Source organism: Magnolia sinica, chromosome 16 (genome assembly GCF_029962835.1).
Source record: "Magnolia sinica isolate HGM2019 chromosome 16, MsV1, whole genome shotgun sequence".
Lineage (NCBI taxonomy): Eukaryota > Viridiplantae > Streptophyta > Magnoliopsida > Magnoliales > Magnoliaceae > Magnolia > Magnolia sinica.
Genome location: NC_080588.1, coordinates 28798572 through 28870660, shown reverse-complemented (window position 1 = coordinate 28870660; position 72089 = coordinate 28798572). Strand labels below are relative to the sequence as shown.

Sequence of the window (72089 nt, the reverse complement as noted above, 5' to 3'; positions counted from 1 at the left end):
ATAACTGCATAATAGAAAACTGCAAGCTAATCTCGAAGTCAAATGCTGACACATCCTCAAGTATCTTCCACTCTTAAATCATCATATGCGCCATCAGGCCTTGTGGCTGACAGCTGAGGGCATCCATCACCACGTTTACCTTGCCGAGGTGGTACTAAAGATCAAAATCATAGTCCTTTAGGAGCTCCATCAAACGCCTCTGCCTCATGTTCAACTCGGACTGAGAGAATAGATATTTCAAGATCTTGTGGTCGAAGAAGAGCTCGAACCTAACCCCTAAAGATAGTGCCTCCACACCTTCAGTGTGAAGACAACTGCTGTCACACCCCAAAATCAGAAATCGGGCTCACAAAATTCCCGATCACCGAATCCGGTGCCGACAGCCTCTATAGTACCCCATTCTCAGCTCCCGGCCCCCATACACCAGGTTCCGATCCTGGGATTCTACAAGGAGGATTTCAAACATGATTTTTATTCGTAATAAGCATAACCATAAGCATAACCCACAAACAATAACCATAAGAACACCATCACAAAATTCACTATGATAAAAAAAACTTTAAGGTATAATGTGTGTTATGGGAAGATCTGATCCCCTTAAATTCTGAGGTCTAACGCCATCTTAATCCGATCGGACATATTAGGGTTAATTGAAAATGGTGAAAACAACTAAAGGGAAGGAAGATTCTCAGCTCGGCCCCAGTCATGCTCCTACTCCGAGGCATTCAGTTCGGAGTATTTTGAGGCCGGGGCAGTCAATGCGAAGCTCAGATCGAAGCCTACTTGTCAGATCTCAGGTCGTCCCACCACTGCTCAGCCAGTGATGGAATATTTGATTACCCACATCTACGCGTCACCCGTTATGAAGAAATCTAACTTAACGGGTTAAGTCCGCCACCCACCTTGGAGCTCGAAGGGGAGACCTCGAGAGTACCTGACAGACGAGTGATTCCAAGACCGCCATGAGCCCGAACCGAGGCTTGTCCCGACCTCTGGATGCTATCCTCTGCATATTAGTTCAAGTCTGAGGCTCGAAGTCAGGACCTCTTTAGTCAGAGATCCTAAGCTGAGATTGAAGCCGGATGCGAACAGTCCCGTATGCTAAACTAAGAAACTACCTTAAGCGAACACAGATGATTATCTTGCCCGCAGATATGCATGATACGCTACACAATCCCCGAATTACGGACAATATCTCCACGATCATTGTATCCCACTAATTGAGCGAATCATGTTGAGATTAACGAACCCAAATCGTCTGATAGGCAGGTATAAATACAATGGGACTCAATTGCTACAGGTACACAACATCTTGCACTCTCTCACTACACCCGAACTTAGACCTAGATTCCCTTGACCTGACTTAGGCATCGGAGGGTCCCCTGCCTGACCAGGGTCTCCTTTGCTCATTGTGAGTGTGCAAGTTCAAGATGCTGAAGTGGGTTCGTGGATCGGAGTGGAGAGCCGTCCAGATTTAGTCATCAACAGTGTATAAAGGAAAATACAAGATAATAAAAATGGAAACTCCTGAAGCTCATCTGTACGCTCCTACTACGGTGAGACTACGGCTGCATCCTGGCGTCACTTGCATGCATCAATCGTGCATAACTTATAGAAAGCTTAGAGGGTGGTGTAAATGTGTGCGTAATATGAATGTGCTCAAAATGCAATATCAGAGTAATGCGGAATCATGCTAATGAGTACATGAATGCAATCAACCGTACCAAGGCTATGCAGTGCAAGATATGAATACTATCGGCCACATCAAGACCATGCGATGTGAGATGAAACTCAAGCATGCCAATCCTCATCCGAGTCCACATATCAATGTAGCTCATCACTAGAGCATCAAATATCAGTACAGTTCTCGCTCTAGATAATCACCGGGGTTTAGTACACTCGAAATAACACTGCCCCTTTCCCATGCGCACAGTCCAAGTAAACGTAAGAAACCTCACTATCCACCTGGCCAATAGTCTGCCAATACCTATCTGGCACGTCGAAAGCGGACCCATTCATGAGCTGGTCAAACTCAGCCTAGCAATGCCCCCTACCCTCAGGCGGGTAAGGCCATATCCCTTTCCAACCAACCATAACACAGTGGGAGACGCAGCCATCTAGTATTCGGCCCTCGTGCTCTCATGTATCCACTCGGTCTCGACATTGGAGTCATCCTCTAGTACCATCAGATTTAGGGATTTTCACCCAGGGACATCTATGGCTCCCCGATGCTAGTAACAATATTTCCGGTGTCCAATCCTGCCATCTACAATGTGCCTATGGAGGCTATAGCCCTGATGTCACTAGGGCATACAGTAATCACAATCACACAAATGCAAAGTGCATGAGTCACGCAGTCCAATCATGCATCAATCCTGCACATACTGTATGCTCATGTGGGATGACTCAGCCTATATGCAATGGCCAATCACATCTCATAACAAACATGCAGATGATGCGTATGGGCATGTATCATGATGCTATGCTGTCACAAACTCGTAATCAGCATCAATGGCCGGTATCGGCAATTAGCACAGATAATCGGCATCGATAATCAACCTCAACGCAAGGCGGGGTCCATAGATGGACAACTGATGATGTATCAAGCAATATCAATGGGGCCCAAGCATTTAGGTTAACCCACTAGAGAATGATGAGAATAAGCCTAACAAGGCCTAAGAGAAGGTCATAATGTGGACGTCCAACCATCATTGCCCATCAATGTGGACCTTTAACCAACATTGCTCCCAAGGAATGGAGCTCATAAGGCCAATCGTATAATGGGCCCATGGCCTCATACAAGGGCCTAATATACATCATCATGGGCCTCGCTTATGGGGCATATACGCATCACGTTGGGCTTCGCTCATGGGCCAATATATATATATAACATCGAGCCATATCAAATGGGCCGAATCAAATGGGCCAAATCAGGGTCCAAATCAAATGGGATGAGGCAAATGGACCAATTCAAATGGGCCGAGTCAAATGGGCCGAATCAATGGGCCGAATCAAATGAGCCGAGGCAAATGGGCCGATTCAAATAGGCCAAATCAAATGGGCCAATTCAAATGGGCTGATTCAAATGGGCCAAGTCGAATGGGCTGAGGCAAATGGGCCGATTCAAATGGGCTGAATCGAATGGGCCAAGTTGAATGGGCCGAGTTGAATGGGCCGATCAAATGGACTGATTCCAATACACCATTCATCCATTGCTAGAGTTCATTATAGAGCATTATAAAAAATATGAATCATATCCAAAGGGATCATCTGGACAAGCCTTAGACGAGCTACCAAATGGATGAACGGTTTGGATGAATCACATATATCAGGGTGTGGCCATGAGCATGTCCAATGAATGGACGGTCAGGACGTTGCACAGGCATCAGAGGGCCCCATGTTTCTGTTGCTACACGTACAACAGTCCTACGTGTGGGGTCCCACCGTCCTTTGGTGTGGACGGTGTGGATAAAACACATACGTCGAGCCCCATGGCACCGTCCAGACCCACCTGGACGGTGCAGATCTTCATATATTTTAATGGTGGGTCCCACGTGGGAGTGGCCCACCAAGGTAGTATATTATATTATATAATATTATATATTATATACTTAAATATAATATAATATATTATATATATACACACACATTATATATACAATGAGGAAGTGGCTACCCAGATCCACCGTCCAGATCCAACTGGACGATGCAGATTACCTATGTTAAAGGTGGGTCCCACGTGGGAGGGTGGCCCACCATTACAGGTATTAATAAAAAAAATGTATATATTAAATTATGTAATATCATGTATTATATATATATATATATATATATATATATATATATATATGCACGTGTGTGTGAGAAAGAGAGTGAGGTGCCAACGTCCAGATTCTCTAGATGCTAGATGGACGGCTGGAGTTGCCTGCACCGTTGTGGGCCATCTCCAAACATGCAACATGTGTGGAGTGGTCCCCACTCCTTGTTGTTGCATGATAGAGGCGTACATCATGGTGGGGTCCACACGTGTGGCCCACATCAGATCCGAATCAAACTGATACTTGTGTTTTCCTTCATTTAGGCCCGTTCAAACAGACTGCCATGTGGGCCACTCGATGGACGGCATAGGTAAAAAACATACTTCATGGTGGGCCACACACACACACACATCGTCATCCATAAGAGCGAGAGAGAGAGAGAGAAATGAGAAGGGGAGGGACCCCGCCACTATTAGGCCCTCCCTAATACAATGCATACATCAAGTGGGTCCCACAATAAGTGAGCCCTTAAAAATCAAAATCAACGGTGGACCACCCACTATCGGCCTTCTTCTTTAGCCCTTGGACTCGTATGCTCCGTGCCTTCAATTTTAATAGATGTTAATGAAGAATGAATGGTTAAGATGGGATATAAGAGGGTGGGAAAGTGGACTACACTTGGATTTGGGAGAGAGAGCTTGGACGTTGGAAGCTCTCTTGGGAGTGGGGAGATTGCTTAGAGAATGAGAGAGAGAGAGAGAGGAATGATGGATTGATAAAGAATGGTGAAATGGGTGTTGTAAGGAATGGGGATGGGAAGGTATGGGTTTAGTTGAAAATTGTGTAAAAGATAAATGGGTGGGGAGAGAGAGAGTTGACTTAGGGAAAAGAGGGAATGGGTGATTGTACTTATGATAGGGTGAGGTGGCATGAGGGTATAGATGATGTACTTGACTTGATTAATGTGACGGGTCGTAAAGATACTCTCGAAATTCACAACGCGGGCGTTTTCCTCGAGGTAAACCCGGAACCATATCTTCTGGCCCGGGTATTTGACCGGTGCGCGAGTCACGGCGTTGGAACCGGGGCGACGGTGTTGTCGTTAGGGTATAAGTTTCAGGTCGAGCCGACTTTGATATGCAGGACTCAGCTTAGGATCACGAGCAAACGTCGGATATAGGTCGAGGGTTGCCGGAATTCGACCGGGAGGACCGCGGAAGCCTACTGAATGGTACTGACTAGGATACGAGCCTTACAACTCTCCCCTTTAAATAAAATTTCATCCTAAAAATTTACATTATCATTGCAAGTAAATATAACTCATAATAGAAGAGGAAATAAAGCATCATCATATAAAATCAGAGACGGCATACAAGATACAACACATAATCAATCATCAAAGAGATCGGGATAGCGCTCTTGAATCTCGGCCTCGCCCTCTCAAGACACCTTATCAACAAAATGGTGACCCCATTGAACCTTTACCAAGGGAATGACCTTGGTCTGGAGGACCTGTTCCTTCCGATCGAGGATATGAACTGGCTATTCAATATAAGAAGCGTCCTCACGAACCTCCAACGGCTGCCAATCGATAACAGGAACGATGTCTGACCTACACTTCCTCAACATAGAGACATAGAAAATGTTATGGACACCAGACAACTGAAATGGCAAGGCAAGCAGATAGGCCACTACGCCAACATACCCAGTGATCTTGAAAGGTCTTATAAATCTCAGGGCAAGCTTGCCCTTCGCTCCAAATCGAATTACGCCCTTCCGAGTCAACCTGGTTAATGAGGCTACAATACGAGATAGGGCCTTCAAAATAGGTGAGGTACTGGGCACAAGATCGATCTGGAACTCAATATGCTGACGAGGCGACAACCCCGTGCTGGTATTACCAGAGCAGGGGGTCAAATATATGATATACACCGACGCATCTCGCGTTGGTTTAGGTTGTGTTCTTATGCAGAAGGAAAGGGTGATTGCTTATGCCTCACGATAATTGAGGAAGCACAAGGAAAACTACCTTATGCATGACCTAGAGTTAGCAAGCATCATCTTTGCATTAAAGCTCTAGAGACACTACCTCTACGAAGAGGAGTTCGAGCTCTTTTGCGACCACAAGAGCCTCAGATACATATTCACACAGAGAGACTTGAATATGAGGCAACAACGATAGATGGAAACCTTGAAAGACTTCAAGTTTGAGGTCTCCTACCATCCTGGCAAGGCCAACCTTGTGGCAGACACGTTGAGCCGCAACAAGACGATAGCATTTGCTGCTCCACTGATGATCAATGAATGGAACATGGTAGAGTTTATACGAGACTTTGAGCAGAAACTTATAATAGAGGAACCATTCAAGAGCGTCACACATATTCGTATACAGCCACTTATTATTGACCGAATCATAGTGGCTCAAGGGGAAGATGAATGGTTAATAGAGTCTAGAAAGTGAGCTAGTGATAATGAAAACTTTGAATGGAGAGTTGGTACGGATGGGGGTTTACATTATCATGGCTGCCTATGCGTCCCAAATCTTCATGACTTGGGAAGAGAAGTTCTCGAAGTTGCCCACAATTCGAAGATGGCGATGCATCCTAGTAGTATGAAGATGTATCGAGATATGAAGCATTCGTACTAGTGAGACAACATGAAGGCCCACATTGCAGACTATGTATCCCATTGTCTCACATACTAGCAAGTCAAGGGCGAACACCGCCGACCTCTTGGTTTACTTCGGCCCATGCCTATAGCTGAATGGAAATGGGATTTCATCTCTGTGGATTTCATTCAGGGTTATCGAAGATGAGGAAGGGCCATGACTCCATTTGGGTGATTGTGGACCGGTTGATGAAATCGGCTCATTTTCTCCCGATTAAAGTCTCAAACTCAGCAGACGATTTAACCAGGCTGTACATTAAGGAGATAGTACGTCTACATGGAATCTCTATGGAGATCGTGTCGGACCGAGACGCGCGAATCACATCTATCTTCTGGACTCGTATCCAGGAAGCAATGGGTGTAAAATTGAAGTTCAGTACCGCGTTCCACCCACAGACTGAAGGGCAGATGAAACTGGTAAATTAGGTGTTGGAAGATATGTTGCGAGCTTGTGTGCTTAATTTCAAAGATAGTTGGGATGACTATCTTTCTTATGCAGAGTTTGCTTATAACAACAGCTTTCAAGCGAGCATTAGCATGGCTCCCTACGAAGCACTATATGGACACCCATGTAGAGCGCTGCATTGCTGGGAAGAGGTTGGCGAGAAGAGTTTGATTGGCCCAGAGTTAGTACAGGCGATCTCAGAGAAGATTGACATTATCAGGTGTCGACTTCTTGCAGCAAAGAGTAGACAGAAGAGTTATGCTGATACGAGGCGGCGACTGCTAGAGTTTGAGGTCGGGGACCATGTATTCCTAAAGGTTTTCTCGATGAAGGGAGTCCTCCGGTTTGGGAAGAAAGAGAAACTCACACCAAGATTCATTGGCCCATTCCAGATACTAGACCGAGTAGGTGTGGTAGCATACCACCTTGCTTTGCCCACACTACTCGCAGGTGTGCACAACGTATTTCACATATTAATGATGAAGAAATACGTTCCTGACCCTTCCCACATTATCAAATGGGAGCAGGTACAGTTGAGTGAAGATGCTACTTATGTACTGCGACTGATGTGTATCCTACACAGGAAGGAATAGGTGTTGGGCAGTAAGGTTATCCCGCTTGTGAAGGTATTATGGACGCATCACACTGAGGAAGAGGCTACCTCAAAAATAGAAGTCGAAGTCCGTAAGAACTACCCTTAGATTCTCGAAGAGTACGAAAAGGTACTAATTTTAAGGATGAAATTTTTCTTTAAGGGGGGTAGATTATAACGTCTTGAAAAAATTCATACAAAGACCCAAGTACCACCTCAGGTAGAAATCCTTAATGAGCAAGTCCTTTAGTAATTAGACCTAAGAGAATTAGCTTGAACCACTTTTCATGCGAACTGCAAGACCCAAAATTTGTAGAATCGCTAACTCTATATTACCTAAAAACCTAGGAGAAATCTCAAAACCCAGTTGCTCTTGGGAGCACACTGAAACTCTGTACCGGACCTGGACTGCACGTCGAAAGTCCGATTACTGCGAAACTATACAATTATGACCGCCTTACTAGGCTTGAAAACCATCTTAGGAATCAAGTCCAAATATTATCCAGTAACCCACAACTTAAGCTCGGAGTGAAGTGTGTAAGAAACACAAATGTCTTTAGAAAATGAACTCGAACTTAAGTGAATTGGGTCGTTCGCTTGCAGGCTAAATTTAATATTTCAGACCGTCAAATTCTGACCTAACTACACCCTTGGATTAGAAAATTTTCCCAACATATGTCAGTGTACTTGTGGCCCTAATCGAGTGACGATGACCGTTGAACTGATACTAATCCTCCACGGTCGATCCACAAATCTGATCGGACCAAAACTTTAACCTGGCATAGATCCATCGTTAAGGAACTTTCTCCGGACCGTATGCAGAAAATGGACCTCCAGATGAGCTCCATTGGCTCTAAACAAATGACTTTTGGCTATAACCTAAGTATACCATGGCCCTGGGGCCATTGGGCCTATATAAGGGCCTTAACACACCCCTCTCTCATTCCATACGAAAGTCCTAAACCCTAGGAGAGAGAAGAGAGAAAAGAGGAGGAAAGAGTGAGGAGAAGAGAGAGTGAGAGATAGCTGTTGGGATTCATTCCCACCACTCCTCATCTCTCCCGTGTCGCTTCGTCGTCGAATCCAAATCTGTTTTTGGGTAAGAAATCCTAACCCTAATCTGTTTTAGGAATCCAAGTAAGGGAAACGGTGAAATAGCTAACTTATTTCATGATTTAGGTAGCCATTGTGACGTAGACAAAGGTGTAGTGTACGAATCGAGTTCGTAATCGGTGTATCGGCGAAAGGTGCGGACTATAAACGTTTAGGTAATGGTTTTTAAGGCTCTTAATATCAGTTAATGATTTATGACTGACTTGATTGTTGTCATATGTATTTAGATGCGATGTCTCCCGTATATTACACATATATACGAACTATGTTGAATATAATGCATTCCATGTGTTTGTTGAAATGTTTGTATGAATATGGAATCATGATTTGTGCTTGCCATGATTATTGATTGAGAATACAATATTGTTGTATGTGTGGCAACTCCTTGTGAAAGGATTTGCTATAAAATATGTTATAATAAATTTATTACATGCATGTTGGTATGTGTAGTCTAAGTGTTTAATAAAATGATTGAATGAGAAAATGCTTATTAAAATGTATTTAATGAGGGTGTTGAGATAGGATTCTCAATTACCTTATCAATAGTTACAGCTTCCTTCATGTAACTTATCTTGCTACTATGTGAGTTATGGATGAAATGCCTATGTATGACAACATGTGCACTATGTGTTCATTAAAATGCTAAAATGAGATTTATATTTGAAATTGGTTGTCACATGCTGTTTGACTATCACATATGAATGCCGATTATGTTTGAGTATGATTGGGACTAATATGTAGTGCAGACAATCGGTAGCAGTTTACGATCAGTGGCCAAACTAGTTCGCCACAACGGATATGTTCAATGAATCCGAGTTGTATGTTGATTATCGATAGTGGTTAGGACATGAGGAGTGCGTATGCACTCCATGTCGATTAATTTAACGTGCATTCATACCAGTCGAGCTTGTCAAGTAACCCGATTGGCCTAATGCATGTTCACCATGTATGGATGCTACTGCTTGAATCTAAGGTACCACTTACCAGTGAAAAGCTCGTTTAACTTTGGTACCACGATCTGCTAAGACTCATGAGCAAGACATGGTGGTATGGGACACCATGGTCGAGCTGTCAGCCTACGCTGGGGTGACGAGCCTTCCCGTAGTGACCAGTGAGCAACCCAAAACTCGTGAGCCGAATATGGTGGTATGGGACACTATATTAGAGCTGTCGACCTACGCTAAGGTGACGAGCCTTTCCCGTAGTGACCTCGAGTATAAACTAGGCTTACACTGAGGTGACGAGCCTCCCGTAGCGACCTGAACTTGCCTGTCCACTATTTTTAAATCAGGAGTGACGTTACCCTATAACTTGCCTATCGTATGTGATTAACTAGGATTGACAACCCTATATGGATCATCGTTGGGTAAATGACATAAAGGGAGGTACCTTAGCTTCCTGAATCTGCTGTATGAATAAGCCTAATTAAATATTGGCTAACACGATCATGCACCGCATTGCATGTACTTTGACGTGGAAGTGCACGTGTCCGGAGCGGTGCATGCCACGACCGTGAGATAATGTCGCTGAGGGAGTGCAGGTGAGGGTATGTATCATTATAGCATATCATTCTTATATTAACAAGAATACTTAGGACATAATTGTTGCTGCTTTATCATTACTGCTTGATTGAATTAATGATATGTTAACCTTTGCTTTATAGCTCCACTGAGTTGATCACTCACTCCTACTTTGGGACAGTGTTTTAAAATACCAACCAGACTTTATTATAGCTACAGGTGATGGCGATGCTTACGAGGCAGAGCCTGACTTTTATGATGATGAGGAGTTCTCCTACATGCAACTCTCTGACGGGTCTATGTAGACCTAGAGTTGCGTCGACGGGGTCACAAGGATACGGATTAGATGCCATTACATTGTATCATTTTGTAAATTTTGGAACTATACATGTAATTATTTAACCTGGTGACATGTTCATACTCTAGGGACTTACAACGACTTATACGCTTTATATATTTATCACAGTCTTCCGCCTGCGTAATCTAATTATCTTTGGAGTATAATATGCTGATTTAGTGTAATCTCATTCATGTTTAATGCACTAATACAAACAATATTTAATCATTATTATCTATGTTGCATAAGTGATGCATCGGAACTCAAGAGTTGAGCCTGTGCTCGACCCCCGATTTTTAGGGCGTTACACTTCCCTAAGGGTGTCGATACTAACAAACCCTCATGAGCAGACTCTAACGGAAAATTGGTCGATCGGCAGAAATCCTTGGCTAGACGGTGGGAAGCCGATTGGCTGGAGGACCTCACACTAGCTATATAGCTATTATATGACATCAGTAAGCTCTGTGGGTCCCACCAGCTGAGTGGCTGAAATATTGACGCCAGCAAGTTCTGTGGGTCCGCACGATGTATGTGTTTCATCTATACTATCCACCTGGATGGGACCCACCTGAGATGTATGCATTCCATCCATGCTGTTCACCATCCAGCAATGGACAGTGGAGCTGCATGATGTATGTGTTTCATACCCATGCCGTGGGGCCCACATGATTTATGTGTTGAATCCAGACCGTCCATCCACCAACCTTACAGCTACTGGATTGACGTCAGCAAAAATTCTGTAGGCCTGATCAATGTTATATCCAGACCGTCCATCTATAAGGATATCAGCATGCTCCGTGGGTCTGATCTGAGGTGTGTTATATCTAAACTGTCCACCCACTTGCGAGCTCGTTTTAAGGCTTGTGACGAAAATAAGACAAATCCATCTATCAAATGGACCACACTACAAAAAATAGTGGGATTGAATGTCTACCATTAAACCTGTTTGGGGTCAGAAGTTCTGGATCAATATGAATCAGTTTTTCCTCTTAATTCAGGTCTTTATGACTGTATGATCAGATTGGATGGAAAATAAACATTAAGGTGGGCCTTGTGATTTGTAAACAGTCATTATCTTCGTTGTTATTTATGGTGTGATCCAGATGATCTTTCGATCATTATCCCCACTGTTATTTGTGGTATGGTCCAAATAATCTTCCAATGTGATTCATTTGTAATGTGGCCCACTTGATGTATATGAGGCCCATTGGTGCGGCCCGTGGATGCGACCCACTTGATGTATATGAGGCCCATTGGTGCAGCCCATTGGTGCAACCCACTTGATGTATATAAGGCCCATTATGATGTATTTGATGGCCCATGGGTTGAGGCCCAATGTGATGTATATAAGGACCATGAGTGAGGCCCAATGAGACGTATGTGAGGCCTTTGTGTGGGGCCGAATGTGATGTATATGAGGTCCATTGCAATGTATGATTCCACCATGATGTATGTAATGATGATTATGGCGGGCCATGCCTTGGGAGCAATGATGGATTAACGTCCACATTGTAAGAGCAATGATGGTTTGACATCCACATTGTAAGAGCAATGATGGTTAAATGTCCACATTGTAACTCTCGCTAGGGCCCGTTGTTAGGCCCATACTTGTTGTGTGTAGGTCATCTAGGCCCCATCTTCGTTATGAAGATAGTTCATCACCATATAATATACTTAGTATAACTCCATGATTCTTACCCATACGCGTCATATGTATGCTTGATATGAGGATTGACTGATCATAGCATATGCCATTGGGTAGATTGTTTATGGGACTCACTAATAGGAGTTGCCCACATGAGCGCACGGTATGCGCAGGATTGTTGTATGACTGGACAGTGTGATTCATGCATCTCATATTTGTGTGACATGATCACTGTACGCCCTAGTGACATCAGGGGCATGGCCTCCACAGGCACATCGTGGATGGCCAGATTGAATACTGAAAATATTGGCTCTAGCACTATGGGCACATAGGATGTCCTTGGGTGAAAGTCCCAGAACCTTTTTGGTACCAGGAGATGCTCCAATGTCTAGACCGAGTGTGTCACGCCCCAAACCTGGAAACCGGATTCACATGAATCCCGATCGCCAAACCCGGTGCCGACAACCTCCATAGTACCTCATTCTCAACCCCCAGCGCACATACTTTAGGTTCCGATCCTGGGATCGTACAAGGAGGATTTTCTAACGTACATTTGTCTCATAAGAAGCATAACCACAAGTATACCCAAATCATAAAGGCAACATCATCATCACATATCCACTAATATAATCATTTGAATACAATGTTGAAAGGGAAATACATAAGTCAAAATAAGATCAAAGCTCCGGAAGACAGCTACATACTCCAAGCTCCACGTTACTGCAACCTAACATCACCTACACGCATTTATCATGCATAAGCTTATAGAAAGCTTAGAGGGTGGTGTAAGTGTGTGCGCACAACAAGTGCCAAGTGTACAATATCAGAGTAATGCGAAAATATGCAGTAAGTCCATAAATGCTATCAATTGTACCAAGGCTATGCAATGCAAAACATAATAAGACAATAACAGATGCCGAGGATGCAATACAATATGTAAATCCTGACAAGCCACGAATACCATCAACCTCATCTAGGCCATATAAGTGCAAAAACATAGTAACCCAAAAATGCTAAGTATTGCGGATGCAATGTAATATGCGATGCGAATGAAATGACCACGCTGAAATGTGAAGTCGGGATGATAGTACGTAGTATCGCAGGCTACGGGGTCCACCACAAGGGACTTCTATCCAAACCAGTCCCATACCTAAATTTGGATAGTCCGACTCAATGTGGTAAACTCCTAATCTCAGGTTAGTCGCGCGCCCAACCGAAATCCTGGCCATGCGAAGGTACACATAACAAATAGTTACACACTACCAGCCCGAGTGGATAGTGAATGAATGAATGAATGGATATGCAATTCCTGCTCAATAAGTCCACATATCAGTACGGTTGCTCTCTGAAAAAATCACCGGGGTCTATTACACTCCACACCGACTGCCTCCTCCCTAGCTGCACAGCCCAGTGAGCGGAATAGACCTCACTATCCGCCTGACCAGTAGTCTGCCAATACCTACCCGGCTCGTCGATAGTGGACCCATTTACGAGCTGGTCATACTCAGCCTAGCTTATAGCCCCCTCACTCAGGCGGATAAGGCCACACCACCTTCCAACCGACCACAACACAGTGGGAGACACGACCTCATGGTATAGGCATCGGTGCTCATATTCCACTCGGTCTAGATGTTGGAGCATCTCCTGGCCTCGGAGGATTCTGGGACTTTCACCCAAGGACATCCTAAGTGCCCACAGTGTTAGAACCAAGTATTTCTGGTGTCCCATTTAGCCATCCACGATGTCCTTGTGAAGGCCACGACCCTGATGTCGCTAGGGTGTACAATGATCAAGTCACACATATGCGAGATGCATGAGTCACACTATCCAGTCATGCAGCAATCCTGCACGTACCGCGCGCTCATGTGGGGGCACTCCGTCTCATAAGGAGTCCCGTAAATGTCTCAGCTCAATGGCTTATGCTATGATCAAACATTCCTCATATCAAGCATACATATGATGCGTATGGGCATGAATCATGGAGCTATACTAAGCATGTTATGAACTATCCTTACAATAAAGATGGGCCTAAATGGCCTACACACAACAAGTACGGGCCTATCAATGGGCCCTAGGGAGAGTTATAATGTGGACATTTAACCAACATTATTCTTACAATGTGGACGTCAAACCAACATTGCTCCCAAGGCATGGCCCACCCTAAAACATCATTACACAAACCATGGTAGAATCACACATTACAATGGACTTGTGTACATCCCATTGGGCCTCGACCCATGGGCCTCCAAAACATCAAATGGGCCTTATAACATGGGCCTCATGTATATCAAGGTGGGCCTCAACGGATAGGCCATAACTACATCAAGATGGGCCTAATTATATGGGCCTCATATATATACCAAGGTGGGCTTCAATAGACAGCCAAAAATAAATCAAGATGGCTTCATAACATGGGCCTTACATTCATATCAAGGTGGGCCTCAACAATGGCCATAAATATGGCAAGTGGGCTACATCACATGGGCCATATGCATATCAAATGGGCCACACCAATGGGCCCCATGTATATCAAATGGGCCACACCCAAATATAAGTGGCAAGAATGATTTCCACTATTAAATTCTCAAGGCCGACCATAACATTTATTTTCTACCCAATTATATCATAAGGTCATACATACCTGAATTAAGAGGAAAAATATATTTCATAACAATCCAAAACTTCTAAGTTTCTATGGTAGACGTTAAATCCACACTCTGCAGTGTGGTCCACTTGATAAATAGATCTGTCTTATTTTTAGTCTCAAGCCTGTAAGGCAAGCTGGCTAAATGGTTGGACTGTTTGGATGTAACACATGCATCATGGTGGGTCCCGCCGTCCAGGTGTGGACAGTGTGGATAAAAAACATAAATCATGGTGGTTGCCACCGTCCATTGCTGTGGACGGTGTGACTAAAACACATACATCCTAATGGGTTCCACCGTCCACTACTGTGGACTGTGTAGATAGAACACCTACATCTTGGGGTCCCACGTGGGGCCCACCATAATGTTATATGTCGTCCAACCTGTTGATAAGGTCACGCTGACCTGGATGGAAGAAAAAATAAATTTCATATTGACCTAAAACTCCTGTGAAGACCCAAATGGGTTTCAATGGTAGCCATTCAATCATCATTGTTTCCTATGATGTGAGCCACCTAAGTCATGTATACAGCTGAAATTTTGAGGGCGGCCCACTACCTTAAGGGCCTACAAAATGGATGGCGTGGATATTAAAAACACATCACGGTGGGGCCCACGACTGGGACCGTGGTCCCTGGCCCATCCGTCCATAGTACAGCAGCGCCTGCTGCTGACGTCAGCGGCAGCAGGTGCTACCTATTTTTATTTTTTTGAAAAATTGGGTTTTACTGAGGTTTTTCATGCGTGGGGCCTGCATCGGAAAAATTCACCCCGCCCACTAGTTTCTACAGCCATCAAGCCCAATATTGGGCATGCTTCGGCGTGTAGAAAAATTTAAGTGAATTAAAACGGTGAAAATCACTATTTGCTAAGGTATGGCCCACCAGAAAGTTGGATCAACTTCATTTTTCGGCTCAAAACCTAAAATGAGTTGGTGAATAGGATGGACGGCGTGGATTGAATCCATACATCCATGTGGGGCCTATACAAGTGGCTCACCCAAATAGCCTTGAGCCAAGGCTAATATTTGTGTTTTCCATTCAACGTCCAACGTCCAGGGACACTGGACGGTTGTGCCTTTCAAGTGGGCTGGCCACCAAATGATGGATGGGGTGGACACACACTTATAAAGTGGGCCCCACCCATAGATGACTTAGAGAAAATACATGCCTCATGGTGGGGCCCATCCAAGTGGGCCACATGGCCACATCATAACACAAAAAAATATGAAAAAGAGAGGGAAAGAGAGATAGAAAGAGAGGGACACGTGTGATGGAGGGCTCCGCCACTATGAGCCCTCCCTTGCATTCAATCATACATCAAGTGGGTCCCATAACACGTGGGCCCATCAAATCAAAGATCAACGGTGGAGATTCCTTCTCCACCAAAATGGAAGGTCTAGATGACCTCTTTCAAACATAGAAAGTAAACATCAAGATGGGGTCCATGGAGAATGGCCCCATCATGGAATGATCATGATAATCAAGGTGGGCCATCGACCACATCTTAGGGTCCAAAGTGAGATCCATACCATCGATCGGTAGGCCTCACTTGGCCCATCATAAAAACATGAAAACTAGCCTATAGAAGCACCCACCGTTCGATCTTCTTGGTCCGTTGGAATGCCGATCTCCTTGCTTCACTTTGATGGAGGGTGATGAAAGGTTAATGGCTAGGATGAAGGTTTTTGGGATGGAAAGGTGGGCCACCAAAATCACTTTTCTCTCTTAGAATGCATGGACGTGCACTTCTCTTGCTAGCTTGGAATTTGTGTTGAGAAATGAGGGGGAGAGAGAGTTGTAAGGAGAGGTGATGTGTGATGGAGTGGAGTGATGGGAAGGGAGTGATGGGGGTGATGGGCATGTACTTGACATGTATGGGTGTGTAAGAGAGAGAGAGAGAGTTGACTTTGGGGTTGCTTTTGAGGATGGGACATGTACTTGACATGTGAGGTGATTGATTGGATTGATTTGACATGTCATAGAGATTCTCTTGGGATTGCAAATGCGCAGTGTTTCTTCAAAATAAACGCCGACCCACATCTCCCTGCTAGGGTATCGGATCGGTATGCAAGACGCAGCGTTGGAACCGCGATGATGGTGCGGTCGCAATGGTATAAGTCTAGGATTAGGCCGACTCAGATCTATGGGATATGACTTAGGGTCGAGCGCAAACGTTGACCATCGGTCGCAGGTTGCCAGAATTTAACGGGAAAGATCGCGAGAGTCTACGAAACGGTACAGACTAAGAGTGTCAAATACTAGTAAGCTACGTCTCTCATTGTGTCATGGTCAGTTGGAAGGGGGTGTAGCCTTATCCACCTGAGTGAGGGGTTGTAAGCTAGGCTGAGTTTGAATAGCTCGTAAATGGGTCCGCTATCGACGAGTCAGGTAGGTATTAGCAAACTATTGGTCAGGCGGATAGTGTGGTCTCTTCCACTCGCTGGGCTGTGTGGCTAGGGAGGTGGCAGTCAATGTGGAGTGTACTAGACCCCGGTGATATCCCAAAGGGAAACTGTACTGATATATATACTTGATGAGGACTGGCATTCTTGTGTTGCATCTCGCATATGGCATTTGGCTACGTAGGCCTCGCATTGCATGGCCTTGGTATGGTCGATATCATTCATGCTTTGCATCGCATAGCCTTGGTACAGCTGATAGTATTCATGGACTTACTAGCATATTTTCGCATTACTCTGATATTGCATACTTGGCACTTGCCTTACGCACACACTTAAACCACCCTCTAAGCTTTTTGTAAGCTTATGCACGACTATTGCGTGCAGGTGATGTTGGATCGCAGCAGTAGCACTGAGGTTGGAGCATGTAATTGAGCTTTTGGAGTTCCGATATCTATATTTGTATTTCCCTTTCCGCATTATACTCAAATTTTTTAATACTGTGGATATGTGGTGATGTTGTTTTATGACTTGGTTATGCTTTAAAAAAAATTAATATTGAAAATCCTCCTTGTAGGATCACAAGATCGGAATCTGGCATATGGGTGCCGAGAGCCGAGAATGGGGAACTACGAAGGCTGTCGACGCCGGATTCGGTTATCAGGAATTCTGTGAGCCTGGTTTTCGAGTTTGGGGCATGACACATCTCACGTTTGTGTGATATGATTTCTATACGCCTTAGCAACATCAGGGCCATAGCCACCACAAGCATATCGTAGATGGTAGAATTGGACACTAGAAATACTGTTACTAGCATCGGGGCTCCATAAATATCATTGGGTGAAAATTCTTAAACCTGATGGTTACCTATCATGCCTCAAACTCAGAAACCAGGCTCACAAAATTCTCGATTACCGAATCTAGTGCCAACAGCCTCCGCAGTACCCCATTCTTGGCTCCCAGCATCCATACGCCAGATTCCGATCTTGGGATCCTACAAGGAGGATTTTCCAACATGCATTTAACTTGTAATAAGCACAACCACAAGTTTATCCAAATTACAAAGGCAACATCATCATCATCACATATCCACTAATATAAACATTTGAAGACAAGGCTGAAAAGGAAATACATATATTAAAAATCAAAGCTCCAGAAGACCGCTGCACGCTCCAAGCTGAATGCTGCTGCAACCTAACATCACATGCACGTATCTATCGTGCATAAACTTATAGAAAGCTTAGAGGATGGTGTAAGTGTGTACATAAGGTAAGTGTCAAGTGTTCAATACAATGTCATAATCATACAATGTCAGAAATATTGTCAAGATAATGAATCATACAATATCAGAGTAAGTGGAAACATACTGTAAGTCCACGAGTCATACAATATCAGAGTACAGAATGCAGATCATAAGGAGCCAAATATCAGATGCTGAGGATGTAATACAATATGCAAATCCTGACGAGCCACGAATACCATCAACCTCATCTAAGCCATATAAATGCAGAAACATAGTAACCCAAAATGTTAAACATTGCGAATGCAATGCAATATGCGGTGCGAATGAAATGACTAAGTTGGAGTGAAGTCGGGATGATAGTACATAATATTACAGGCTATGGGGTCCATCACAAGGGACTTCCATCCAAACCAGTCTCATACCTAATTTGGATAGTCGAACTCAACGTGGTAAACTCCTGATCTTAGGTTGGTCGCGCGCCCCAACCGAAATCATGGCCATTGAGAAGGTACACATAACAAATAGTTGTACACCACCAGCCCGAGTGGATAGTGAATGAATGAATGAGTATGTAACTCCTGCTCAATAAGTCCACATATCAGTACTATACATCTCTAGGATCATCACCGGGGTCTAGTACACTCTACATGCAATCGCCGCCCACTGGACGTGCAACCATGCAAGTGGAAGAGACCTCACTATCCGCCTGGCTAGTAGTCAACCAATATCTACCTGGCACATTGATAGCGGACTCAATCATGAGTTGGTCAAACTCAGCTTAGTTATGCCCACTGCCCTTGGGCGGGTAAGGCCACCACCCCTTCCCAACCGACCACGACACAGTGAGAGACGCGACCTGCTGGTATTCGGCATTCGGGTGCTCATGTATCCACTCAGTCTCGACGTTGGGGCGTCTCCTGGCCTGAAGGTTTAGTGATTTTTACCTAGGGACATCTATGATGGCCCGATGCAAGTAATAGGTTTTCGGTGTCCCATCTGGCTATCCACGACATACTATGGAGGCTATGGCCCTGATGTCGCTAGGGCGTACAGTAATCACAACACCAAAAGTAAGATGCATGAGTCATACAATATAGTCATGCATCAATCCTGCGCATACCGTGCGCTCATGTGAGACAATCTCCGCCTATTAGGGAGTTTCGTAATAACCCGCCCAATGACATATGTAATGGTCAACTACATCTCATAACAAGCATGTAAATGATGCATATGGACATGTATCATGATGCTATACTATCACATACTCATAATTGGTATCGACAACCGACATCGATAATCGGCCTCGACAATCGGAATCGGCCTCGACAATCAGAATCGGCCTCGACAATTGAAATTGGCCTCGATAATCGGCCTAACAATCGAAATCGGCCTAACAAAGGGCCTAAGACAATGTGGATATTTAACCATCATTGCCCATCAATGTGGACATTTAACCATCATTGCTCCTAAGGAGTGGCCCACATAGAACCAAATGTATCGTGGGTCCATGGCCTCACGCAAGGGCCCCATACACAACATAATGGGCCTCGCACAAAGGGCCTAATATACATCACAATAGGCCTCATTCATGGGTATATAAACATCACGTTAGGCCTGATATCTGGGCCGCATATACATCATAGTGGGCCTCATACTTGGACCACAAATACATCATAATAGGGCACAACACATGGGCCGCAATAATGGGCCTCCAATGCGTCACTATAGGCCGTAACCCATGGGCTTCAATACATCACAATAGGCCACAACCCATGGGCCTCAAATATATCATAATGGGACTCGTATATATCAAGTGGGCCGCATCAATGAGCCTAATACACATCAAGTGGGCCGCATCAACGGGCCGCATATAGATCAAATAGGCCACATCAACGGGCCACACCAATAGGCCTCATATACATCAAATGGGTCACAATACATAGACCCCGAATACATCAAATCAGGCAGCATCATGTGGGCCTCAAACACATCAAATCGGGCGACATCATGTGGGCCTCAAATACATCCAAATTGGGCCGCATCATGTGGGCCTCAAATACACCAAATCAGGCCACATCATGTGGGCCTCAAACATGTCATATCATCAAGGTAGGGCCCACTATAACGTTATTTTCCATCCAATCTGATCATAAGGTCACATAGATTTGAATTAGAGGGAAAACAAATTTCATATTGATCCTAAATGGGTTTCAATGGTAGACGTTCAATCTTCCACTATTTATGCAGTGTGGTTCACTTGATAGATGGACGGTGTGGATCACAAATGCATCACGGTGCGCCCTATATAGCCCGTCAGATGGACGGCATGGTATACATACATCATGCAGGACCCAGAGAACTTGTAGACGTTAATACATTAGCTTCATGCCACAGTCCAAGGTCTGGACGGTGAGGATGATACACATACATCATTGTGGGGTCCACATCCCACGTGTGGATAGCCCACAGAGCTTGCTGACATCACAAATACAGCAGCTATGCAGCTGATGTGACCCAGCAGATGGACGATTGGATGAAACACATCCATCAAGGTGGGCCCGGCAAATGGATGGTGTGTATAAGCACATACATCAACGGTATGGCCCACTGTCCAGCCATCTGGATGGTGTAGACCTAACATATACATCATGGCGTGGCCCACATAATCTGCACGGCCTGGATTTTAGGCACATGCACCACGTGTGGGACAAAAGCACATGCATCATACTTGGGACCCACATAACTTGGTGACATCAAAACAACAGTGATTTAGCTGGTGTGAGACTCACCAACCAATCTGTTCAACGGGTGGGTCCCACGTGGGGCCCACATGCATATATCATATGTATATATAATATTATTTATTATTATATTACTTATTATATATATATATATATATATATTTAAAGGAGTCAGCGTCTAGACCTTAGACGCTGGATAGACGGGGTAGGATATAACACATATATTAAGTGGGTCCCACTCCCACACGTGTGGGATGGGCCCATGTCTAAACATATGGACAGTGTGGATCTCACACACCAGAGAGGTGGGTCCCACATAAGGACAGTGGGTAAAACACCTATATTAAGGTGGTCCCACGTGCTGGTACATAGTAGGATCCATCTGAGATTTGAATCTGCCACATCTTAGGCCTGGGAGGCCTGGATGGACGGTGTGGATGCACCACACGTGCAGCAACAAGTGGGGTCCACGTGAGTGTGGCCCACCAGAATTTCTAGATCAAGCTGATATTTCTGTTTTCCATAAATGCAATCCAGCGTCCAGGCCTGCTGGACAACAGCCTAATTGCTGGGCCTGGACTATCTTGGGCCCACGACTGGAGTGGTCCCACTACATGGACAGTGAAGATAAAGCCCATACAACACAGCGAGGTCCACGTGTGGTCTAGAAAGATGAGGACAATATTGGAGTTTTTCCCCTCCATCCAAGCCAACCCAAAAACTGGCAGCAAGGTGGCCTTGGATGGTCCAACAAGGCTGTCCCATTTGTGGATAGCGTGGATCTCATGTACACATCGGTGGTGGGCCATCAAACCAAGGAAAGGGAGGGAGGGAGAGAGAGAGAGAGAGAGAGAGAGAGAGAGAGAGAGAGAGAAATCGGGTGGTGGAGGGACCCCGCCACTATGGGCCCCTCATATAATCACAACACATACATGAAATGGGTCCCACTTGTCCCAAACATCAAAGGTCAAGATCTATTCTAAAACACCCACCTCAAGATCTCTTCTTCCTTCTTCCATCAACTCATTTTATAGCTCTAAAGAATGCATTTCAACGGTTGAGATGAAGCTTAGAGGGTGAGATTGGGTAGTAGGAAGGTGGGCCACACTAGCTTCTCCTCTCCTCCCATGGAATGCTTGGACGTTGGAGTTGCTTGGGAGAATGAGAGAGAGGGATAAGAGAGAGAGGTTGTAAGAGATGGGTGTGATGGGTGAGGGATGGGTGAAAGGTGATGGATGTACTTGACATGTAAGGGATGTCTAAGGGAGAGAATTAACTTTGGGGATGGGTATTGTACTTGGGGATGGGTATGAGTGATGAGAGTGATGGGATATGTACTTGACATTTGATGTGATGGATTCTCTTGGAATTTGCAATGCACGGTGTTTTCCTCAAACTGAATGCAGGCTCACATATCCTGGCTCCGGTATCGCCTCAGCGTGCGAGACATGGCATCAGAACCACGACGACGGTGCGGTTACAATGATATAAGTCTCGGGTCGAGTCGACTTTGGAATACGGGATATAACTTAAGATCGTGCACAAACGCCGGTTATAGATCGTGGGTCGCCAAAATTCGACCGAGAGGACCGCAAAAGCATAAGGAACGGTACAGGCTAGGATACGGGCCTCACAGTACCAGAGGATGACTCCAACCTCGAAACTGAGTGGATACATGAGTGCACAAGGGTCGTATACCAGTAGGTCGTGTCTCCCACTATGTCATGGTCGATTGGAAGGGTGTGTGGCCTTATCTGCCCGAGGGTAGGGGGCATAACTATGCTGAGTTTGACCAGCTCATAAATGTATCCACTATCGACATGCAGGGCTGATATTAGTAGGCGAATAGTGAGGTCTTTTTCACTTACATGGTTGCGCGTCCAGTGAGCAGCAATCTGGTGTATAGTGTACTATACCCCAGTGATATATATTCCAGAGATAAACTGTATTGATATGAGGATTTAGATGACATTTGGTATGCTTGAGTTGCACCTCGCATATGACATTCGCCCTGTAGGCTTTATATCGTATGGCCTTGGTATGGCCGATAGCATTCATGTCTTGCATCGCATAGCCTTGGTACGACTGATGGCATTCATGGACTTACTAGCATTTCTGCATTACTTTGATATTACATACTTACATTTCTACCGTGTGGACACACTTTCACCACCCTCTAAGCTTTCTATAAGCTTATGCCCGACCGTTGCGGTAGGTGACGCTAGGCCGTAGCTGAGCAGGAGCGGGAGCATGCCGCAGAGCTTCTGGAATTTTGTCATTATTATCATTGTATTTCCCTTTATGCGCATTGTACTCAAGTTTTGATCATAGTGGATTTTTGTGATGGTGTTCTCGTTATTATTCGTGAGTTATGCTTATTACGAATTAAATTCACGTTGAAAATCCTCCTTGTAGGATCCCAAGATCGGAACCTAGTATATGGGTGTAGGGAGCCGAGAATGGGGTACTATGGAGGTTATCGGTGCCGAATTCGGAGATCGAAAATTTTGTGAGACCTGTTTCCAAGTTTGGGGCGTGACAGAGGATCTTTCCAATACCCCGAGCGGTTTGTCAATTACATCGCCGATGATCCTTGAAGATGAATGATTAGGTTTTGAACTTGAAGAGGTGCCCATTGATACTAGTATCTCACGGTCATATGTTGTGAAAAAAGCGAAAAAGAGATCGGTAGTGTGGGATGATTTTGAAGAAGTAACCCTGAAGAACAGCACTGTGAAAATACAATGCAAGTATTGCAAGACTCAGTATGCTAAGCAAGCAGATGGTTTGACCACACCTCTGAAGAAACATATTTCGAAGTGTTGTAAAAAAGTGAGGACTCCGGCATCAGGGCAACAAACACTTTCATTTACGCAATCTGCAGTAGGTCTGTCGGAGGGTACATTGTTCATCTACAAGTATAATAAAGAGCTGGTAAATGAGTTGATGGTCAAGTTAATTATTACCAATGAAAGACCATTTCAAATGCTAGAGAGTCCTGCTTTTGTCGAACTAGTCAGATGCCTTAACCTCAAATACAAAAAGATCTTCCATACAATAATAAAGAGAGTGTGCATGAAGATGTATGAAAGCGAGAAGCTTAAGTTGAAAGGAGAGTTGGAAATAATTTTTCGAATTAACCTGACATCAGATTTGTGGACGGCATCCAATCAACGAAAGGGGTATATGTCACTAACTACTCACTATGTTGATGTCGAATGAAGGCTTTGCAAGAGAATCATAAACTTTCGTTATCTTGCATCTCCTCGTATTAGGTGTTGTGCCCACATCCTAAACTTGATTATACAAAATGGCCTTAAAACAATTGATCCCACGATCAAGAACATAAGAGAGAGTATGAAGTTACATACGGGGGTCACCTTCACGATTACATACATGGAATGAGATCGTGAAGCAGTTGAATTTGTCAACTCAGAGAACGATGAAGCTGTACGTCACGACACGTTGGAATTCAACTTTTGAAATGTTGGATTCACCAATAGCTTTGAGACCCGCATTCTCTCATTATGCGAAGCGTGATAGTGCGTATATTTGGTTGTCTTCTAAAGATGATCAGTTAAGAGCTATCTGAATCAATTCGTAAGTTCATTTCAGTTTTTTACAACAATATGAAGAAATTTTGGGAAGCAAGTATCCAACAATAAATATATTTCTGCTAGAACTTTAGAAGGGAAAAGATATCTTGTGAAAAGCAGTAGTAGAGTAGACTTTTTACACTTAATGACCATGGGTATACAAGTAAAGTTTGATAAGTATCGGTCTGAGTGTAGTCTAGTAATGGCTATTGCGGTCGCTCTTGATCCCCGATACAAGATGATGATGGTTGAATTCATATGTAGTAAGTTGTATAGTGCGATGGGTGTCGCTGAGGTTGATAAGATTCGTGATGCAGTTAGTGAATTGTACAATTTCTATGTGTGCGCCGCAAAAGACAAAGCTCCTCAAGTGGGTTCCAGCTCTGCTGTTGATGAACCATAAGAAGAAATGGTAGATGATTTCATGTCTTACGTGGCATAGCGAAAAGAGACTTAAATGCAAATGCCTGTATCAGAACTTGAAGACTATCTCGAGGAGCCACTTCTAGTTGTAAAATCCAAAGGCGATGAATTTGATGTTTTGGACTGGTGAATGACAAGATATGATAATTCATATTACTTTGTGCTCTCATTAATCGCACGAGACATATTATCAATTCCAATTTCAACTGTGGCTTCAGAATCTACTTTTAGTACGGGGAGTAGGGTCGTAAACAAGTATAAAAGCTCACTTACACCTGAATCGGTTAAAGCGCTCATTTGTACACAGGATTGGTTGCATCCAATATGAGAAAACTCTGTTGATGAGGAGTTCAATGAAGAGGAGAGTGACAAGGAAGATGAAACAGTACCTACAGCTACAAGATGAGACACTACCTTCTGTTTCTGTTACATTTGCTTAAAAGTTATATCATGATATTTGTAATTATTTTTTAACGGTTAGATTGTAATATTATGGTTATGGGTGGATGTATATTTCTCTCTTTTCATTTGTAATATTCAATTAGTTAATGTTGTTTAAATTTCATATTATATTGTTGGGTAATTGCGTTCATTCATCACTTTAACTTCTTTTTTTTATGTTATCCTAACCTAATCAGATATACACTTGTAGATATGTTATCGGAAAATGATGCATCAGTAGATATTTGAGATTATGGAGTACAAGTCTACTCTCAAGATGGAAAGATAAAGTTACAATGTAAGTTGTGTAGAAAGCAATTTGTCAACAAAATAAATCGCCTCAAATTACATTTGCCTTGTCAGAGAGAAAATGCCGCACTATGTAACAAAGCTCCTCAAGAAGTCTGAAATTTATTTCGAGCCATTCTCGACTCAAATACAAAGACTTTCTACACCCCTCACCCTACAACTACAACCAATACAACCAACCAAAGAATATATAGAAGTGAGCCTATTATAAATAAAGAAAGATTAAGTAGAGGAACTGCCTCTGGTTCCAGGCCTTCCACAATTAGTAGAGAAGAAAAACAAGAGAGAATTTTAAGAGAACAAAAAGAATGCGATTATAAAGAAGCCATTAAAGAAAGCTTGAAAATGGCATCCAGATCAAGTACCAGACTACAACATATACCTCTGAGACAACATGATACTGAAATAGGCACAAGTAAACCATCAAAGTTTCTTAAAAGTCTTGCAGCATTTTATAGGCAGTTGGGAATCCCGTACAAATCAGATTATAAAAAGCGCCTGAAAAAACTTGTTGCATCTATGAATGAGGATGATGGGAAGACATCCTCACTATCCAATTCAGCAGAGGTGAACGACCATTTTTTGGACACATTCAGTTCGGAGTCATCGTAAAATTCTCCTGCAGTTGAATCTGTAAAAAGAGAACCGAATGATGATTCTGGCAACGAAGGTGAAGGTGGAGGAGGGGGTTACTATTACGGTTATGGACAAGGTTTATGTAGTTACATGCTACAAAGGCATTCATCATTATGAGGATATTAAATGTATGAAAGATTTACCTAATCTGTATGTCAGTATGTGCATGTTAGGTTTATTTACTTTTGATTTTGGACATGGTCTATTTACTTTGTTCATTTTATGTCAATATGTGCATGTTAGTTTTACCTAATCTGTATGTCAGTATGTGCATGTTACCCTTAATTTCTTATTATGAGCCACACTGTGGATGAAGCATACTCTTAAATAATAAATGGCTATTAGATGGATGGAGTGATTGAGATTCAAATGGAAAATTTTGGTAATTAGTATCATCGTCTTAAACTCTCAGTAAAACTTTTAGGCCATGCACCATCAATGGTTAGGTCGGCAGCTTTAACGGCTTAGATTTCCATGAAACTATACCTTGTGTATGATTTAAAATTCACCACCATTTTTTAAATAATGTAAAACAAACATGGGAATCAATAAGGTACATTTATTCATTCACATGTATAAAAGTACATTCGAATATCTGATACTACATTGAAAAAAAAAAAAAAAAAGTCTCACTTAGTTATTTAATCACTTAGGAAAAAAAATTTAATTTTTTATTTTTAATTTTACAATTTTTTGGATTTTTTTAAATTTTCAAAAAAATAAAAAAACATCAGACCAATCTGAACCGTACCCATTTCGATCCGATTAGGTTTCCCTGACCGAGTCGGACTCGGATCGGATCAAGCCAGTAGTTGACTAGATCGGATCGAGTCAGGCGACCCGGACTCAATCCCGGATCAGATCCAATTCGGGTCAGGCCATGGAATTTTCGGATTGAGTCGAGTTGGACCCAATCTAGGGCGACTCAGACTTGATGCCCAACTCTACCTCGAATTTTTTGTCAACATAACGGTGATAGTCCACCACCAATTTTTGCAATACACGTCCCACGTGCAGAAGAGGACCATCAAAATTGTGGACCCCACGACCAATCAAACAATCTGATTTGTCTAGTAAGTGAATTTGGATAAATAAGCATTTCAATTCTAACCATCCACCCACTCGATGGCCACCGATTAAACGGCTAGAATGGTAATAACAGTCTTGACTTCAACGGTTTGATAAAACATCCTAAGTGGGACCCAAGTATTCGGTCGGTACACAAACTATAAGATGGTTGCAAACTATCTCGCTAGTTACATATATAATATTTTTTTAACGAGGTTGCGAAGGTCCAAAATAAGACATTTTTTAGAATAAGAAAATAAGCTCTTATTAGATGCCAAACGGCCCCTAAGTTAACCGAGGGAAGAAGATTTCAAAGGAAATTTCCGAAAGGAAACAAGGATCAAATCACTGATCGAGGATTAGAAGGAGCTGATAGCAAGGCGACGCCAGATTCTCATTGACCACAGATTTCCATTTCTTTGATTTCTCCGACTTTTCTTTATTCTCCCTTTGATTGGATTTCGAGAGAGAGGAAACTCAGATCAGTTTCAGAAGATTGCTTGAAGAGGATTTCCCATGAAGTTTTCTCTGTGAATTGGACTAGTTCTTTGGAAAAGAGAGGAAGGACGAAAGAAACCAAGATCAGCTTAAGAAGGATTATTTTTATTTTTGTAATTTTTAGGTGGTTCTTTTGAGGAAAAGGTAGAAACCCAGATCATTTTTATAGGAAAGGGAGAGAACCCATGAAGGATTTTGCCTACCTTTGAGTGGTTCTTCTCGATCTTGCAGAGATTTTGGGTGGGTTTTTTTTTTTTCGTTTTTTATTTTTTTTATTTTTTTTTATTGAATACTCAGGAACCGATTTTGGTGGTCTTCTTGTTTTACTCTATTATAAAAAGAAGATCCAATCCAACACCTTTTTTTTCTATATTTTTAATGATCTTGCAAGAGTTTTAACATAAAAATTTATTTGTGTGATTTTGTTGAATACCCAACTCAAGAAGTTAGTGGATTTTGAGGGGGAAAAAAAAAACCATTAGGATTTATTTTATTTTAATTTTATTTATTTATATATTTTTTGTTGGGGAGAAGACTAAAACCGGCGGGAGAGATACTTCAAGGAGGATGTCTGGAGTGCAGGAGCAGTTGGAAATAAAGTTTCGGTTGCACGATGGTTCGGATATCGGTCCGAAGAGATTCCCTGCTGCTACTAGTGTTGCCACTGTGAAAGAAAGCATCCTTGCTCAATGGCCTAAAGGTGTCTTTCTTTCTTATATTGTTTTTTTTTTTTTTTTCCTTTCATTTCTTGGGAGTCTTTGTAGATTGATTTCCTTGCTCTGGATGTTGATTCATATTCTGCTTTGGGTAGACAAATACAGGTGAAATTTTAGGATGATTTAGTAGTACGTGTTGTTGTTGTTAGACAATCCTATGATATTGATTGTTGAGATTATATGCTGCCTGCCTGAATTAACATCCTTACATCTTCCATTCATGTAGTCCATTCATCTGGTGGGCCCCTTCATGGATGGGTTATGCTTTAAAGACTGATTGCACTTTGCTAGATGTCCTGTTGTTGTCCGGCAGATGGATTGTTTAAAAATGAAATGTAACCAATGGCCATATGTGATTGGAAAAGGAAAAATGGTGCATAATCGATGGATGCGTATTGTTTGATGGTGGTGATCATCTCTCTCTCTCTCTCTCTCTCTCTCTCTCTCTCTCTCATTGATGGTTTTATTGCAAAAAGGTGGAAGCCAAAGGATTACAAAAAACAAACAGAAAACATAAAAAAAAAAACTAGTTACTGATCTGCCCAACTATAGGAACTGAGATGGCGCTATTTCCCTGGCTCCCCGTTCCTTGAAATGTTCTTTGGCCAGATTAGACACCTCAACAATATCTCTTTTCCAATTTCTAAAACAACGATGATTCCTTTCCGACCATATTGATCATATCCCAACTAGCAAAAATAGATGCCAGATCTTCTTCCCTTAGCCTCCACCATGCCATGACAGCAGAAAAGTTTCAATTGAGCCCGGCAAAACCCACTAAGTACCAAACATGATAAAGAAACCTTCACATATCTTTCTTGCAAATAGGCAATGGATGAAAAGATGATTTACTGCGTCCTCATCCTGATAACATAGAAGTCACACATTTAGAAGAATCACAGATTGTCTACTGTTAGCACTTTGTTCCGTCCCACTAACAAAGCCAGAGCGGCCACCTTTGGAGGAGCACCATAGCTCCACACATTAGTTGTTCTATTTACCCCATTGACATTTGACCCTCTAATTAAATGGTAGAAAGATTTAACTGAAAACTTGCCAGATTTACCATGAAAACATCTCAATGGATCTCTATCTGACACCAATGGGCAAACTTTACTCAGCATACACAATAGATTCAACAACTCCTTGACCTCAGACTCATCCAAATTTCAACTACAAGAGGGAGCCTAGATGACATTTCCCCTTGAAAAGAAAAGCACCTAGCCACCTTCAAATTAACTTCTGACGAGATATCCACTAATCGGGAAAAGATCTCCCTCAACCTTTTTTCCCCTAACCAAACATCTTCCCAAAATCTAATATCGTCGCCATTGCCCAATGAAAATCTTCCAGGGCAACAAAGTCTGGTAAATCTCAGTCCATGATGGGAAGGTTGCAGCTTTTTGCTAATGGGGGGTGTTACATAGACACTTGGCACGGCACGGCGGCACCAAGTGCCGAAGTGTCCTAAAGTGTCCAGTGCGGCAAACTTAAAAAATCTAAGCACAGGGACACTTCCATATACAAATAAATAACAACTTTAAGTAAATAAACAAGAAAACATTAAAGACAAAGGAAATAAAGAATATTCAAATAGTTCCAATAGAAACTAATTGATAGTAGTTCAGACTAACAAATACTTGATTAATTAAACATCAGAAATCACAGATAATCATTTCAGGAAACATTAGTTTTTCTGAACTTCACCTGTTCTGTTAAAGTATTAGAACTGAAACAAAATGAACTGGAAGAGAGGTGGGGGGATGCACGATTTCAGAATAAACTGGAAGATTATAAATATATATTTTGTTGCAGATTCTCAAGAAACTCATTGATTATAATCAACTTGTTGATTGCAATCAATCTATGTAATAGACTATTAGATAGCAGTTGATTGTAATCGACCTATGTAATAGTCTATTACATTGCGCCTGTGGGAGTTTTGTGCTCTCGTTGCCGGTCCCAAGCCCGGATAAAGGAGGAGGGTTGCGTTAGGTTGGAAGCCGGTGACAAACTTATGCCATAACTTCCATCACGAATCTGAATGGCAGAATAGGATTCATGTAGCCAACCCCACTTAGTTGGGATAAGGTAGATGGTGATGATGATGTTGCAGGATTTTAAGAATTAATCCATCATCAAAACCGGCTTAACCACTCTCTGTTCTTTTCTGTACTTTTATTTCGGAGCCGTGAACTAATTTGTTGCATTCACCATTGATGTTTTCCCATGCATGCATGCATGATGACATGGTTGCCTACATTAGTGTCATAGTAGTTGTCGACACTAGAAAACCCGACCGACTGATACAACCATACATTTATAATTTATAATGTTGAAACAGATTATAGTATAAATATTAATTATTAAAAACATAATTTATGGAAAAGTGTATCTAGAATATAGATAGCTAGAAATGCTTTACCTGCATGAAATTGTAGATAGGAAACATATGATCCTTGACCCAAGAATAAACATTGTATTGTTGGTTTTGTGTTTATCAAGTGGGCTTCCATGGTTAATTGATCTAGGCCATTGACACAATGAATCCCCTTTGTTGATTGCACTGAAAATCTCCCAGACTGGGGACCATCCCATCTTGGTCTTTTTTGGTTTGAATGTGGAATGTTTCTATATTTCTTTTCTTAACCATCTATTTGCTGGCCACCAGTCCTATTGAGGAGATTTCTGGAGGTGGTCCAACCATGGTGGGGCCAGCCAGGCGACAACTGTCTGGATTTCTGAACAACCTGTACTACTTATTGAAACTGAAAGCCTGAGGATTTATGCATCTGGTCGAGCATCATAAGATTCCTCAATAGCATATTGATCACATCTCGAAACTAAGGTTCTCTTTTTCCTAATCTGTGACACGTGTCTGACTTATCAATACTGTCATGCGGCGATTATTACCTTCATCCAGTGTTTTCGGTATCATTATTTTGGTTGATATTATCGGTATTGCCAGTGTCTCATACAAAACAACTAGGTACTATAAAATTCCCTGGTTGCGCAAATAACATTGCATTATATTGATGATATCTTGCGATATTTTGAAATGAAACGAGATATCATGAGGGTTCCATTATAAAGTACTCCAACTTCGTGAAGACATGTGATGTGTATCAATGGTTGGGATCAAGAAGCTTGATGAGGTCAACTTAGCTTTGATTGGTAAATGGGTTTGGAGGTTTGGGGTGGAGGATGATAGCTTCTGGAAATCCATTGTTTTTGGAAAGTATGGGTCTCCCTAGATGGGGTGGTGGATAAAGGAGCATCCTTCTATCGTGCATCCCATATTTGGAAAGCCATTGCCAGGGTTCCACCTAAGGTCTTTGAGGGATTGAGTTTCTCCATTGGGGATGGTTCTTGGGTCAGGTTATAGGAAGATATTTGGTGTGGGTAGTCAAATCTTGGGTCCGCCCTTACTAGACTGGCTGGGCTCTGCCCAGATTCGGATGTTTCAGTTGTCAGCTACTTTTCTTTCTCGAGGGATGGTGGAGTCTAGGTTCCTCCTTGCTGAAGAAACCTCTTGGATGAGGAGATTTGCTGGGCTGGTTTGCCTTCTCTCCTGTTTGTAGGGGATTCAGCCTAATCTAGCAACTAAGTATTCTCTGGTTTGGAGGTTTGAAAAGTCTGGTTTATTTTTGGTGAGATCTATCTTCTCTTTGATATCAAATTTTGTGGTCCAGGCTCCCCATTATCATACAGCTGCTATGTGCTCGTACAGAGCCACCCCAAAGGTTGCCACTTTCACTTGACTGGCTGGAAGGAACAGAATCTTGACTGTGGACAATTTTCGCAAAAGAGGCATGGTGCTCCCCAATAGATGCCTTCTTTGTTTGAAGGACGCAGAAATGGTGGATCACTTATTTATTCATCGTGATCTGGCAAGGGAGGTTTGGAGCAGTTTCTTTCGTTTGTTCGACGTCTAGTGGGTGATGCCTAGCTCGTTGGCCATTTTGTTCCATGCTTGGCACTCGATTGGGCCAGGTAAGAAGAATTCTGCTAAGTGGAGGATTGCACTCCTCTCGGTCATTTGGACCCTCTGGCTTTGAGAGAAATGATTGTTGCTTCAGGAATAGAAGCCGTTCTAGTAGGGATTATCTTTTTATTAGGGAGTGGGTGCCTTAGTCGTCTGGTTGTTTTGTTTTTGTATTTTCTTTTCTTTTGACTTCCCTTTCTATTTATGTTTTCTTTTTCTTTGCCTTTGTAGCTCAAGGTATTCCGTATCGGTAACGGTGGCCGTAACGGTCACCACCATTACCGATACGGGTATCAGCCATAACGGCCAATATGGGGGCGTAACGACCGTTACAACCCTCATAACGATTGAAACTTTTCTTTTGCCTGAAAAATTCTGAACAAATATCTAGAAAATCAAGAATAATGTAAATATTTCAAATATGTATTCATTTTTTGTTTTGAATATGTTTATAGTAGTGTAACGGTCCACTCTTTGGTCAGAGTGTTGTATCTGGCTGTCAAGTGAATTGTTTAATATGATTATGTCTCTGATGTTTACACATCACAATCAAGCATTAGAACTAGAAATCAGAAAAAGGCGTAAATACTACTTTTTCAATTTTTTGAAAAAAAGGCCCTCGGAGATTCTATTCGCTCAAATCACTTCAATCCATAGTTTTAAGCTTAAAAGCTATAGTAAGAGTGGTTGAAATCTGTTGTAAAATGATATAGGAGAGTTTTTGGAATGAGATAAGTGAAAAAGAGAGGAAAAATGATTTTTTTTTTTTTTTAAGTGATCGTTTTTCGACCGTTACGAGAGTAACAGTTGTTATGCCTTGTAACGGCCTTTACGGCCACCATAACGGTTGATATGGTCTCAAAAAACTAACTGCTCCTTTTCACCCCCCGCATTGCGTAACGGTCATGGCCGTTACCTATACGTATCGGCCTTTACGGGTGTATCATAACGGACAAGGAACACATTGTTGTAGCTTCAATAAATTCAGTATTATTCCAAAAAAAAAAAAAAAAAATGGGAAAAAACATTTTTCTGGGGATTTTTTTTTTGGGGAACCTCTTGGTGGGATGTGGTGGGCACATGTATTTGTTACTGCCTTTTTTGAGTTTTTGGATGTATTGTTCTTGTTTTGTTAGTAGCGTTATGTGATTTATGAATGATGTGGACTCCTTTTGGATATGGTTGCATCAGTTCTCTCAGAAAGTGCATAGTTTAGGACTCTATACAAAGGAAACTAATTATGCCTACTTGTTTTTTGTAATGTTTTGAGTTCTACGTGTATAAGCACGTCTCTCTTAGCATCTCTAGAAGTTCCATTTGAAATTTTTTGTCATTTTCCCAATGCTTCCCTCAGACAGCGATACGTCTCCTTAAACATGCAATATTTCCCATGCGATACGGATATGTTTCTGTATCCCAAGGGTGCATCAATACCGATACTGAAATCTCTGCATACATCTGAGATACATATACCATATGCACTTGTCATGGGATGCTTTATTATTCACATTTCTGATTGTTATCGATCAGAAAAAAGACCTTTTTAGGTTTCCTAATTGCATTTGCAGTCTTATCATTGGTTAAAAAAATGCAGCCTTATTATTGTTTGACCAGAGAAGGAGAATGGTCCGAGGACGGTGAACGATGTCAAGTTAATAAATGCTGGAAAGATATTGGAGAACAACAGAACACTGGAAGAGTGCAAGAGCCCGATATGTGATGTTGGTGGGGGAGTCACGACAATGCATGTAGTGGTTCGGCCCCCTTCAGAGAAAGGAACTGGTGATATGCTTGGATATGTTCCATTAAACATTTTCAACATTGTTTTTGCTTTAGGATATTCTTGGACAGTTGGAAAAGGGCAATGCAGATCTCATTAAATCTGATTTTGTTGGAACTTGCACTTGTTGCATTGGAATCGGCTTGTCATTTTGTGGGGGAAAACCTCATAAATGGGTGACATTGGAGAACTTAACTTCAAGTGGAGTTTCCCAATGTAGCAGCAGGGCTTTCCACGCTGAAGGACAGGTCTTTTTGTATATTTTTCCTATATGGCAGGTTAGAGACCTACCAGAATCTGAATCTAACAGAATTCCGGATTTCCTGCTGTCCAAAAATAGCCCTTCGAACTCATTGTTCTTTTTTTTCTTTTTCCTTTCTTTCTATTGTCGAGAGGTGCTAATCTGGCTGAAACTTCTTATTGCATAACAGAAAAGAAAGCGTCGCAACAGCCAAAAGAGAGCAAGTGCGTCTGTGTTATCTTGTGATTTGCATTTCTCTTAGAAGAGTTTCAGTATAATGTTTGGTAGGTGGGCTTAGTAACTTTCAACAAACATCTATGCTGTGTTTTGTTCTATCATATGACTGAGAGAACTTCAGGTTTGTTATTTTCATTGGCAGGGTGTTTAGAGCTTGTACGAATGTTTAAGTTGTTGGGGTTGTGAGTCACTGTGGCCGAAGTGCACTGATGGGTAGTTGATATGATGTGCCTCTCTGGTCATGGGAAGTTTCTATGCACGGGTTGCTGCCTACCCCGTAAGAATGCCTTTTTTACTCTCTGCATTTGCTATTTCATCAATTCTTACAGGCCTACGATGAGACCTTACCCTTATCCTTTGTACCGTCATTTTCTTAGTCAAATTTGTGTTTGTGTGAGCCAATTTGCTTCGTTTCTCTAGAGGAGAAAAGAAAGAAAGAAAAAAGAATCTCGATCTTTCCCACATTGATTCTTACTAGTATTAGCCCGTAAAAATTTCAATTCCCCTAGTCTTCAGTTCAGCGATTAAGAACAATCTATATACCGATCCAAATGAAATGTTCCGCTTTTATTAACTGTCTTCGCTTGTAGCGGTTAAGAATGGTGGTGGCTCATTTTATGCATGCAAGCCAGTTCAGATTGTTCTAACTGTGGGCCCTACACACCAATCAGTATCATCTAACAACGGGCTGTTGAATTAGGACCATTGAGGCACTGATCATTTTCTTCTCACCCCACCATTTGATGGCCAACTATAGATGGTTTTGACCATCATTGTTGTATATGTTCTACCAAGAATGTCGGCCTAGCAATTTTTTTGGTCTGTATTGACATGCATATATGCCTCCGTTTGTGAAAGAACCCATGTGTTGAGGTTTAGCCTAATTGGGTCAACTCGACCTTATTCCTATGAGTTAACAAGCTCCCAAACATGGAGTCCCAAAGAAGCATTGGGCTGGTCCATCAGGTTTCTGGTCTTGTCCTGTTACGGGTCAGGCTTGGGCCTGTAATAGAAGAGTGGAATCATCTGCAATACCTGTTTTACACAGCTGCATAAAACACCCATGCTCTGTGGCGCCCATCATGTTGTATATGTAAGTCCACTTTGTCCATCATGTGGAAGTGCTTATTTTAACCTTATATACAAAAGATAAGCATGATAAATAAGGTATCCTGTATCAGTATCGGTTGGCGTAACGATGCCATCCGATACCGATACGGATACGGGGGTGTAACGGTGATACGGGGGCGTAATGGCCCGTAACGGTGCATTTTTTTTTTTTTTTTGCCAAAAAAATATGAAAAAATATGAATTAACTTCGGAATATTCTAAGCATTTCAAATATGCATTCATTTATAAACTGGAACATGTTTATGGTTGTGTAACGGTCCACTCTTTGGTGAGAAGTTGTATCGGACTGTCTGATGAATTTATGAACCAGATAACTTGAATTTGACTACAAAATTCATATATTTAATTTTATAAATATCTAATTTATATACTTAACAATTTGATATCATTTCTCCCAATAGTTCTTTTAAAAAATAAAATTAAATTCAGGTAGATAGTGTTGCCAATTTGGTGCTAACTTGGAGGACCAATCCATGTCCCAAATCAGTCTCAAATTCATGCAATTTATTGGCATTATCCCACTTATGAATTGGTAGACATTTATTGGATAGTGAATCATGAAAAAAAATAAAAAAATCAAAAGGCCCTATTTAAAAAAATAAGCGTTTACAAATTAACAATTAAAATTATTCAAACAATTTGATTTTGACATGGTGAATTAGCAATTACAATCCATAATTTAATTGGTAAATTTTAAGTTAATACATGTCTCGTGTACAAATTTTTAAGGGCCTGAATTAGGCGGGACTCGAATTGTGAAGAATAGCACACGAGTGTCAAAGTTTTTTGGGCCCCACCCATGATGAATGTGTTATATCCACACCGTCCATCCATTTTGCCAAATAATTTTAGGGCATGAGTGCAAAAATGAGAGGCAAATGCAAAGCTCAGGTGGACTGCACCATAAGAAACAACAGTAATTAAACGTTTACCATTAAAAATTTATTGGGGGCTACAAAAGTTTTAAATCAAGTTGACATGTGTGTTTTCCTTTCATCCACGTCAATGTGACCCAATTAACAGGTTAGATGAAAAGTAAACATTACAGTAGACCCTACGAAATTTTTAATGGTGAGCATTCTATATCCACTATTTCCTATGGTGTGGTCCACCTGAGATTTGGATCTTACTAATTTTTTGGATCATGACATAAAATAATGTGGCAAAATGGATGGACGGCATGGATAAAATATATACATCATGGTGGGGCCACGCAACACATGTACAAAAGCCTACCACGCACATTTATTTGAAAGCGGATTACGTCGTGTACCTCAATGACATATCTGTATTAACGTTAGTAAGTCCTATGGGTCTGATCATGACGTATGTATTATATCTAAACCGTCCATTCATTTGACGAGCTCGTCTTAAGGCTTGACATTAAAAATAATACAGATCTAATTATCAAGTGGACCACACTGCAAAAAGCAGTGGGGGATTGAACGTCTACCATTGAAACCCTTTTTGGGATCACAGAAGTTTTGGATCAATATGAAATTTGTTTTTCCTCCTCATTCAGGTCTTTTTGACCTTATGAACAGATTGGATGGAAAATAAATGTTATAATGGGCCTGCAAATTGTTTAACGGTGAAAATCATTATCTTCGCTGCTATTTTTGGTGTGGTCCAGAAGATCTTTGGATATGATTCATTTTTTGGATAATGCTCTAAAATAATATCTAAAAATAGATAAACGGTGTTTATATAACAAATACATCACTGTGGAGCCCACGTAACTTTGATCTCCTTTGAACCGTTCGTACAACTCAGAGCTCGAGGAGTGTCAGTGCTCGTTTTAGCATGACACGTACCTACAGTAGCTATATAGCTATAGCTAGTGTGTGGTACACCAGTCAATCGGCTTCCAATTTCAGACGAAAAAGACGGGAGAGGGAAACCAAAAATCAAAAGAGGGAAAGAAGAGAGAGAGAGAGAGAGAGAGAGAGAGAGAGAGAGAGAGAGAGAGAAGAAGAAGAAGAAGAAGAAGAAGATGGAGGAGGAGGAGGAGGAGGCCCGGGCCGCAGCCGTAGCAGGGCGAGAAGAAGAAGAAGAAGAATGAGGAGAAGAAGAAAAGAAATTTTAAAAAAAGTATGCTTTTTTTTTCCCATATTTTTTCTCTTTTTTCTTATTTTCTTTTGGCCCGTAACAGCTCTTACGGGGCCGTAACGGGCGTTATGGCCCGTAATGGGCGTAACGGCCGTTACAGTCACAGCATTGTGGGGTGGTCCGTTTTGACCCCGTATCGTGTAACAGTGTCGGCCGTTACCGTTACGTATTGGCCGATACGACCATATCGTAACGAATACGGGACACCTTCATGATAAACGGAACAACAGGCCATACCCAGTGTTCAAAATATCGGTATCGCGTTACGTATTGCATTCTTGGGATACGGATATGTATCGGTTATCGCATGAGATATATCAATTGTATCGTGTAATGTATCATTGTTGTTGGAAACATGGGGGAAACATTGGGAAACTGGTTGAATTTTTTAATAAAACTTCGGTGATTGTTAAAAAAGACATCAATATGTACTTATAAATCAAAACCTTATAAAAAAAAAATAGATATAATAAGTTTTCTTTGTATGATGTCCTAATCTATGCATTGTCTAACTGAATTGATGCAAGTATATTCTATGTCTATTCATATAATTTATAGATGTAAGAAAGTGTGTGGAAACACAAGCAATACATTCACAAGCAAAAGAAGAATCACTAGATTAGGTTACACAAATATTGCAAACGATTTGCAAGAAATTGGGAATTTTTTATTTTCTCAATTTTTCACAACTCAGAATCTCTTCCAAATCTCGAAATCATAACTCCTAAATCCATGATTGGATTTGTATCAATTTAATACTAATTTAACATGATTTACAAAAAATAAAAAGATCGGAATTCAAAAATACTCACCAAATCGAACATGTGGGATATATCGCACTACCTGTGCATTTCGTATCTCACCGGTAGGATACAAGATATATCATAGGATATATCGGCCGATGTCGTTGATATTTAAAACATTGGCCATACCAATGGGATCAATGTAAATTGCTTGTAAAACCTCCTTGAGTTCATGCGGTATGGCCTGCTTGAGTTTGCTTGAGTTTGGGATGAGGCTGATTTTTGTTTCTATCCTTCATCTTGGTGAGTAATGCTTGATTAATGGGTTAGATGAAAGATGGACACCACGGCAACCCCACGCAAACCTATGCTTGAAACCCCATTTATTCCATTGGTGTGGTCCACCTGAGTTGTGGATCTGGCTGAATTTTTTCCCCCTTGCCTAGAATTGAGGATAGAACCTGGTGGATGGAGTGGATTTTACATATAAAACTAATGGCCCCACGGAGCTTGGGTGTTTCACGCAGCTGCAGAGAACAGCTTTTGTAGAGGATTCCGGTTCTGTAATATAAGCCTATGGAATGGTTATGGGCTTGATTTTGAAGCTCAATCAGTAAAATGAGTTGGGCACGAGTTTGTTTTTTTTTTTTTTTAAATAAAAAAGTTTATTAGCGCAACCTGAGCCCTGGAAGAGGTCCAATTTAGGATTTTTATGGATGGGATTGGACCTTCATGCCAAAAGGCCTGATTAGTAAGTGGGACCTGACCTTTTGGGGCTATGCCTTGAATTCAATCAAGTGAATTGACTTGAATACTCGGAAAAGCAATAGATCTTGACCTTCCAAAACAAATATTCGAAGGGCCTGTTTGGATACCACCAAATAAGTTACTTTTTTCTACTTATAACAATAGATAAGTTACTTATTTCAGGTAAATTAAGTTTGGTTTATGATTAATTATAAGTAACTTTTTTACTTAAAAGTACTTAATCATTGTTGGGGATTGGGCTGCGGAATCACACAGAGATGGATCTAGGATAGCAATCCAAGAGCACCAAGCAAACACAAGAGAAGACAAAGATTTAACGTGGAAAACCCTTTCGGGAAAAAACCACGGCACAGAGCGATAAAAATCCACTATGAAAGCATGAATTACAAAGAGAAAGGACTTACCCGATTCGAACAACCTCGAATCTCACCCTTTGCAACCCAGAACCCCTTTTAGAAACCCTTTTGAATACTTTAGAAAGTCTTAAGATGTTTTAGAATGGCCCTAGGAACTCCTATTTATATATTAAGAAACCCTACTTTCGCACCAACTTGGAATAGTCCGGAAACCGCCTCAAATTTACGCAGTCCGCGTGCTGTCTATGTAACCTTAGGCTGGTCGAGGCAGAGCTTGGGCTGGTTGAGCCAGAGCTTAGGTCAGTCAAAGGGTGCCCTTCAGTTAATCGAACCTGTCCCTCGACTGGTCGAAGATCTCGAAAAATCCAAATACATTGTTGCTGGACCTCGAGCCAAACTTTCTATGCGCTAGTTGAACTTTTTCAGATTTAAGACAACAGTTAACAACAATCTCTACCATGTCTTCAATCTTTAAACGTGTAGCTTCTTAACCTATTCTCTTATCTCTGCATCACATCATAGCTTCAATCAATGCTTCTCGTGCACACTTCGTCCTTCTTTTACGTCATTGCCAAGCCCAGAGAAGTTGCACAGAACCTGAACTTTTCTGTATGAACGACCTTGGTGAGTATGTTTGCTGGATTCACGCTGGTGTGAATCTTTTCTAGTGTTACGCCTCCTTCCTCAAGCACCTGTTGGATATAGTAGTGACGAACATCAATGTATTTAGTATGTGAGTGATAAACAAAATTTTTAGCCAAATTGATAGCGCTTTTGCTGTCATAATTAACCAGCACAGCCTCCCACTGAAGCCCCAACTGATTTATCATGCCTCTTAACCAAACACCTTCCTTAAACACTTCTGTCACTGCCATATATTCTGCTTCGGTAGTGGAAAGAGTTACCACGGACTGAAGCTTCGACATCCAACTAATTGTTCTACCCGCTAGTACAAACGAGTAACTTGAAGTCGACTTTCAGTAATTCACACTACCTGTGTAATCTGAATCCACATACCCTACTAACTTTGTCCCTGTCTTCTCAAAAGTTAAGACATAATCTTCTATACCTCAAATATATCGAAGTAACCATCGCACTGCCTAATGTTGCTTGCCGGGGTATTTGCTTACAACATCGATTGCCAGTGAAATAACCGGTCTAATAAAGACCATGACATGCACTAGCAACCGCCTTCGAATAAGCCTCATGAGACATCCTGTTTTTCCTCATCTGTTTTGGGACATTGTCTTAAGAAAAGCTTGAAGTGAGTCCGTAGGGAATGCTCACCGACTTTGCCTGGTATATCACATACTTGATCAATACCTACTCAAGGTATTCTTCTTGAGATAACCAAAGTCTGCTCCTCTTCCACTCTCAATGAATATCAACGCCGAGAATCATCTTTACAACCCTCAGATCATTCATCTCGAATGTCCCACTTAACCAAGTCTACAGTACATTGATTTCAGACATGTCATTATTGACGATCTACATGTCATCAACATACAATTCCAGGATGATGAACGTGTCATCACTCATTGTCTTACAATAGACACAGTGATCGTATTCACTCCTAGAAATTTTCTGACTCATCATGAAGGAATCAAATTTTTATACCACTACCTAGGCAACAAGTCGTACAACGACCTCCTGCAGACCTTGTTCTCTGCCCTTTTAACTTTGAACCGCTCTGGTTGCTTCATGAATAACAACTCTTCCAATTTTCCATGTAGAAATGCAGTCTCCACATCCATCCGTTCCAGCTCGAGATTGCATTGGGCAACTAGCGCCAATGCGAATCTAATAGATACCTGTTATACCGCCGTCATGAATATCTCTGAGAAGTCGATCCCTTCTCTCTGAGCATGACCCTTTGCTACTAGCCTCGCTCTGTATCTATGCTGTTTCTTTTTTAATAATCACTTGCATCCGATCGCTTTTCGGCCCATTAGAAGCTCCATCAACTCCTACGTGTGATTTTTTTACAACGAGTCTATCTCATCATCCATATCCGTCCTTCACTTTTCTGCATCAGGCTCATCAAGAGCTTTCTGAATAGTTGACGAGTCCCCCTCATCTATAATGAGGGCATATGCAATATTAGAATCATCCATGTATCTTACTAGTAACTAGCGACCACGCGATGGGTTCCTTCTCACAGGTGGCTGCTCCACCTGCTCCTATACCTCTGTCTGCATATCTATCTTTTCCTGAGTATCATTTGTGTCATCCGGACTTCTACGATTAACCTTTCTGGTTTCTCTTACTCATCTTGATCATTCTTGTGGAATAGAGAGCTTTCATCGAATCTAACGCCACGATTAATGATGACCTTACGTGTGACCTTGTCGTATAACCTGTAACCTTTTACACCAACACCATAGCCAACAAAAATATATTTTTTGGCTCTACGGTTTAGCTTATCTCTCTCAACTGACGGTATATGAGAATAAGCTTCACAACCAAATATGTGCAAATCTGAGTAGTCTATTTTATGACCACTCCATATTTCCTCTGGGATTTTACATTCAATTGTCATAGAATGAGACCAATTCACCAAATAACAGGCTATGTTAACGGCCTCTGTTCATAGGTCCATGCCCAACGCAGCATTACTTAACATGCATCTGGCTCTCTCCAAGAGAGTCCGATTCATTCACTTAGCCACACCGTTTTGTTCAGGCGTGTGGCACACTGTGTTGTGCGTAATGATCCATTCATCTTTGCAATATTCATTAAATTCAGTGGAAGTAAATTCTCCACCATTGTTAGTTCTTAAAACCTTTATTTATTACTCTGACTGTTTTTCCACCATTGTCTTCCATTGTTTGAATATAGTGAAAACTTCAGATTTACGTTTCATTAAGTAAACTTAAACTTTCCTAGAGTAGTCATCAATTAATGAAACAAACCATGATGACCCCCTAATGGAAACTTCTGGCGAAGGCCCCCATACGTCAGAGTGCGCATTATCAAGCACTCTCTTACATACATGTTTTCTAGATTTAAAAGATATCTAGATTGTTTACCATATATACAATGCTCGCATATATCTAAATTAGAATTCTTAAAAGCTAGAATCAAACAACAATCAGATAGTACCTTCATGCGTCGCTCGCTCATGTGGCCCAGATGAGCATATCACATACATACAGACGTGGAATCTGCAACAGCTGCTGCCGCTCCACCTGCTGAAGTGCTCTCGATCAACCTGTAGATGTTTCTATACCTTTGCGCTCTCATAACCACGAGTACCCATTTTGAAACTCTAAGGATACCATTAAGACTAGTAAACTTGCACCTTATAGCCTCGAATGTACCAAGAGAAATCATATTTTTCTTCATATCAGGAACGTGTTTGACATCAGTCAAGGTACGCTCCATCCTATCAAACATCTTAATGCTCACCGTACCAATAGACACAACATTATAAGAAATGTCATTGCCCATAAACACCTGTCCACCATCGCACTCTCTATAGCTGGTGAACCAACTTCAATGAAGAGTCATGTGAAAAGATACCCCTGTGTCTAGAATCCACTTATCCTTACGATCATCGTATAAGTGTCCGATCATAGACACAGACAAAACATCACCCGTGCTTGTCTCTTCGTCAGATGTGACAACATTGGCGTTTCTGGAAGAAGACTTTAAATTTTCTTTCTTTAATTTAGGATTGGTACAATCCTTCTTCATGTGTTCAATCATCCCACAGTTCCAGCACTTTAGTTTTCCTTTACCCATGTCATTGGATTTGGATCTAGATCTTGAAGATCCTGTACCTTGCTCAAAATTCATGCCCCCTCGTAATCAGTGTATCGGAAGATGTCTCCATGTCACCATTTAGCTTTCTCATGGCCTTCCCTTGAAGGGCTGAGATAACGGTGTCGATACTCAAGGTTTTATTTGCAGTGCACATCATGTCCTTGAATGATCATACGATACCGAAAGAGAATTCAATAACATACATGCTTGTTCCTCATCTTTGATCACTTCCTCCATATCAAGTAGTTTGTAAACTGATTTTTTAAAGTTGTTGATGTGAGCCTCCAGATCTCCATCCTCTGTCATCTTGAAGGTATACCACTGTCGCTTCAAGTGTAGGTGATTTTCAGAGAATTTTTTCGCATAGATATCCTCTAACTTCCCTCATAAACTAGCCACAGTTTTCTCCCTCAAAATATTGTAGAGAACCTCATCCGTGAGACATAAACGAATTGAGGATAAGGCCTTCTTATCAAGAGTATTATATTCTTTATTAGTCATGTGGTTAAGGAACTAATCATCTTGATCTTCCATAACTCAAAGTTATTTTTGGCCAAGTACTTCTCAATATCATACCTAGTGCTTCCCATTAATGTTAATCCTGCAGATTCAAATCTGTGCCCCAACGATTGCTCTGATACCACTTGTTGGGAATTGAGCTGCGGAATCACACAGAGATGGATCTAGGATAGCAATCCAAGAGTACCAAGCAAACAAAAGAGAACACAAAGATTTAACATGTAAAACCCTTTCAGGAAAAAACCACGACACAAAGTGACAAAAATCTACTATAAAAGCATAAATTACAAGAGAAAAGACTTACCCGATTTGAACAACATCGAATCTCACCCTTGCTACACCATTTGCAACCTTAGAACCCCTTCTAGAAACCTATTTGAATGCTTTAGAAAGCCTTAGAATGTTTTAGAATAGCCCTAAGAACTCCTATTTATATATTAGAAAACCTCACTTTTGCACCAACTTGGAATAGTCCGGAAACCGCCTTAAATTTACGCAGTCTGCATGCTGTCTACGTAACCTTAAGTTGGTCGAGCCAGAGCTTGGGTCAGTCGAAGAGTGCCCTTCGACTAGTCGAACCTGTCCCTCGACTGGTCGAAGATCTCAAAAATTCCAAATACATTGTTGCTGGACTTTGAGCTGAACTTTCTATGGGCTAATTGAACTTTTCCAGATTTAAGACATCAATTAACAATAATCACTTCAGTTATGTATTATTTATTTGTTTTATCTTTTCTACTTTTCACAAGTTATTACTGAATAAAGACATCCAGAGAGAAAAGTTAGGAGAAGTAAATAAGTATGTTGTTTATCAAACATACTTATCTTCTTAATGAGTATAAACTAAGATAAGCTACTTGTGGCATAAGTAGCTTATCTTAAGCAACTTACTATCCAAACGCTCCCTAAGTGAACTTGTGGCCTGTTTGGACACAACGTATACAAAAGTGGTTGTTGAGGGTCAAATATTTCATATTAGACCGTAGTTATTACTTGAATTTACAAACATGATACTGTTTAACGGACTATTTTAATCGTGTTTGTGCTGCAATGTGAGTTTAGGAGCTCGGACGGAAACAGGGTGCTAAAAGCATGGAATTAACGCTCAGAATTTGCCAAGGCAAGGGACGGACTCCATGGGACCAAAATCAACGGATTTAGACGCAAGGGATCCGAGAAGATCAGGCCGTTCATGTTAAAGAGGCCTGAAATTGGTTCAAAATGCAAGATCACAGGGTTTCTGCCATCAGATTGACACGAAACTTCATACATATCCTGGGGACCATAAATTAACCGTACATGTAAAATTTCATCCATTGGATATCTCTGGAAGTGGGCTAACGGATGGATTGGCCCCGTAATTCATTGAGTGGGGCCCACATGCTATCTGGATATGCTTCAAAATTGGCATCGACGGTTTAAATAAGATGAGAAACCGGATGGATGGATTGGATCTTTGAAAAACATCACAGTGGACCCCACACCGTAGAGTGTGCGTACACAGTGCATATACACACAGACGAGCACCGAACCGACTAAGGCGGGTCAGCGCCTGCTAACCCGCATTTCCTTCAAAAACGGAAACTTTCGTTTCCAGCGTCCGTGTAACGGACGGACTCTTTCCGTCTTGCGGAAGTTAGTGGGCCCCATACATCGCCTGTACGACCGATCCAAGCCATCCATCTTGTAGAAGGCCTCGAACACTTCAAAATAATGCTGATACTTTTCACCCATGCATACATACGTGTGCGATACAAAGGCCACAAGTAGACTGCCCTACAACGTTCAAAACAATCTCAGCATGATTTCTTCTTTTGGTCGCATCAACAGACATTTAAAACCTACTATTCTTGACCGAAACTCTAGAGGAATTCACTGGACGGGGTGGATTTCCCAGAAAACACTGCTGTGAGGCCCACTGATCACGTCAACGCGGTCACGTGCATAGGCTTACGTACGTCAGAGAAATCCAGACTTTCCAGGCGGTTGTGGCCCACCATCTTTGATCATATGACAGATCTGATCCGTCCATCATGTAGAGCACTCCAAAACGTCATAAGGGACGGTGTTTCTTTGGAAATTGAGCGAGGAAAATGGCGAGTTTGAAGGCACCGAAGTTGCTGTGAAAAAGCTTTCGCTGCTCATGCGAAGCTGCTGCGACAACTGCACCGACCAACTCCTCCACCGACTCCAGCAGCTATAAAAGGACTTGGAGAGCCGATCCTGGGGGCATCTTGACTGGGGGCTTCAACGTGGATACAAGAGAGAGAGAGAGAGAGTAGAGTAGTTAGAATTTGTTTCATATTTTCTGTTTTTGTTTTTGTTCGAGTTCTGGCCCAATCATGTTAGGCTAAACCTCTTAGCTAGGGCTAAGAGGTGAAGCTTGTAGCATAATTGGGACATTTTCTTGGCTTTGATTCATGTTTTGTTGAACTCTTATAGATTCTAGTTATTTATGAAGGTATATTTTTAGTTTTTAATGGTTTGTTGTAACTCAAATTACAATGGATCTGCGATAGCTTTAAGTATGCTTTTCCCATTATTGAGATTGTGAAATTAGTAAGACCTGTTGTTCACCATTGTCCCATGGGCATGGTAAGGTGACGGAATCCTTCCTAACTTTCACAATTCTCTCATGATTAGCTGTGAGATTGGTAAATTGTTGTTGTTTGCCATAGTCTCCCGAGCATGGTTAGGTAACGGAATCACTTCCAAATCTTCACCACTCTTATCTATTGATGATTAGATCTATGAGAAGTTCAGAGATCTGACAAATCTCTTCTTATCAACTGGATAGGATAGGACTCTGATTTCAGTTGTATCCCTGAATCAATACAAGGTAGCTTCCCAATTGTTACAAGTGGATCCTTGGCACCCTAATTCCCACTTTTATTTTCACAAGTTTTAGAGTAATACTTCACCATTATTCCCCCATATTCACTTGATTTAGATTTCATCTTAGTCTAGTTCTAGTTCTAGTTAGTTTCAGATTACGTACAGGTTTCAGTCCCTGTGAATTCGACATCGGTCTCACCGAGTTTATTACTACATCATAACCCTATACTTGGGGAATGAACAAGTTTTTGGCGTCGTTGCCGAGGATTGACGGTTACGTTTTTTAAGATTAATTAGTTTTAGAATCAGGTTAAGATTAAGATTTTACTAACTTTAGGTTAAAGTTTTTTTTATTTTATTTTTAGAAACTAACCTTTTCCTATTTTGTAGGATCCTGACATAAACTTCTAATTTGGTAATCCCTTTCTAGGTTAAGATTAAGATTTTTACATGTCACGCCTCGAACTCGGAAACCGGGCTTACAAAATTCTCGATCGCTGAATCCGGCGCCGACAGCCTCCGTAGAACCCCATTCTCGGCACCCGGCACCCATTCACCAGGTTCCGATCTTGGGATACTACAAGGAGGATTTATAATCATCAGTCTGATTCATAATGAGCATAACCAAAAGCATAACCCACGAACAATAATCACAAGAACACCACCACAAAATCCACTATGATCAAAAAATTTTGTACAATGCGACAAAAAGGGAAAATACAATGTAATGAAAGAAGCAAGACTCCAGAAGCTCGGCTGCACGCTCCAACTACAGCGAGACTAAGACTGCGACTGCGTTCTGGCGTCACCTGCACGCATCAATCGTGTATAAGCTTATAGAAAGCTTAGAGGGTGGTGTAAGTATGTGTGCAATATAAGCGTGCTTAAAATACAAGGTCAGAGTAATGTGAAATCATGGTGATGAGCACATGAATGCAATCAGCCGTACCAAGGCTATGCGGTGCAAGATATGAATGCTATCGGCCATAACACGACCATGCAATGCGAGATGCAACTCAAGCATGCCAAACCTCATCATATATCAGTACAGTTCTCATTCTGGATAATCACCGGGGTTCAATACACTCCAAATGGCACTGTCGCTCTCCTAGCCGCACAGTCCAAGTAAGCGTAAGAAACCTCACTATCCGCCTGACCAATAGTCTGCCAATACCTATTTGGCATGTCGATAGCGGACCCATTCGCGAGCTGGTCAAACTCAGCCTAGTATTACCCCCTACCCTCGGGCAAGTAAGGCCACACTCCTTTCCAACCGACCACGACACAGTGGGAGACGCGGCCTCTTGATATTCGGCCCTCATGCGCTCATATATCCACTCGGTCTCGACGTTGGAGTCATCCTCTGGTACCATCGGGTTTAGGGATTTTCACCCAGGGACATTTATGGCGCCCGTATGCTAGAACTAAATATTTTCGGTATCCAATCCTGCCATCCATGATGTGTCTGTGGAGGCTATGGCCCTGATGTCGCTAGGGCATACAGTAACTACAATCACACAAATGCAAGTGTATGAGTCATACTACCAGTCATGCAACAGTCCTGCGTGTACCATGCACTTATATGGGGCAACTCCGCCTATTAGGGAGCCCATAAATAGTCCGCCCGAAGGCATATGCTATGATCGGTCACTCCTCACATCAGGCATGCGTATGATGCGAATGATCATGAATCATGGATCTATACTATACTAAACATGTATAAAGAGATGAGCTCTGATCAAAACGAAGATAGGCCTAGACGGCCTACACATTACAGGTATGGGCTTATTAATGGGCCTTAGGAAGAGTTATAATGCGGACATTTAACCAACATTATCCATTCAATGTGGACGTCAAACTAGCATTACTCCCAAGGCGTGGCCCGTTACAAAATCAATACATATACCATGGTGGAATTACACTACATTGGGCCTTATGTACGTCCTATTGGGCCTTGACCTGTGGGCCTCTAGTACATCAAATGGGCCTCATACATGGGTCTCGTATATACATATCAAGGTGGGCCTCAATGACGGGCCACAAATGCATCAACATGGGCCTAGTCACATGGGCTTTGCATATATCACAATGGGCCTCATAATATGGGCCAAATACAAATCAAAGTGGGCCTCAACAAGGACCACCAATATATCAAGGTGGGCCTCAACAATAGGCCTTAAATTATCTCCAATATGGTTGGGCAGTTGGATGAAACACATGCATTATGATGGAGCCCACTCTAATGGAGGGTGTGGTTTACAATACATAATTAAGTGGGTCCCATGTGGGGCCTACCATAATGTTTATTTCTCATCCAACCCATTGATAAGGTCATTCAGACCGGGGCCCACAGTAATGTTTATTTTCCAAGGAACCTAGGGTCCAACATAATGTTTATTTTCCAACCAACTGTTCAAAAGGTCATGTGGACCAAGGTAGGGCCCACTGGAATATTTATCTGCCCTCTAATCTGTTTACAAGGTCTCATAGACCAGGGCCCACAGTAATGTTTATTTGCCATTCAACGTTGACGAGGCCACCCAAAGCTAGGGCCCACCGTGATGTGGTCCACAGATCCAGCCCGCCCATTAGGTGAGTCCCACCTGGCTGACGGTCCAGACCAAGTTTCAGCAACGTTCAAAACTCGGGTAGGCCCCACCAACTAATTTTATACGTTTAGGCATGTCTTCACATGATTTTAAATGGTATGGCCCACATGAGTTCTGTATAAGGCTGATTTTTGGGATGGACGGCTGGTCCGTGGGGACCTATCAAATGCACGGTGCTGATGGGAGAAACGCATCAAGGTGGGGCCCACAGTTGGGGCCGTGACCCCCAGCCCGTCCGTCCGTCAGCGGCTAGCGCAGGCAGCGCCTGCATGTGCGCTGACAGCAGCAGCAGCACTGCTACTCATTTTTTTTTTTTGAGTTTTCCTACGGATTTTAGTAGATGGGGCCCGTATCCGCAAGATCCACTCCAGCCATGGGTCCCCGTGGCTCGATACAAACCCATAGAGTCCAATGTTAGGCTGTTTTTGATATACAGGAGCATCAGGGAGTAAATCGAAGGTAGGATCGTTGTTTCCTATGGTATGGCCTGTTTGATTTTCAGATTGGTCCCAAATTTTGTCTCAACGGGTAAAACGATCTGGGCAATGGGATAGACGGCTTAGATTATATGCATACATCAAGGTGGGGCCTGCATGAGTGGCCCACCATTTTGGCTAGCTCGTTAGTACCTCCCATGTCAGTATACACTCCACTGTTCGGCCACCAATAGCTGGACGGCATAGGAAGACACTTCATTGTGGTGGGTCCCACGTGGATGTGGCCCACCAACACCTGTATACACATAATATATATATATATATATATATATATATATATATATATATATAAATATCCTATATTATATGTCACGCCCCAAACTTGGAAACCGGGCTCACAAAATTCCCGATTGCCGAATCTGGCGCCGACAGCCTCCGTAGAACCCCATTCTCGGCTCCCAGCGCCCATTCGCCAGGTTCCGATCCTGGGATGCTACAAGGAGGATTTTGTACATCAGTTTGATTCGTAATAAGCATAACCAAAGGCATAACCCACAAACAACAACCAAAAACTCCATCACATTTCCACTATAATCAAAAACTTTACAAGTATAATGAGCATAAGGGAAATACAATGAAGATGAACAAAACTCCAAAAATGATCTGCCACGCGCCTAAGCCTCAGCGCTGCTGCGATCCAACGTCACAGTCGTGCATAAGCTTATAGAAAGCTTAGAGGGTGGTGAAAGTGTATGCTCAAGGTAGTAATGCAGCTATGCAGTATCAGAGTAATGCGGAACATGCTGATGAATGCCAAGAATACCATTAGCCGCACCAAGGCCATGCGGTGCAAAGAATGATGGTGGCCATACCAAGGCCATGCAATGCGAAATGCAACTCAAGCATGCAAATCCTCATCTAAGTCCACATCTCAATACAGCTCAAAATCTGGAATATCACCGGGGTCTAGTACACTCCAAGCCAGATTGCCGCCCCATCGCGCGCAATAAGGTGAGTGGAAAAGACCTCACTATCCGCCTGCCAATATCGGGCTCGGCTCGTCAATAGCGGACCCATTCCTCGAGCTGGTCAGACTCAGCCTAGCATTGCCCCCTACTCTCGGGCGGGTAAGGCCGCACCCCCTTCCAACCGACCACGACACAGTGGAAAGCGCAACCGTCTGGTAATCGGCACTCAGCGCTCATGCATCCACTCGGTCTAGACGTTGGAGCAGCCTCCTGGTACCATAAGGGTTTAGGGACTTTCACCCAGGGATATCTATCGCACCCCATGTAGAACAGTATTTCCGGTATCCAATCATGCCATCTGTGGAGGCTACGGCCCCGATGTCGCTAGGGCGTATAGTAACCATATCACACAATGCGAATGCATGAATCACACTATCCATCATACAACAATCATGCGCGTATCGTGCGCTCATGTAGGGTAACACCCCCTGTACACAATCTATCCGAAGGCATATGCTATGATCAGTCATTTCTCATATCAAGCATACGTATGATGCATATGATCATGAATCATGGAATTTAACATGTTATATGGGGTGGATGATGTTCATAACGAAGATGGGCCTAGACGGCCTATACATTACACGCATGGGCCCAACAATGGGCCCTAGGGAAAGGTATAATGCGGACATTTAACCAACATTATACTTGCAATGTGGACGTCAAACCAACATTGCTCCCAAGGCACGACTGTCATAAATCATGTTGGGATTGCACATTGCAATGGACCTTTGGTATATCCCATTGGGCCTTCAATACATCAAATGGGCCGTATCATATGGGCCTATATTCATTAAGTGGGCCACATCAATGGGCCGCACCAATGGGCCTTATGTACATTGCAATGGGCTATAACCCGTGGGCCTTAGAATGCATCAAATGGGCCTAATCTTATGGGCCGTATGCGTATCAAATGGGCCTCGTCAATTGGGCCCCCATATGTACATCAAATGGGCCTCAACCCATTAGCCCCATTACATCTTAATGGGCCTCGACCCATGGGCCCCTAATACATTAAATGGGCCTCGACCCATGGACCTTACATAGACATCAAAGTGGGCCTCAATCATGGGCCACAAGCAAACTGAGGTGGGCCTTACCTATATATCAAGGTGGGCCTCAATCACGGGCCTCAAGCAAATTGAGGTGGGCCTTACCTATATATCAAGGTGGGCCTCAATCACGGGCCTCAACATTAGTAAAAATATATACATATAATATAGTATATAATATATATATACATAATACATATAATATTATATGAAATATAATATTATATATATATATATACACACACACACACACGCACGCATCACAGTGGGCTCCACGCAATCATCACAGTGGGCCCACACAATCATCACAGTGGGCTCCACGTCCACCGTCCAGGCGGACGGTGGGAATGAAACACATACATCAATGTGGGCTCCATGTGGGGCCCACCATAATGTTTATATTCCATCCAAACCATTGATAAGGTCAAGCAGACCTAGATGAAGGGTGACAACAAATTTCACCTTGATCCAAGACTTCTGTGGACCCAAAAAGGGTTTCAAAGGTAAATGTTCAATCCCACTGTTTCATACGGTGTGGGCCACCTGAGTCTTGGATCATGCTGATTTTTGGGGTGGGCCCACGTCATGTACTGGCCCACCCTATGAACGGATTAGATGGTGTAAAAACATCAAGGTGGGGCCCACGGCTACAGCCGTGGGTAGCCGTACGTGCGTCCGTCCGGGCGCTGGCGCGCTGGCAGCGCTGCTGCGCTCCTGACACAGCAGCAGCGGCTGCTGTAATGCTTGTTTTTATTTTTTTTTTTTCTAAGGATTTTATAGGTGGGGTCCACATCCAGTGAATCCATGCCGTCCAGGGTTCTTCCGTGGCTCACCACGAGCAAACAAGTCCAATATTGGACATATTCCAGTGTATAACCAATCGGAAAATTTTTCAATGGTGAAAACCACCATTTGCTATAGTATGGCCCGCCCGAAGGTCTGATTGGTCCCATATTTCGGCTCAACGCCTAAAAGGTGGTTGGGAAGGGAATGGATGGTATGGATTGAAAACATGCATCAAGGTGGGGCCTACATGAGTGGTCACCCCAAGGCTTAGGATGAAGTTAATATTTGCATTTTCCTTTTGTCCAGCGTCCAGAGACGCTGGACGGTTTGGGGCTAGCACAAACAGTGAGGTGGGCCCTGCTTAGGTGGGCCACCACATGCTTGAGTGGTGTGGGTACCATTCATAAAAGGTGGGCTCCACTTGAACAAGGTTGGGATGGAACACATACCTTGTGGTGGGGTCCATTCAAGTGGGCCATGCAACTTCATTATCATCACAACAAATAAAATAAAATAAAATAAAAGGGAGAGAGATAGAGAGTGAGACCGTGTGATGGAGGAACCCCGGCACTATGGGCCCTCCCTTGCACTAAACCATACATCAAGTGGGTCCCATTACATGTGGGCCCATTAAAATTAGATCCAACGGTGGAGATCCCTTCTCCACTAAATTAGACGGTCTAGATGACCCTAAGCATGCAAGAAAATAAACATCATGATGGGGTCCATGGAGAATGGCCCCATCATGGAATGATCATGATGATCTAAGTGGGCCATTGGCCACATCTTAGGGTCCAAAGTGAGATCTAAACCATTGATCGGTTGGCCTCACTTGGCCCATCTTAAAAATATCAAAATCTACCCTATCAAGGCACCCACCACTTGATCTTCTTGCTCCCTTGGCTTCCTTAGCTCCTTGTGCTCCTCTTTGATGGAGGAAGATGAAAAATGGATGGTTGAGATGAGAGATCTAAGGATGGGAAGGTGGGCCACACATGTAGCTTGGGAGGAAATGGGAGAGGCTCATACGTAGGAGGTTTTTTTGCTTATGGGAGAGTTGAAATGAGAGAGAGACTTGTAAGGGAGAGAGAGAGAGAGAGTGATGGGTGATGGAGTGATGGATGGGAGAGAGGGATGGGTGTAAGAAGCCTTTTTTGACTTTTTTGGCAAAAGGTGTAAGAGAGGTATGGGTTTGTGTAAGAGCTTTTTGACTTTGGGGGTTGCTTGGGAAAGGGTGAAAGTTGATGTGTACTTGACATGATGGGATTGATGGGATTGATTGATTGATGTGACACCTTGTAGAGATTCCCTCGAAATTCGCACGCGCGGCGTTTCCTCGCACTGAACGCTGGCCCACAACTCCCGACCAGGGCATCGCATCAGGGCGCGAGTCGCGGCATCGGAACCGCGGCGACGACGCGGTCGCTAAGGTACGAGTCCTGGGTTAAGTCGACTCGGGTTGACGGCACGAGAATCCAAGTCGCGCGCAAATACCGATTAAGGGTCGAAGGTTGCCGAAATTCGACCGGGAAGATATATCTTACATTATATATATAATATATATTATATTATATATCATATATATATATTATATAAAATATATCACATAATAAGAAGGGCATTGGGCCCATTTTAACAGTGGATGGTGTGGATCTTCACCATCACAATGAAAAGGGAGAGAGAGGGAGAGAGGGAGAGAGAGAGAGAAATTAGAGAGACGGTGATGGAGAGGAGGAACCCCGCCACTATGGGCCCTCTTGATTAAATCACGTACATCCAAATGGGTCCCACCAACAAGTGGGCCCTAAAATTTAAATTAATGGTAAATCACCCACCTTATCTTCCTTCTTCTTGGTCCCTTAGACTCCAATGCTCCTTAGCTTGCCTTTGGATGGAAGTTGATGGACTTTTGATGGTTGAGATGGAAGATGAGAAGGTGGACCACACTTGGGAGGGAGAGGAAAGCTTGGACGTGAGAGGGGTTCTTAGTTGCTTGGAGAGATTTTATTTTTTTTTGAGAAATGAGGGAGAGAGAGAAGATATGGATGGGTGAGGTGAGGTGATGGAGTGATGGGTGTAATTAATGAAGCATGGGTTGGTTTGAAAAGTGAGTAAAAGAGGGATGGGTGAAGAGAGAGAGTTGACTTTGTGGAGAAAGAGGGATGGGTTGTTGTACTTGAGGTAAGGCTTGCATTAATGGTTGATTGATGGGACTGATTGTAGAATTTCCTCAAAATCTGCAAGACGCGGTGTTTCTTCGGAATAAACGCAGATCGACATCTTCTTGCCTGGGTATCGGTTCGGTGGCAAGTCACGGTGTTAGAACCGTGGCGACGACGCGATCACCAAGACAGATTTCGGATCGAGCCGACGTCGGTGTGCGGGACCTGGCTTAGGATCACGCGCAAATGTCGGGTACGGTGCGAAGGTTGCCGGAATTTGACCGGAAGGACCGCGGAAGCCAACGGAATAGTACGGACTAGGACACGGGTCTTACAAGGGCCTATCAGCCTTAAGAATTCTTGAAGGCATAAACGTTAAGGGTCTATGTCGAAAAATCGCTAAGTTATTTGGACTCGTAACCTATTCATTCTAAGTTCATAGTAGATATTGATGTGATCCTCAGGTATTCCCAAGTTATGCTTTGATACCAACTTCTGTCACGCCCCAAACTCGGAAAACAGGCTCACAAAATTTTCGATCGCCAGATCCGGCGCCGATAGCCTCCGTAGCACCCCATTCTTAGCTCCCAACGCCCATACGCTAGATTCCGATCCTGGGATCCTACAAGGAGGATTTTTTTAGTATGATTTTTTTTTGTAATGGAGCATAACCACAAGCATAACCAAGTCACAAAACAACAACACCACATATCCACTATATCAAAAACTTTAAGTACAATGCGTATGAAAGGGAAATACAATATAATGAAAGTAACAAAAACTCCAGGAGCTCAGCTGCACGCTCCAAGCTCAACGCTGCTGCAACCTAACGCCACCTGCATGCATCTATCGTGCATAAGCTTATAGAAAGCTTAGAGGGTGGTGAAAGTGTGTGTAAGGCGAGTACTAAGTGTATAATATCAGAGTAATGCGAAAATATGCGGTAAGTCCATGAATGCTATCAGCTATATCGAAGCTATATGATGCAAGGCATGAATGCTATCAGCCATACCAAGGCCATGTGATGCGAGGCCTATGTAGCCAAATGTCATATGCGAGATACAAAGCAAGCGTGTCAGTACTCATCAAGTACACATATCAGTACAGTTCCTCTCTGGATATCACCGGGGTCTAATACACCTCACACTAACTGCCTCCTCCCTAGCTGCACAGTCAAGCAAGTGGAAGAGACCACACTATCTGCCTGACCAGTAGTCTGCCAATATCTACTCGGCTCGTCAATAGCGGACTCATTTGCGAGCTGGTCAAACTCAGCCTAGCTTATAGCCCCCTCACTCGGGCGGATAAGGCCACACCCCCTTTCAACCGACCACGACACAGTGGGAGACGCGGCCTACTGGTATTCGGCACTCGGGCACTCGTGTATCCACTCGGTCTAGACGTTGGAGCATCTCCTGGTACCAAAAAGGTTCTGGGACTTTCACCCAAGGACATCCTAAGTGCCCACGGTGCTAGAACCAAGCATTTTCGGTATCTGATACGGCCATCCACGATGTGTCTGTGGAGCCACGGCCCTGATGTCGCTAGGGTGTGCAGTGATCAAGTCACACATATGCGAGATGCATGAGTCACACCGTACAATCATGCAGCAATCCTACGCGTACCACGAGATCATGTAGGGCACTCCGTCTCATAAGGAGTCCCGTAAATGTCTCAGCCCAATGGCTTATGCTATGATCAAACATTCCTCATCTCAAGCATACATATGATGCGTATGGGCATGAATCATGGAAGTGCACTAAGCATGTTATAAAGTAATGAACTATCAACAAGTATGGGCCTATCAATGGGCCTTAAGGAGAGTTACAATGCGGACATTTAACCAACATTGTACTTACAATGTGGACGTCAAACCAACATTGCTCCCAAGGCATGGCCCGCTATAAAATATCATTACACAAACTATAGGGAATCACACATTGCAATGGACCTATATACATCTCATTGGGCCTCGACCCATAGTCCTCAGATACATCAAATGGGCCGCCTCATAAGGGCTTATATAAATCAAGTGGGCCGCATCAATGGGCCTTATATACATTGCAATGGGTCATGTCCCATGGGCCTTTGAAAACATCACAATGGGCCTTGTAACATGGGCCTTATGCATGTCAAATGGGCCTAATCATATGGGGTCTTATGCATACCAAATGGGCCTAATCATATGGGCCTTATGCATACCAAATGGGCCTAATCATATGGGCTTTATGCATACCAAATGGGCCTATTCATATGGGCCCTAGATATATACCAAGGTGAGCCTTAATGGACGGCCATAAGTAAATCAAGATGGGCCCCAAACATATACCAGGGTGGGGTCCATTTGAACTACAGATCTATCTTATTTTTTTGTCTCAAGCCTTAAAAGGGGCTTTCAAAATGATTGGACATCTTGGATGCAGCACATGCATCATTGTGGGGGTCCACATGATGGCCCACCATTAGGTATATTAAAAATATAATATATATAATATATATAATATATATACAATGTAATATATATACACACACACACGCACACACGCACACACACGGAGTAGATGCAGGGGTGGGTCCCACTGTCCAGGGTGGACGGTGCAAATACAACATATAGACCATGGTGGGTGCCACCGTCTAGCGTCAGTGGACGGTGCCCATGAAACACATACATCCATGTGGGCTCCAACCGTCCACTGCCTGTGGACGGTACCAATAAAACACATGCATCATTGTGGGTCCCACGTGGGGCCCAGTATAATGTTTGTTTTCCATCCAACCCGTTGATAAGGTCACCGTGACCTGAATGAAAGGGAAAAACAAATTTAAGCTTGATCCAAAACTTCTGTGGACCCAAGAAAGGTTTCAATGGTAGAGTTCAATTTACACTGTTTCCTATAATGTGGGCCACCTGAGCGTCAGATCGGCCGGATTTTCGGCGGGAGCATACTGCAAGGAGGGGCTCACCCAATGGACGGTTTGGATATTAAACATACATCATGGTGGGGCCCACGGCTGGAGCCGTGGGTTTGCTGCATCCGTCCGCCCGCCCGCAAGCAGCAGGCGCTGCCTGCGTCTCTGACAGCAGCAGCGTCTGCTACATGTATATATATATATATATATTTTTTTTGAAAACACCAAATGTCGTGGTCTTTCGTGTATGGGGCCCGCATCAGTGGAATATGACCCTGCCATTGGGTCCCATGGCTTAATACAAGGCAAATGAGCCCAATATTGAATATATTTTGATGGATAAAAATAGTAGTTGATTTTTCAACGGCAACCATCACAATTTCTCATACTATGGCCCACCAGATACTCGGATCAGCTTCATTTTTTGGTCCAACGCCTAAAATGAACTCGAGAATAGAATGAACGGCGTGGATTGAACACTTACATCAAGGTGGGGCCTACATGAATGGCACACCCAATAAGCTTTGGAAAAGCTAATATTTGTGTTTTCAATTAACGTCCAGGGACGTCCCTGGACGTCTGGACGTAACACGTGCATTGGGTTGGGCCCTGCTTAGGCGGGCCATCACATGGTTGGGTGGTGTGAATCACATACACATGCAAGATGGGCCTCACCCACAAATGGATTGGGTCCAAACCATGCTTCATGGTGGGGTCCATTTGGGTGGGCCATATGGCCATTCCATCATACATAAAATGCATACATAACAAGAGAGTGAGAGAGAGAGAGAGAAAGAGAGAGGGACACGTGTGATGGAGGGACCCCGGCACTATGGGCCCTCCGTTTCAAGCATCCAATCGTACATCAAGTGGGTCCCATTGCATGTGGGCCCATTAAATTGAAAATCAACGGTGGAGATCCTTTCTCCACCAAAATAGACAGTCTAGATGACCCTATGCATGCAAGGAAGATAAACATCATGATGGGGTCCATGGAGAATGGCCCTATCATGGAATGATCATGAGCATCAAGGTGGGCCATCAACCACACCTAGTGGTCTAAAGTGAGATCCATACCATTGATTCGGTAGGCCTCACTTTGCCCATCATAAAACATGAAAAATCTAGTCTAATAAGCACCCACCGGTCGATCTTCTCGGTCCGTTGGAATGCCGGTCTCCTTGAGCTTCACTTTAACGGTGGAAGATGGGAAATGAAAGGCTAGGATGGAGGATTTGGGATGGGAAAGTGGGCCACCAAAATCACATTTCTCTCACATGGAGAAGCTTGGACGTGAGCTCACTTGTTGCTTGGGATTGAGTTGAGAAATGAGAGAGAGAGAGAGAGGGAGATGGGATGTAAAGAGAGGGAGTGATGGATGTGAGTGATGGGTGAGGTGATGTGTACTTGACTAGCATGAGTGTGTAAGAGAGAGGGTGAGAAAGGGTTGACTTTAGAGAGAGAAAGCATGGGTTGCTTTGTACTTGACATGAGGTGATGGATGGGATTGATTGATGGGATTGATTTGACATATTGTAGAGATTCTCTTGGGATTGCAAATGCGCGGCGTTTCGTTGAAATAAACGCCGGCTCACATCTTCCTGCCAGGGTATCGGATCGGTGCGAGAGACGCGGCGTTGGAACCGCGACGACGATGCGGTCGCAATGGTACAAGTCTCGAATTAAGCCGACTCAAATCTACAACATACTATATAGGGTCGATCGCAACATCGATTATACGTCACAGGTTGCCGAAATTCGACAGGAAGGATCGCGGGACTTGATGGAATAGTACGGACTAGGATACGGGTCTTACACCAACCATCAGATTCTTCCACCTATGATCCGTATGGCTGTAATCAGTGAAAACATCAAAATTGGGAAAATGAACCAACAACATGTTATAATAATTGTTCTCTTGGATCTCCTACCTTTGAGATCCAACCAAAAATGATCCAAGAGGATTCAATTTAGCGTAACATGGTCTGTCTTGTGGAAATTAGAAAAGCAATGGAAGCACTTAATTCGCGCCTTGATAGGATAGAGGAAGCTCGCTCATCCCAACCACAACCCAATCTAAAAATATAATGCGAGGAAAGTGATCCTCACTCGCTTTTGAAAAAATCTGGAATTTGGAATGAGGAGTTGGATTCCATTAATGAGCATATGGTTCACTTTCCTGATAAGTCGATCTCGATGATGGTCCAAAGGAATGGTCAAGAGATGTGGGTATCTTTCAAATACAGTGATGATAACACACCTCCCTCACATGACACAGGATTTCAATGATGAGGTAAATGTTAATTTATTCGAACCTCAACCTAATTCAGGAATGGAATGTGAGGAAAGCGATCCCATCCCGAGTGTGCACTACTGGACGGAATTAGACAATGATGCATATTGGGATGACTATTATGAACGTGTAACCCAAATTCCCTTAGAATCAATCTCAAGTTTGTTCCAGGTCAATGATCAAGTCGTACACGAAGTGGTCAGTCATAATGAGTCACTCCCTTCACCTGACATGTCTGATTTAAAAGTGGAGGATGAGCCTCTTACAACCGACCCTTCTAACTCTTATGAAACATATTTGGATCACTCCTCTGAATCGAATGATGATGTGATTCGGGAGAAGGACGAGTTGCTCGCTACGACCCTGGAATTTGAAACCACTTAGTTGAGGCCACCATCTGAGCTGTACACATTTGACAATTCAACGCCTTGATTGAGTAGTTTCAATGAACAGAGTGATCACATAAATGCTTTCCCTATTGATTTTCAATTTGTCTGTGCAGGACTGAAGCAAAAGAGCGTACCTCCATCCACTTTCAAGGATGATGGATTCCTTGGGTAGATCATCATGAGCTCCAATGTGAAAAGTAAGTCACGCTCAGCTGAATTTCTCAACTCTTTGGATGATTGCTTGGCAGATTCAAACGATCCCATGTCACAAGACAAAGTGGATGTCTTGCAAGACAACATCTCGGTAGTCATCACTGACCGAGAGAACCCTTATTCTGAAGCCCCTTCTTCCCCTGATCCTAAATGCTTACCATTAAAGGAGGAGGAGCTGACAATGGAACCGAAGTCTGATACTTCGGAATGTGTTGAGACTACATCACTTCTTGCAAAGTTTTCTGAACTTTATTTACTTGTAGTCTCTGATTCAGCATGGGATAATAACACCGAAACTTCTTCTGTCACAGGTGAATCGTTTATACTTTGGATACCTCAAGTGATTCAACGAAAAAATTTTGATGAGGTACATAAGTTTCTCTGGAAAGTCATGCTCTAGAGCGTCCAAGCCTATTGCAAAAAGGGCTTTTGGATGATCCTATTGAGGAACTTACTGAGAAACTTATCAAGATATTGGCCAGAAGAGGAACCTTGCGACATGATCGAGTAGTTTTTAGCTGCTTTCATAGGACTATAGTAGTTTGCTTTATGCTGTTCTAGGATAGACGGTTTTATACCATTATGTTAATTTGCTTCCTACGTTGCTTTAGGATAGTTTGCTTTTGTGTCTTTACTCTCGTGCTGACCGGTTTTCATGCTGCGATCTCTTAGAAGTCTCTCTCTCTCGATTCATTATCCAGGTACTATCTTCCCATCACTTTTCCTTTACTTTCGTTGTCCCATGTGCATTGCATGCTCATATCTTTTACATTGAGGACAATGTAGATTTTAGGTTGGGGGTGGGAGATTAGGTCCCTTAATTAGTATTTTATCGGTCTTGAGCAAACATTGTGAAAATTTTAAAATTTTCCTGGAACTTCTTGTGAATGCGAAGTTATTTTGATGGCCGTCTTTGATTCAGAATTATAAGATACGTAATGATAGATTTATGACTCTTGAATTCAATTATCTATTAGATTTCACAGTTAAGTTTGAAGTGTTGATCCATAATTAGAAGTTATAAACATTGATTGAATCATGATTTCACATGTCACATCTCGCTTTCACATTAAGGTTTCAGTTCAATATTGAAGGATTAACTTGGTAATCACTAAGCATGAAAGGAACCAGCCTAGACAATCTACCCGTCAGGATCAATAGAAAAAGAAAAAGAAGAATTGAAGAAAAAGAAAATATCCAGGGTTGGGTGAATGGTCTTCACCATAGGTTTGCTCCCTATATGTGAGGAGTCGTTTTCCCTCCTTGGCTCTACCTGATACATGTGGTTGTGGGCGAACGGTATTCACCATAGGTCTACTCCCTATAGGTGACGGTTCGATCCCCAAGGTTGACACGGCATGAAAACCGTCAATAAAAAAAAGAAAGAAGAACTGTAAGGCAAGTGTTGAGGGTCAAATATTGCATATCAGACCCAATTATTACTTGGATTTATGGACATGATACTATTTAATGCACCAGTTTAATCGTGTTTGTGATGCAAGGTGTATTTACGAGCATGGACTGAAACAGGATGCTAAAAGCACAGATTTAATGTTCAGAATGCACCAAGGCAAGGGACGGACTCCAAGGGACCAAGATCGACGGAATTACATGCCAGGGATCCGCGAAAATTGAAAAACTGAAGCTCAAGCGGCCTGAAAGTCAGCCAGAATGCAAGATCACTGGGTTTCCATCATCTGTTTGGCTCGAAACTTTATACATGGCTCGAGGACCAAAAACTAACCGTACACGTCAAATTTCAGCCATTGGATCCTCGTGAAAGTGGCTGAACTAACAGATCAGTCCATAAAATCCTGATTTGGGGCCCTCCCGCTGTCCAGATATGCTTTAACTTCGGCCCCCACGGCTTAAATGAAATGGGGAACAAGATGGATGGTGTGGATTTCTCATAATCATTATACAGTGTACATAGTACACTTTTTGCACTAAGAGTGCATGGCAACACAGGGACGTCTCTCTTCAAAAACAGAACTCTGTTTCTGTCATGAAACAGAGACTGCGGATGATCTCAGTGGGCCATCATCATGGTCCAAATGCTCAATCCGAGCCGTCCATCATGCAGAGGGGCTCGATTTAGCCAAACCCATGTTGACTTTATGCACTCATGCACGCACACGTGTTGGTTTCAATGGTCACAAATGGACTGCCCTACAACTATTGCAGCTGATTTCTTCTGTGGGTCACGCCGAATTTGACCCAAAACCGTCCCTTCCCAACCGAAATTTCGTGAAGAATATTATGGATGGCGTGGATTTCTCAAAACACCGAACGAAGTGGGCCCCACCAAGCATCAGCGCAGCTTCCGTGCGTGAAGTTACGCACATCCAAGATTTTCGAAAGTTCCGGGAGGTGGTGACCCACCTACGATGATTAGATCAATGATCTGGACCGCTCAGTAGACTCCAACGACTCAGCTAATGAAGACCTAGGAGAGTGAATTTGAAGAGAGCTGCATGATCAGTTTTTCATCGTCCAAACGCAGTTCGAACGGCGGTCTAAAAAGCTAAGGAGGGCCACATAAAAATGGATGAAAAACGGTCATGTTCGACCGGTTTTCCGTGTACAATCCAATGAACGGACCCGATCTCGCAAAAAACACCAAGAAATTGGCCCACCATCATACCAGCGCAAGACCGTTTCACAGCCTCCGCACGCCGAGAAAACCGGCCGCTGTGGGCCATTATGCGATCAAATACAAGATCAGCTTGATTATCCAGACCGTCCAAAAGGTGGATAGGAGGGTTTTTACCCTTCTTATGCAGGAATTCACGGAATGGATGACCATTCATCTCGGTTTCAGTTCAAACGCAACTGTTTTGCGTTGTTGCTGCGTAAAACAGATACTCGTGTCCGGCTCTGTTACAAAGGACATGCGGAGCAAGGGGGAGATAGCGGAGGAGTTTTTTTATATAAAGCTTGGTTGGGACGGAACTAAGGAGGGCAGCCGTGGAGCTTTGGACGGGCAGATGGAGGCAGCAGGAGGGCTCGTTTTGGAAGGCTTCAACGTGGGATGTTAGACAGGGAGCTAGGAAAGTAATTTTTATTTTTTTTTCTTTTTTCTATTCTTTTCTTTCTATTGTATTTGTTTTAGATCCAGCCCATTCATGTTGGGCTGAACCTCTTAGCTAGGGCTAAGAGGTGAAGCCTGTAGCGTGATGGGAGAGACTTCGCTCGTGCCTATTGTCTAGACCAACTGATGTTGATTTTTGTTCAACTTAAAAGGAATACTTTTAGCTATTTTTAATGGTTTGTTGTGACTGAAATTACAATAGATCTGCGATCGTTTTGAGTATTTCTTCTTCCTTTTAATGTTTATGACGTCAGGAAGCCTTGTTGTTCACCATCGTCTCATGGGCATGGTCGGATGGCGGTATCCTTCCTAACTTTTATGCATTGATGATTGGTTGGTAATTAGTTTAATTCTGTTATTTGCTCTGTCTCCTGGGCATGGTTTGATGATGGAATCCATTCTAATTCATATACCTTTCATCTCTTGAAAACCAGATCAAGTAAATTCAGTTTGATTTCCATGATTCCTGATGCAGGCAAAAGATCTCCCTAATCCCTACAAGTGGATCCTCTGAATCCCTAGTTTCCCTTCTCTGAATTCCTTAAGTTTTAGATAATTATTTCACAATTATTCCTTAAATTTACATTTGATTTTGATTACATCTTAGGCTAGTTCTATTTCTACCTAGTTTCAGGAAACGTACAAGTTTCAGTCCCTGTGGATTCGACCTTGGTCTTACCGAGTTTATTACTACATCACAACCCTATACTTGGGGAGTGAACAAGTTTTTGGCGCCGTTGCCGGGGACTGACGGTTACGTTTTCTGGGATTAATTAGTTTTAGAATTAGGTTAAGATTAGGATTTTACTAACTTTAGGTCAAAGTTTTTTTGTTTATTTTATTTTTAGAAACTAACATGTTTTCCTGTCTTGTAGAATCCTGACATAAACTTTTAAATTGGTAATCCCTTTCTAATTCCTCTACTTTTTCTATTTTTAGAAAATAGTTTATTTTTAGAAACTTCCCTCTTTTGTTTTTAGAAACAAGGTTAGTTATTTCCTTTCTTTTAGAGATTCTTTCTAATTTTTAGAGACTAACTCATCTTTCCTTTATTTTTATTTTTAGAAATTTTCTAATTCTGGAACTTTCCTTCTTAGAAATTAACTTTCTAATTCTAACTCTTTTAGAATCTAACTTTGTTTCCTAATTTATTTTTAGAAATTTCTACTTGTGGACTTTTTGTTTAAAAACTAACATTACTTTAGAATTTTTAGATTTAGAAACTAATTTTTGTTGTTTTCTTTTGCAGGATCTTAATATAAGAATCTCTAGTCTGGTAACATCTTTCTAACTTCTCATACTTCTGTAGGATCTTTTCTTCAATTTTTCTTAGAATTAGACTCAGAGTTAGGGTTCTACCATGGAAGCGTGGGTACGTGCATATGTCGAGATGGATAAGAGATATTGGGGAATGCCTGAGGGTTGTGGAATTCAACGTATACCTCAAGATTTTTTTCCATCAAGAACAGACATTGAGAACCGACTAAAACGTTATGTTCCATCTGTTAATAGGGCCGTATATGATCGTAATTATGGAAACGAGGATTATTATCAACCATCATATTCTCCCATGTATGATCAGTATGACTATTACCAGGGGAAACATCAAATTTTGGAAGATGAACCAACTATATGTTATAATGATTATCCTCTTGGATACCCTACCATTGATATCCAACCAGAAACAATCCAAGAGGATTTAGCTCAGCGTACCCTGGCCTATCTCACGGAAATGAGAAAGTCGTCGGAAGCACTTAATTCGCGCCTTGATAAGATAGAGGAGGCTCGGTTATCTCAACCACAATTCATTCCAGAAATACAATGCGAGAAAAGTGATCCTAACTCGCTTTGGAAGAACTCCGGAATTACAAATGAGGAGTTGGATTCTATCAATGAGCATATGGTTCAATTTCCCGATGAGTTGATCTCAATGACTGTTCAAAGGAATGGTCAAGATGCGTGGGTATCTTTCAAATACAGTGATGATGACACACTTTCCTCACATGACACACAAGATCTCAATGATGACGTAGAGGTTAGTTTTTTCAAACCTCAACCGAACTTAGGTGTAGAATGTGAGGAGAGCGACCCCATCCCAAGTGTGTACTGCACGGAATTAGACAATGATGCTTATTGGGATGATGATCATGAATATACAGCCCAAAGTCCCCTAGAATCAATCTCAAGTTTGGTCTAGGTCAATGATCAAGATGTACATGAAGTGGTCGGTCATAATGAGCCACTCCCCTCACCTGACATGTCTGATTTTAAGGTGGAGGATGAGCCCCTTACAATCGACCCTTCTAACTCTTGTGAAACATGTTTGGACCACTCCTCTGAATTAAATGATGATGTGATTCGGGAGAAGGACGAGTTGCTCGCTACGACCTTGGAAATTGAAACCACTAAGTTGAGGCCACCATCTGAGTTGTACACGTTTGACAATTCAACACCTCGATTGAGTAGTTTCAATGAACAAAGTGATCACATCGATGCTTCCCCTATTGATTTTCAATCTATCTGTGTAGGGCTGGAGCAAGAGAGCACACCTCCGTTTACCTTTAAAGACAATGGATTCCTTGGGCAGATCATCACAAGCTTTAATGTGGAAAATGAGTCACCCTCAGCTGAATGTCCCAACTCTTTTGATGATTGTTTGGCACACTTTGCAGATTCAAATGATCCCATGATAAGAGACATAGTGAATGCCTTGCAAGACAACATCTCGGTAGTCATCACTGACCGAGAAAACCCTTACTTTGAAGCCCCTTCTTCCACAGATCCTGAATGTTTACCATTAAGGGAGGAGGAGCTGAAAATTGAACCGAAATCTGACACTTCGGAATGTGTTGAGACTACATTACTTCTTGTGAAGTTTTCTAAACTTTATCTACCTGTAGTTTCTGATTCACTATGGGATACTAACGTTGAAACTTCTTCTGTCGCAGGTGAATCGTATATACTATGGATACCTCAAGCACTTCAACGGAAAATTTCTTATGAGGTACATAAGTTTCTATGGAAGGTCATGCTCCAAGGCGTCCAAGCCTATTGCAAAAAGGGCTTTTGGATGATCCTGTTGAGGAACTTACTGAGAAACTTATCAAGATACTGGCCGAAAGAGGAACCTTGCGGCTTGACTCAGTAGTTTTTCCTTGCTTTCTTAGGACTAGGGTAGTTGCTTTATTTGTCTGGCTGAAGACGGTAAACTTAGCGCCCCGGGGAGGCAACCCAGATCTTCATTTCATTTTGTTTTTATCATTAGTTAGTTCAATGTTTGTGGGTAACATTACTGCAAACCCTCACGAGACTACAACTCGTCCACTAGGGGCAACCTAGGGGTTTAAAGGCTTGTTGCATATGCTAAATGCAATTGAGAACACCTGCAAAAGTGGTATAGGTAGGATTTTGTCTTTACTTTTGTTGGTTTCTCTCTTGTACTGACCCCCTTTTACGTAAATAGCTATGGAAAGCCTCTTGATTCTTTCAGGTATTATCTTCCTATCACTTCTCATTTACTTATTTTGTCCCATGTGCATTGCATGTTTATTTCTTTTACATTGAGGACAATGTAGATTTTTGGTTGGGGGTGGGAGATTAGGTTTCCTAATCAATGTTTCTTGGTCTTGAGCAAAAGTTGTGAAAATTTTTAATTTTTCAGGCTTTCTGATGAATTCGAAGTGATTTTGATGGCCATCTAGGTCACTTAGAATTTCAAGATGCGTAATGTTGGTACTTTATGACTCTTGGATTCAATTATCTATTAAATTTCACAGCTAAGTTTGAATTGTTAATCCATTACTAGAATTTGTAAACATTGATTGAGACATGAATTCGCAGGACACATCTCGTGTGCATATTAAGGTTTCAGTTCGATATTGAAGGATTAACTTGGTAATCACTAAACATGAAAGGAACCAACTTGGAAAATTGAATGGATTGGGCGAACAGTCTTCACCATAGGTTTGCTCCCTATAGGTGAGGATTCGATTCCCCATGAATGATATTTGAAAAAGAGTTGGGTGTACAGTCTTTACTTTAGGTTTGCTCCCTATAGGTAAGGATTTGATCCCTCTTCTTGGCATTACTTTTAATGTAAAAGTCAAAAATTAAAAAAATAAAAAGATAATGTGTGAGGCAAGTTCTGGTTATCGTAAATTCTCTTATTGGTTACCAAGGATATCCTTAAATAGAGAAGTGAATTTTAATGTTGATAATTCAAGATTAGACTATGCATCCATAGAATTTAATGTTTAGAATTGTTCTAATTGATGGACTAATATTTTGAACTTAATTATGAAGTTACCGTGTGCTTAAGTCTAGGAGAGAAAGTAATGCCAGCATTCATGAATCTTAGAATTCTAGTATCTGAATTGTTTTTTTTTTTAATAAATCACTTGAGTTATAAAAATTGTCCTGTAATTCTCAATTTATCTTTCGCATACCTTGCTCGGGACTAGCAAGATGCTGGTTGGGGGTTGTGTTGAGGGTCAAATATTGCATATCAGACCCAATTATTACTTGAATTTATGGACATGATACTATTTAATGCACCAGTTTAATCGTGTTTGTGATGCAAGGTGTATTTACGAGCATGGACTGAAAAAGGGTGCTAAATGCATGGATTTGACGCTCCAGAATCACCAAGGCAAGGGATGGACCCCAGGGGAGTAAGATCAACGGATTTACATGACAGAGATCCGAGAAATTCGAGAAACTGAAGCTCAAGCGGCCTGAAAGTCAGCCAGAATGCAAGATCACTGGGTTTCCATCATCTATTTGGCTCGAAACTTTATACATGGCTCGAGGACTAAAAACTAACCGTACAAGTCAAATTTCAGCCATTGGATCCTCGTGAAAGTGGCTGAACTAACAGATCAGTCCATAAAATCCTGATTTGGGGCCCTCCCGCTGTCCAGATATGCTTTAACTTCGGCCCCCACGGCTTAAATGAAATGGGGAACAAGATGGATGGTGTGGATTTCTCATAATCATTATACAGTGTACATAGTACACTTTTTGCACTAAGAGTGCATGGCAACACAGGGACGTCTCTCTTCAAAAACAGAACTCTGTTTCTGTCATGAAACAGAGACTGCAGATGATCTCAGTGGGCCATCATCATGGTCCAAATGCTCAATCCGAGCCGTCCATCATGCAGAGGGGCTCGATTTAGCCAAACCCATGTTGACTTTATGTACTCATGCAGGCACACGTGTTGGTTTCAATGGTCACAAATGGACTGCCCTACAACTATTGCAGCTGATTTCTTCCGTGGGTCACGCCGAATTTGACCCAAAACCGTCCCTTCCCAACCGAAATTTCGTGAAGAATATTATGGATGGCGTGGATTTCTCAAAACACCGAACGAAGTGGGCCCCACCAAGCATCAGCGCAGCTTCCGTGCGTGAAGTTACGCACATCCAAGATTTTCGAAAGTTCCGGGAGGTGGTGACCCACCTACGATGATTAGATCAATGATCTGGACCGCTCAGTAGACTCCAACGACTCAGCTAATGAAGACCTAGGAGAGTGAATTTGAAGAGAGCTGCATGATCAGTTTTTCATCGTCCAAACGCAGTTCGAACGGCGGTCTAAAAAGCTAAGGAGGGCCACATAAAAATGGATGAAAAATGGTCATGTTCGACCGGTTTTCCGTGTACAATCCAATGAACGGACCCGATCTCGCAAAAAACACCAAGAAATTGGCCCACCATCATACCAGCGCAAGACCGTTTCACAGCCTCCGCACGCTGAGAAAACCGGCCGCTGTGGGCCATTATGCGATCAAATACAAGATCAGCTTGATTATCCAGACCGTCCAAAAGGAGGATAGGAGGGTTTTTACCCTTCTTATGTAGGAATTCGCGAAATGGATGACCATTCATCTCGGTTTCAGTTCAAACGTAACTGTTTTGCGTTGTTGCTGTGTAAAATAGATACTCGTGTCCGACTCTGTTACAAAGGACGTGCGGAGCAAGGGGGAGATAGCGGAGGAGTTTTTTTATATAAAGCTTGGTTGGGACGGAACTAAGGAGGGCAGCCGTGGAGCTTTGGACGGGCAGATGGAGGCAGCAGGAGGGCTCGTTTTGGAAGGCTTCAACGTGGGATGTTAGACAGGGAGCTAGGAAAGTAATTTTTGTTTTTTTTTTCTTTTTTCTATTCTTTTCTTTCTATTGTATTTGTTCTAGATCCAGCCCATTCATGTTGGGCTGAACCTCTTAGTTAGGGCTAAGAGGTGAAGCCTGTAGCGTGATGGGAGAGACTTCGCTCGTGCCATTGTCTAGACCAATTGATGTTGATTTTTGTTCAACTTAAAAGGAATACTTTTAGCTATTTTTAATGGTTTGTTGTGACTGAAATTACAATAGATCTGCGATCGTTTTGAGTATTTCTTCTTCCTTTTAATGTTTATGACGTCAGGAAGCCCTGTTGTTCACCATCGTCTCATGGGCATGGTCGGATGGCGGTATCCTTCCTAACTTTTATGCATTGATGATTGGTTGGTAATTAGTTTAATTTTGTTATTTGCTCTGTCTCCTGGGCATGGTTTGATGATGGAATCCATTCTAATTCATATACCTTTCATCTCTTGAAAACCAGATCAAGTAAGTTCAGTTTCATTTCCATGATTCCTGATGCAGGCAAAAGATCTCCCTGATCCCTACAAGTGGATCCTCTGAATCCCTAGTTTCCCTTCTCTGAATTCCTTAAGTTTTAGATAATTATTTCACAATTATTCCTTAAATTTACATTTGATTTTGATTACATCTTAGGCTAGTTCTATTTCTACCTAGTTTCAGGAAACGTACAAGTTTCAGTCCCTGTGAATTCGACCTTGGTCTTACCGAGTTTATTACTACATCACAACCCTATACTTGGGGAGTGAACAGCAAGTTCTGGTTTAGGTTGTCTTGAATGCTATTTTGATCGTCAATGTATGGAAAGTGACGATTGGATCTCTTAATGATGGTAAGCAGGGTTTACACTATATACACCAATGGAACTCAATGTTTAGAATTTTTCTGATTGATGGATTAATACCTCGAACTTGATTATGAAGTTTACTGTTGTGCGCTTGAGTCCGGGAGAAGGTACCACCCAACATTCATGAATCTTAGAATTCTCTTATCTGGATTGTTTTCAAAAATCACTCGAGTTTATAGAAATTGTTCTGTAATTCTCAACTTATTTTTCGCATACTTTGCTCGAGACTAGCAAAATGCTGGTTGGGAGTTGTGTTGAGGGTCAAATATTGCATATTAGACTCCAGTTATTACCTGAATTTACGGACATGATACTGTTTAACAGACTATTTTAATCGTGTTTGTGTTACAAGGTGAGTTTAGGAGCTCGGACGGAAACAGGGTGCTAAAAGCATGGAATTAACGCTCAGAATTCACCAAGGCAAGGGACGGACTCCATGGGACCAAAATCAATGGATTTACATGCCAGGGATCCGAGAAGATCAAGCCGTTCATGTTAAAGAGGCCTGAAATTGTTCTAAAATGCAAGATCACAGGGTTTTCGCCATCAGATTGACACGAAACTTCATACATAGCCTGGGGACCATAAATTAACCATACATGTAAAATTTCAGCCATTAGATATCTCTGAAAGTGGGCCAACGGATGGATCAGCCCCGTAATTCATTGAGTGGGGCCCACATGCTATCTGGATATGCTTCAAAATTAGCATCGACGGTTTAAATAAGATGAGAAACAGGATGGACGGATTAGATATCTGAAAAACATCACAGTGGATGCCACACTGTAGAGTGTGCGTACACAGTGCATATACGCACGGACGAGCACCGAATCGGCTAAGGTGGGTCAGCGCCTGCTGACCCGCATCTC

The 72089-nt window shown here is 42.4% G+C and overlaps 1 protein-coding gene across 1 annotated transcript; it reads left to right on the top strand.

Moving 5' to 3' along the window:
- Positions 1–27811: 27811 nt before the first annotated feature.
- On the top strand, positions 27812–35611 carry LOC131229185 (membrane-anchored ubiquitin-fold protein 1-like). The gene is made up of 5 exons (XM_058225073.1): positions 27812–28318; positions 28613–28778; positions 34394–34561; positions 34991–35084; positions 35180–35611. The coding sequence occupies exons 2-4, from the start codon at positions 28646–28648 to the stop codon at positions 35044–35046; spliced, it is 357 nt and encodes a 118-aa protein (XP_058081056.1). The 5' UTR covers positions 27812–28318; positions 28613–28645; the 3' UTR covers positions 35047–35084; positions 35180–35611.
- Positions 35612–72089: the final 36478 nt, after the last annotated feature.

Bases quoted from the DNA above. Each gene is read 5' to 3' on its own strand.
- LOC131229185 (XM_058225073.1), top strand. From the start codon at position 28,646: ATGTCTGGAGTGCAGGAGCAGTTGGAAATAAAGTTTCGGTTGCACGAT. The intron at 28,779-34,393 runs GTGTCTTTCTTT...TTGTTTGACCAG, and splicing joins CCTTGCTCAATGGCCTAAAG to AGAAGGAGAATGGTCCGAGG. The intron at 34,562-34,990 runs GTGATATGCTTG...ATTGCATAACAG, and splicing joins CCCTTCAGAGAAAGGAACTG to AAAAGAAAGCGTCGCAACAG.